Source organism: Lactuca saligna, chromosome 8 (genome assembly GCF_052625555.1).
Source record: "Lactuca saligna cultivar CGN05327 chromosome 8, ASM5262555v1, whole genome shotgun sequence".
NCBI classification, from domain to species: Eukaryota; Viridiplantae; Streptophyta; class Magnoliopsida; order Asterales; family Asteraceae; genus Lactuca; species Lactuca saligna.
This window is the reverse complement of record NC_136424.1, coordinates 154,392,754-154,464,842: the sequence shown is the minus strand read 5'-3', so window position 1 is coordinate 154,464,842 and position 72,089 is coordinate 154,392,754. Positions and strand designations below refer to the sequence as shown.

The following is a 72,089-nucleotide window of genomic DNA, read 5'->3' as shown; positions in this document are numbered from 1 at the left end:
ACTTCCTTTTGCAAATGCTTAACCAACTGTTCATCTGAAACAACCTAATAAACCACAAAACAAGATTTTAGAAATTGGTATTAGATTTGACTATATCATTAAACTAAAATAATAGAAACTCGATAAAAATATTACTTGTAGATATTTTCTCTCAGATTCATATTTTGAATCTTCTTCTTCTGAGAATGATGTTTTTAATACTTGTAAAGTTTGACATCCAAGAGATTGATCGGGGCACTCATTTTCAAACCCTAAACCAGGTATTGAAGAGAACCGCTTCTTCTTGTATGTCAACACCATTTTACTACTAACCATTCAAGCTTTCTACAGTTGATACTTTAAAAGGATATTGAGAGGAATAATACACTAAAAGAGATGTTGATGAAGGTGAGAATAGAATAAGCACCTGGAGTAAAGAAGGGGAGAAGTGAAATGACCCTGTCATTGATAAGGCCACTAAAATAGGCTGCTCACTACCATTAATGAGGCTACCTTCTCGCAGCTAGCAAAAGATCTTGAACTAATTAACTATGACAGGTCCATGGCTTCAAGCGACATGAGATTGTGAATTCTGTAACAAGTCATCAACCAAATATGAAGTGTATCAGTTTCAATGAAAGAAGATATATAAGACTGCAGCAATTGAAAACAACAAACATATAGATTAGTAAAAGCATGATCTCGACGCCTTCAATGGAATAAGCAGATGATGGCCAAAGACATGAAGAAGAAACTGACATTAATTCTTCAGCCATCAATGACAGACTCGATGAGGAAGAGATTAAATCGATCAAGGAACGATTGATTAGTTCCAATCTAGACGGAACTGTGGAGACGTAAAGATCATGGATGCAAAATTGAACGGAGACGAGAGAATGATGAAGAAATAGATTAGATCAATCGATGAAGAAGTAGAAAAGTCAACAAATCCTAATCTTGCAACTTAAGTAATTCAAATTGATGAAACAATTCTAGAATGATGAGATGCATTTTCAGAAACATAGAGATCTCAGAAACACCGAATAGCATGGAGGATTGTAGGCGATTCATCGGAGGTAAGTCTTCGGATGATGGATTCGTTGGTTTGACAGAGAGCGAGAGGGGAGAGAAGGAAGTTTAGTTTATGATATTAAATTAAATTCACAATATGATTTAATTATATTTTTGTTTCTTATAATACCCTACATTGATTTAATTAAGATACTTTTCCTTCTTATTTTTTCTACTTATTTTCAAAAACGCCACAATTAATCTTGACCCTCCTTTTTTTTTTTATCTAGCGTACCACTTTTAGTTCTCGGGTTCTCAGAGTTCTCAAATGATCCGTACTCTCTCTCTCTCTCTCTCTCTCTCTATATATATATATATATATATATATATATATATATATATATACATATATATATATATATATAAAGAGAGAGAGAGAGAGAGAGAAAGTTAAGTTCAAATGAGAACACTAAATAAAGAGAGAACGCAAGAACACAATTTATATGCTATTATTCTTCTTTGAATTTAATATGTATAGTATTGTAATAATTACAGTATGAATATATTCAATTTTATATTTCTATATTCTACTATAATATATATATATATATATATATATATATATATATATATATATATATATATAGTAATTTAGTAAATTTCGATGTGGATGTTAATATGTGATTGTTTATATATTCGTTGATGAATAATATCATAAAGTTGTACATACAAAATTTTAATGTGTGATTGTTCATATATTTGTTGATGAATCATGTCATAATGTTTTATATACAAAATGCATAGCAGAATAATAACATAAATTACGATTCTCACGTTCTCACTTTATTTAGTGTTCTCATTTAAAGTTAAGCTATATATATATATATATATATATATATATATATATATATATATATATATATATATATATATATATATATACACATACATACATACATACATACTAGGTGTAAAACTTGTGTATTACTCGGGTTGATTAAAAATTTTTATATATAAAGATATAAACAGTAAGTTTTTTTTAAAAGAAAACATTAACTAGCAAAGTGTAAACATTAAATATTTTTTAATATAAAAACTCAAAATATATACAAACAAAATGATGAATAAATAAATAATTCAATTTATACTAATAAAACAAACTACAAAACCATATAACCTCTTTTTAGTTTGTCAATAAAAAGCAATAAAGTTTGATTATTGTTTCTATATAGACAATTTTACCTAAAATGATAACAATATTTGAAAGAAACATACCAATTTTGAATATATATATATATATATATATATATATATATATATATATATATATATATATATATATATATATATATTTTGAAGGAAACATATTAGAATTTGAAAATATAAGAAAACAAATTAATGGCACATTAATTACCACAAAATGACAAGTGTAAATCAATTTCTAAGAATTAATCACAAAATTACATGTGTCAAAATGAATGAAAATGTAACATGTGACAAAAAGATTTTCATTTATTAGTATGTATGTATATATATATATATATATATATATATATATATATATATATATATATATATATATATATATATATATATGTATACACACACCCCTTAATAATCATTTAGCCATAATGCTGAATTTTAAGAGGTATAAGCTCTAATGTAATTTGTACAAACAAGCTATGCATCAAAATCTTATTTAGTAAAAAAAATCAAATTTGAACCATCCGAAAGTCAATGGGTCAAATTTGAAACTGTATTCCTTCAATGTCGCCAATAGAATCAGTCAAAAAACCAATTTAATATATCAATATGAGCGCCCTTAAGAACTCCACTACCTAATCCCCGCACCTATGTCTAAAATCTCGCATTCTTCCCCATCGATATTAACATAACATTGGTCTCCCATACTCTCTCTCATGGCGTCCAACCCAAATTTGTTCCTTGGAAAACCCTAACCACAAAATCTAACACCTACCACCATCCACCACCCCTGCTTTATTTCAGATGTGTTTCATCACCTTCATCATCAGCATCAATATGAACCCCTACACTACCTTCCACAATGTTTACAGCCACCCCCATTCGCTCCAAACCCTATCACTCCATCATCGGTTGTTTTTTTTTATTTCCAGGTTCATGTGCTTCACCCATGTCACTACACACCACAACCATCACTATTACTAACTATTGTTGTGGATAAATGAAATCGGGGTCCCAAGAAAGTGGATTGTGAAGTAGATATAATGTTGCTCACACCTTCATCCATGTCACAACATACCACAACCATCACTATTACTGAGTATTGTCTTTATTACCATAAAACAGGATCTTGGAACCACTTCACCCTCACATGTAAATCTGCTTCTTTTCTTAATCCACTTTCTTCTCCACTTTAATTTCTTCCCTTAATCCAACTTCTTCTCCACTTTAATTTCTTTTTGTCTAGTCAAATTAGCTCCCCATATTACTATTATTGTATTTCATATTTATTAATTTTACCATTCACTTAATTTATATGACCAACTATTTTTAATTCCCTATTTGTTTATTTTGGATATAATACGCTTAACAATATATAAAACTTATTTGTGTATCTTAGATTACAGATATTGATAAAAAGTGTATCATAATAGAAAATTCATAGGATTTGGTAGTGACTGTAGCTGAGGAAAATATATATTCTTTTGTTGTGACTGTTCATATAAAACTACTTAATTAGGTTTGAAACCTTTTATTAATTTGTTGTATGTAATTGTAAATTACAAGCAATTACTGTTTTATATTAATATATTATGAATTTTGATGGTACAATAACATCTAAATGTTTTATTCCTCACTTCCTCAATTCTAACATTTGTGTTGGTTCATATGTGTAACATCAGAAGCCCCATACAGACTTTCATTCTTCAGTTGATTTCTCTACAATTCTAACTGAAACTTGCATCAAAGAAAAAGTATTTTTTTTTAGTTCGATTTATTTGTGGATATGATGGTATTTGTTTGAAGGGCGCTTTTAAAAAGATATTTTGTTCGTATATATATTCTTCAAGGAGGAAGCAATGGTCTGATTTTTTTGCTTAAGCTAAAGTCTAAAAGGTGTGGTGGATTTTGAAACTTTAGTTCTTTTAAGGAAAACTATCAACAACTAAAATTTCCCCTTGTTTGTGTTATTCCCTTATTTAGATATATAAATCTTTTCCAGCAATCTCTTAAATTTAGTCTTTATCTTTTGTTTGTAATGATTTGTTTGATTATCTATGTTGATTGAATATATTTGTTATTTTTTGTTCCATTTTTTCACTGTAGGTCTGCAGCTATGTAATTCTATCCATATGCCTACAAGGTGTTTGTAAAAGCTCCTATATGAACTCAAGAATATAGTACTTGATAAGTTTCTTATTAATAGAAGTACACACCTAAAAAGTTTTCAATAATCTTTAGTTCTTTCACACAAAAATAAATCTTAAAAAGTTTTCTATAACCTTTAGTTCTTTCACACAAAAATAAATCTATATCTACCTTTGAATTCCTAATTTAATAACCTGTTGTTATTGTTGTTTGATCCCTTCATCTAATCGTTTAGGTAAAAAAAACTAATTTTATAGCTGTAGAAACCACAAGTTTATAAAAAAGTTTAATTTTATATGGGTTGACGGGTTGGCGAGTCACGGGTTGGCGGGTTAGCGGGTCAGAAAACATAAATTCAACCCAACCCATATAATATATGGGTTGACGGATTGGCGGATCACAAGTTGGTGGGTTGGAAACCTCAACCCAACCCAACCCATATAACCCATTTAAGTATATGGGTTCGTGGGTTCACAACTTAATAGGTCAAACCCAACCCATATAACTCGTTTAATAAATAAGCAACGCATTTTAAAAAATGAGGTTTTTTCAACATAAATGTATAAAATGATTAAAGTAATTAACATAAAAAAAAGGTTTTCAACAATAATTCGTAATGTCAATAACATCCAAATAAAAATGAAAAATGAAAACATTCATAGAAATTGGATGTATTCTTCATCCGTGACTTGTGAGTATCTAAAAATAACGACATGTATTTTTTTCATTTTTTTTTTTTTTTGATTAACGAACCGCAAATGCAGATTAGTCACATAGTAATACGGAAATAATACAATGATACGAAGTATTACGAATACGGATGGACATTAATAATTAAATATATCTTTTTTTAATGTAATATATATATATATATATATATATATATATATATATATATATATATATATATATATATATATATATATATATATATATATATATATATATATATATATATGGGTTGGCGGGTTGACCCGTGAACCTAAACAAATAATCCAACCCAACCCATGAAATAAATGGGTTGGTGGGTTGGCGGGTTGACGGGTTGGTAGGTCAAAAATATCAACTCAAACTCGTCTATTTTCGGGTTGGATCAATGACGAGTTACCGGTTGGATCGAGAGTTGTCACTCCTAAAACAAATCAAAATTTGTGGGCTTATTATAAACGTGTTAGGGTGTACATTATTCGGCTTACAAATTTCAAATAAGTCAAAATTTGTCGGACTTCTTCGGCCTCGATCCAAGTCGAACCATAATTAAATTAGTATAATGGGAAAAATAATTTGTCGGCCTATTATAATGTAAAGCCCGTTCACAATCTATAAAAAGGAGCCCTATCCGGAAATATTTGGTATGGAACAAAAAGAATGTAAACCTATTTCATATGTATTTTTATTTTATTTTATTTAATTTCATATAAATAAAAACATAATCAAAATACAAGAAAGAAAGTTAAAAGTAAAAGTGAAACCAATTAAGATTTAAGGGTGGTCGCTTTATGAAAGAAAAATGAAGAACTTGTTTTCAAATTAAATGTTATATAAATCAAAATTAAAATCACGGAGGAACAAATTCAAAATAAGCGGCATGGTGGTTAAAGGCATAAGGGAAAAATAAATTATATCGAGTATATGAATAAAAAATTAAAATAAAATTATCACCTCCCATATATAAATCTCATAAGTTAATTTAAAATTTAATATGTATTGTGATTTAATTGAATTTAAAAATGAATTAATTAAGAAAAAATATGTGAAGCTACCACGTGTCAACATGAAAAAGATAAAATTTTGAACTAATACTCTAGAAAAATAACATGTGACACAAGTTATGTTTATTTATTAGGTACTATATATATATATATATATATATATATATATATATATATATATATATATATATATATATATATATATATATATATACACACACACACACACATACTAGTGGGGTACCCGTGCGATCAAGCGCTCATTGTTGCATTTGTGGAATTGTTTTCGATGGCAGTAAGTTTTCTTTCGATATGTTGTTACAGGATAAACATAAAAGTTGGTAATTTAGCTTAAAAAGGAAAATATGTAGTATTTTTTCGATTGAATATAATACTCTATTAATTTGGTTACAAATAAAAATATGTTGTTATTATAGGTTAATTATGAATGTGACACCCTATGCTCGTTACCATTCTAGAGTAAATAAATTTTTGTATCAAAAGCAACATTTCTAATAAACTAATATATATATATATATATATATATATATATATATATATAACCATCAAATTAATAAAACCATTACATGTAAATAAGGAATACACTTTTTTCTTCTATTTATTTGTACATTGTATTATATTACAGAAAAAATATTTATAAACTACATTACAACATTACAACGAATAAAATTCTATTAAATTGAATAAAATAACTATAAAATTGTGTGAGTTTGCTCTCACTTATGTCGTTATTTTTGTATATTACATAAAAAAAATATTTATAAACTACATTACAACATTACAACGATTAAATTTACATTAAATTGAATGAAATAACAATAAAATTGTATGAATTTGCTCTTACTTATTTGCTTTTACTTATGTCGTAATTTTTTTATTCCCTAATTTAAGTGATGTTTGAAGAATTGTTTTTGACCGAAACATGAATATCATTTCTTAGTTTTAATGGATACCTTGTTTAAGCATTTCATCTAGATTTTTCAAATAAGCCACAATGCATAGATTCCTGAACATTTTAACATATAAATTTAATTTTTATTATGCTTAAACCTAATCACTACACGAATAATGTGAACTACCACAAGAATGTCCGAAATTATTGAGGTCGAAATTATGCTTGAACCTAATCACTACAATTGAGTTTAGCAAGTTTCTTATTCACGTAACATTTTAAATATATATGTAAAAATTTCATAGTTTTTAGAAAATATTAAAAAACTTACAATAGACACATTTCTGACACATATACACTTGAAAACATCACAAATGCACCACTTCTCACCATTATAATTCTAAGTTTTAACTTATTTTGGCAGTATGAGGTGTCAACAATTATATATAACTTTTTCATCTTCACATAAACAACACCCAATTCATTAATTTGTGGAGAAAACTCCTAACTCTTGATAGAAACTTCTCCCTTGAAGATAAGAACTCATTTCTAGCAGGTAATTAAGCGATTAGAACTCACTGTGTGAGGAGAAATTGCAAGAAGGTAATTAGTCGAGAAAGATTAAGACCTTTATATGCATGTATTACTCTGTCCCTACCCCCAACTCTACCCTCCTGTTGTCACCGCGAGTTACTTCTACCTACAATAAACAATTCCCTATGCTCAATACTTTAATTTTAATAATAAATATGGAGTGATGGTGCATATATGGCTAAATCTACCATCATATTAGATGGTCTTACAAAGTCACATTTGACATTGTTACAGAGACATAAAGCTACAATAAAATTACATAGACAGGTAAACATATACATACACACAGAAAATAGATTGTAAAAAGAAACAGAGAAAGACAATACAGTTATGACATACCAAATAGATTATTTATTTCTTACAAAAATCTCAAACAACATATCACAGAGTAAAGTAGATATTTTGATAGTGTAAATGAAAATTATTACATTTTTGAAAAGAAACATATGCAGATCCTGGATTAAAGAGTGGTGATAAAAAAATCTCGCTATTTTTCTCCAATGTTATCCCATTTCTTGGTTTAAATGCTATGGTGGGATCATGAACCTGTGCCCATCCACGGAAAAAATAGGGGTAAGGTCAGTAGCAATAGCAGTATCCAGAGATACACCTTTAAGACCCACAAATTTACCTTGACAGTAAAATCAAGTAAAATGTATGTCGAAAGCCCACGTCCATAATTTGCTTCTTCCCAATTCGCCAATCAACATCTTCCAGACTGTCTCACAATTATGATATGTTTCACCAGGCTCTTCCAACATTAATAAATAAGGAGTGTGCGTGGGGGAAGGAGATCCAGATCTGCGATAAAACCTTATTGAAAGAAAACAAAAATCTGGATGAGAAAGAGCATAATTAATTAGCATTTATTTAGGTTTAGACACAGAAATATCAAGTATTTCTTATTGTGAACCAAATCAAGAAGAAAGCAACAAATCTAAATAGGGAAACGTATGTGTAAATGAAGAATCATCAAACATAAAAAACATATATACCGAAATCGCCGGTGAAGTAGACGTGGTGGTGGAGGTGTGGTATGTTTGCTAGTGATGATGATTTTGATACAGGGCTTTCTGAGGAATGGAGATAGAATGCAAAGGAGGTGATGGTGGTGAACCAGCGCAGGTGATGTCGACTATTTAGATAGAGTAATTAGGTTTTTCTTAGAGAATGCGTAAGAGAGATAGAGAGAGTTGAGAGGGTGAGAGAAACAGGGACTGAGAAAATGAAAGATTCATTTAAAGCTAGCAGCAACCCTTGTGATATTCTTACCAGTTGGATTTCTTGAGTTTCACTGCTATTTTATATAAAGACTTCCAATAGACATATACCAAAACTCAGGTGCATGTACAAAAACTCAAAGGCAATTTCATCCAAAATTGAGTTTAGGGACAATTTTGTCCTCAAATGCCATTACAAAGAAGATAAGAGACATGAAACCAAGGCAACTAGAGAAAAAGTTACTAACCTCAAACTTAACCAAGTCCAAAGGCTTATCAGGATGAAGACGGTGCAACTCTTCAACCCAAACCATCGATTGAGCCAAAAATAAGAATATGAAAACCTATGTAGGAGGAATCATTGAGAGGGTAGTGTGATGACAAAGGTAACATCGCAGGTGGCCGCTGATTTTGAAAAAATTGATGATGGGGCCGGTAGTTTTGTGTTTATAATTAGGGTTGAGAGAAATAGAGAAAGAAGTGGCGGCCAATGCAAATTCAAATGAGGTAGGGTTTTTATATCTAGGATTGAGAAAAATAATTCATTTTGATTGGTTATTTTTAATTGTAACACCGTAAATTTCAAGACAAAATTTTCATTTAAAATAATCATTTTATTCTTAGAAACACCTTTTTTTTTTTAAATAATCATTTTATTCTATGGGTCCGTGCACCCAAACTCTGTGAACCCTCAGGTTCTAACTCTGGGAACCTTCCGGTTCCAACTCTAATAACATGCACAGCATAAATCACATAGAAATAATGCAGTACAACACATCACATACAAATAGCATACAAATACTCTGATCACATAACTCTGGTTACCTACTCAAGGTAAAGTATAGTGAGAAGACTCACCTGGCAAGCAGAAAGCAGATATCCCCACACTTGAATCTCGAACTCGCCACCGCCTAACACGTAAGGCAAATACTCTCATGAATATAACTCTCGAGGCTAGAATAACTCCTCTCATAACACCCTCTTATGGGTAAAAGTCTATTTTATCTCTCTCTTGGCCCAAGGCCACATCGCTGTCCAAACCCTAAAAGTCAACGGCCAACCCTTGGTCGAAATCGAAGTCCTCAGTCTAGGTCAACCCCCGACTGACTCTACTCGCCGAGTCAACCCTGTGACTCGTCGAGTTCCCATAATCAGAACTTCCCCAATCCGCGACTCAACTCGCCGAGTCACCCCGAGACTCGCCGAGTCCCACCACTCTGAGTCCACCCACACCCAACTCACCGAATCATCCCTTGACTCACCGATTCTCGACTCAACCAGGAAATATTTGGGACTCTTCGACAAGACTCGTCGAGTCCAAGAACAGACTCGCCGAGTCTACGACTATCTTCAACCTACTCGCCGAGTTGTTCATACAACTCGCCGAGTTCCAGGCCATCTTCATCCAACTCGTCGAGTACACCCATGTGACTCGCCGAGTACCACCGTTCTGAATCCATTCCGAAGCATCCCAGGCCATGCAACTGCTCCAAAACCTAGATCTAGTCTCCTACCACTCACCCATCACATAAAGTGGCAAACTTTACGTGAATCCAAAGAGATCTAAGCCATTTGCACATTGGGCTCGGATTTGGGACAAGATGGCTCCATCAACCACTCACAAACAGGGACTTTCATGCACTCTAGACCTTCTCCCTTCCAGATCTGAGGTAGCAACCTCAGATCTAGCCTCTAAACTCCAATACATCCAAAGATATGATCTCCAACACCCCCAAAATGATGCATCTAAGAAATAGCAACTCAAAAAACGAGATATTACCTCAAGGGAATGCCCCAACTGAAATGAGACTCGAATCCAAACAAAGCTCCTTGCTCCAAGCCTTCAATCTCCCAAAATTCCTTCACAAATACTCCTCCAAGCTCCAATCCATTCAACAATGGAGCTTCTTCGTGATTTAGGGTTTTCTGGGGCTCAAGGGGTGATAAAGAGGCTGGGAGGAAGACATAATGATCATTATATAAGGCTCAACCCCGGGAATCAGGGTTTTCTCCACTCAGCGCCTACTCGCCGAGTCCAATACACTGACTCGCTGAGTCGGCCACTTAACACGCGACCAAGTCGCGACTCTACTCGCCGAGTCCACACATGGACTCGCCGAGTCGCTCTTTCCCAAATTACTCTTTTAGCCCTTCAGCTCTACTCTTGATATTTCGGGATGTTACATTAATTCATATGGATCATGCTTTTATGCTTTAATACCATTAGATGTATTTGATGTAAATTAAGGATCAAGATTCAAGCTCCTTAGTTTTAAGACTTTGATCTTAAAAATTTTAAACTTTCTATCATGTATGCTTTATAAAGTACTATATATATATATATATATATATATATATATATATATATATATATATATATAGGAGACAGTTCACTTAAGACTAAAAAAATATAGAGATATTGAGATTCAATCTTAGCCACATATTTCTCATTTGTCGCTCTAATATTCCAGCATACCAGGAGCAATGGGTATGCCTAATCATAAATGATTGTATAGCAGAGAAATATAATCATATAAGATTATACATGTTTATACATATATGTCTAATCATAAATGATTATACATATATGTCTGTTCACAGATTCAGTAATCATAAATGATTATGACAGTTGGTGGTAGAAAATATGGTGGTGGTATAAGTAACAGAGATTCATCTAGGTTTTCCTCCAAGATAGTCATGCTCTTGACTCGACTTACGAAGAAGGCCGTAGTTTTCCGTTGGGGACCCGAGCAGCAGGGCGCATTCGAGACTCTGAGACAGAGATTGTGTGAGGCACCGATCCTAGCCCTGCCTGAGGGCGTAGAGGATTTTGTGGTATACTGTGACGCGTCTATTACGGGTTTGGGCGTGGTTTTGATGCAAATAGGTCACGTTATTGCTTACGCTTCGAGGCAGTTGAAGCCTCACGAGACGAATTATCCGACGCATGATTTGAAATTGGGGGCTGTTGTTTTTCCCCTCAAGATTTGGCATCATTACCTCTATGTGGTTCGTTGTACCGTTTACACGGAGCATAAGAGTCTGAGGTATCTCATGGATCAGCCGAATCTGAACATGAGGCAACGTCGATGATTGGACGTGGTAAAGGATTATGATTGTGAGATCCTTTACCACCCGGGGAAGGCCAATGTGGTGGCTGATGCACTTAGCGGCAAGGCAGCACCGATCAGAGATATCTGCATGCGGATGACAGTAGTGACCCCATTATTGGAGCAGATCCGAGAGGCCCAACAGGAGGCTATGAAGGAGGAACATCGGAAGAGTGAGCATATAGTGGGTCAGGTTTCCTCCTTCGACTATGATAGCAGGGGATTATTGACACTACACCACAAGGTGTGGGTTCCATACCTCAGAGGCGTGCGTTAGGTTCTGATGGAGGAGGCGCACAAATCCTGATTCTCCATTCATCCCGGAGCGACGAAGATGTATAAGGATCTTTGTCTTGATTATTGGTGGCCCTACATGAAGCGGGATGTAGCATGGTATGTGGAGCGGTGCTTGACCTGCAGGAAGGTCAAGGCCGAGCACCAGAGGCCACACGGCAAGATACAACCGTTGGATATTCCCCTATGGAAGTGGGAAGATATTACTATGGATTTCATCACCAAGCTTCCTAGGACCGCACGGGGAGTGGATTCCATATGGTTCATCATGGATTGGTTGACCAAGAGTGCCCATTTTATACCGATCCAGGAGAGCATATCGACCGAGAAGCTGGCCGATATTTATATTCGAGAGGTGGTGGCTCGACACAGGGTGCTGGTCTCTGTGATTTATGACATGGATGTTCAGTTCACTTCCAGGTTTTGGAAGAAATTCCATAACAAGTTGGGTACTCGTCTGCATTTCAGCATCGCCTTTCACCCGCGGACAAATGGCCAGAGCGAGTGGACCATCCAGACTCTGGAAGATATGCTGCGGGAGTGTGTGTTCGATTTTGGAGGTAGTTGGGATACTTTCCTTATGTTGGCTGAGTTCTCCTACAACAACAGCTACCACGTGAGTATCGATCGTCCTCCCTTTGAGATGTTATATGGGAGGAAGTACGGGACCCCGATCTGCTGGGGCGAGGTTGGCCAGAGGGTCATGGGGAGCACCGATGTAGTGCTCAAGACGACAGAAAGGATTCAGCAGGTCAGTATTAAAGCCATGGGTCGATACAGATAATATACATACATAGGCTGACTTATGTATAATACATTATTAGCTGTGAGACATGTATACTATACAAGTTTATTCAAAAAAATAAAATAATATTCAATCATTTAGAAAGATTGAATTTATAAGGAAATTGAAAAAAAAATTGAATTATTGAAATTAAAATGTTCATTTCTCTTTTAATTTTAAATAAATAATTTAATTAAATATATAAATAAAATAATTGGACTTCAATTTAGGGATTTTAAAATTATAAGGAAAGTTGTATTAATAAAATTGATATGTATTTATTATTATATTTACTATTGTTATATTTAAATACCAGATGAAATTTAATAAAAAAAAACCCATGACATTTGGAATAAATTTAATTTAAAATCACTATAAAATTATATTTTACAAAATTAATGAAAATGTGACATGTTACATGTGACATGTTACATGTGACAAAAAAAATTATTTATTAGAAAAGAATATATCTACTAATATATACCATGTTTTGGTTAAAACATATAAGGCTCCATTTTACAAGTTCTTTTTTTAAGAATTTGTAAATTGATCAAACTTATTTTCGGTCTTTACTTTACTTTTTATCTTTACTATTATATAAATCATATTGCCCATTTCTTGAAATTTAAGAGGTACAATCACTTAAGAACGATGTACAATTTTAAAACGCTTTAAGAAAAATTTATATGGTAACACACTTTGCCGTCAATATCAATCCGCTCTTCCCTAAATTGTCTCCCGTAACCAATGACTCCATCTTCTCTGCCTTCTCTGATGCATATCAATCCAATCTTTACACTCTCTTTTCATTCCTTCGGGGAAGACAACAATCGCCTACCACAACGAAGACACCACGCCCACGGTCTGTGAAATGATGAATCCTACCCACTAATATTGATAGGAAACCCTAAATCCCTTCTCACAACCATCAAATTGTTCTCCACTCTTTCACACTAACACTAGCCGTCACTCACCAACACCAGGACAACCATTTTTCAGCAACACTATCCATCATCGTTTGCCTCCCTACCACCGCCATAGCATCACAAGACCAGCCCCGACGATATCTATAGAAAGGAACTCCTACTGCATCTTTTCCACCACCATACACACCATTCCCCACATATAAACACATGAAACCCTAGCCACGACACGTCTTCAAGATCCGTTAACTATGGTAGAAGATCCAAACCAGTCGAGACTTTGGGTTTAGGGTAATTGATAGTTTTTTAGTTTTTTTATTTTTTATTTTGTTGAAGTTTTGTCTCAAAGTTTTGTTCTTTCGATTTTACAAGAAATGGTGACGGTCTAAAGCCTTTCAATACATATTATATGAATGGGTTTCACATTCCCTCCAAAAGGAACCCTAATCTAACTCAACTCATCTTCGATCTTTTATGTTTCTCTTTATTTGTCATTTTAAAAGTAAAATTCAGACCCTAAATGATTTATTTTTGTATATTTTTAATGTTAGGAACATAATCCACATTTCTGTGTGCATTGAATATCAAGGAAAAGCTACGTATCATCCAATGTTGGATAAGTGATTAGAAGAAATTTCTTGCAGGTTATACCATTTATTAATGTTTTACTTTATGCACCATTTTTTCTGGACTTATGTTTTAAATGAAATTCTTGCAGGCTATGCAGGAACTTGGATTGATATTTGATAGGGTTATGGATTCATGGTTAGCCAAGTGAATCTAATTTGGTGTTTGGCATTCTTTCCCGGTACAAGTATATGGTGGTATATGTTTATATTTATGTTCTTGAAAGTGTGTTTTAGGGAATCTGGTTTGCTTTTATATTTATTACTCGAGGCTCAGCAATCACATGTTTGGGGAGCATGTTAAGAGTCTCAAAGGATGAACACATGTACATCCAATATGGGCCTAATGAAAAGATGTACTAAAGCTTCTGAAAACCAAGTCATCTTCTTATTAAAGCGTTTATTGCTTTGGTAACCATATATATAGTCTAAGCATCCTGTTTTTTTTTTTAACTTAATCAAGACAAACATAAACTAAGCTGCATAATAGTAGCAGTGAAGTTAATGTTAGTTGGTTGAGACTTTTAGAACATTAAAATGCTGAAAAATCATTTTGTTTTAAACAACTTGACTGTTTAGATTTGGTTTGGTTTTGGTTTTAAAAACTAAAAATAAAATCCTAATAGCCTCAAATGCAACAACCACAGTTTCAAATGACTACTGTTCCAATAAATTAAAATTGTCATTTTTAAGTTAAATACAGAAGAGTTAATTTACATTTTTCGTCCGTGAGTACAACTAATTTTTCAATTTTGTTCTAAAAGGATAATTTACAAATTTGGTCTAAACTTCATTCATTTTGGTCTCTATGCAGTTTAAATTAAGATTTTAGACTTTAAAATTTGATAATGCTCATTTTGCACTTGGAAAAAACTAAAAAGGAATAGTATACCACACCATATGAAAACAATTCATTTATTTCTATTATACTTAATTAATGTTTATAGCATTTATTTTTTAATTATTTTCAGACCAATCATAGGATAAGAGGAAATTAGAAAGTTGGTTCCTGCGTTATGCTTTTATTTGAACTTTTCAAGGGTAAAATGGTAATTTTTAAGGCAAAAATGATCTTGATATTGCTTTTTTAATGGAAGTTCTTTTCTGTTTCAACTTTCACTAATTTGGTGGCCAGACTTTCATTTCTTCATGTAGGAGCAGTGTATTTTGAAAAATCTACTCTATCATAGCAATGTCACTCCAACAGAAAGAAATTTTCATTGGTACGAGAGATCCTTTTAAAAGTAGAAGGTAAGAGATAACTTGTAAATACAATGTTATAGTTGGGTAGACCATAATTTACATTGTTGTAATGTAAAGAAATACTATATCCGCTAACAGAGTTGCAGGAAAAAAATATTTTTTTTATTTACTTTATTGAAGATAATATACAAAAAGTTAATGATTCTTTTGTAGATATTGCAGGGTATCGTTTTCCAAACTTTTGCCTATTCAACAGTTCTTCAAAATTTTAATAGTTAATAGGAAATCATTTGTAGTCCATTATTTAAGGATGATGTTATTAACAAGGAGGTTGAATTGATGTACATGGAATACGATATTATTTATTTGGTTAATTGGGTTTATATTTAGTTGGGTGTAATCTTAAGTTTTAAACATACATGTTTATTCATGAATTGTTGAAAGAATAATTTGTATAAAGCAAGATTATACACAATGCATACAAAAGTCCTACTTAAATTCAATTGCCTTTTTTAATAAATTTGAGACAAGTGAACTTTCATTTACAAAAGTCCTCAACTTACCACCCTTTCCTTTTCTAAAAAATCTAAAAAATAAAAATGATAGATAAATAGACATATAAACACATTTTCTAATTTTTTATAATAGAAAATAAAAAATGAACAAGTTTTAACTAAACGCATTTACTAAATTCTCTACTATAAATGAAAAAATAACGACGCAAGAGAACACTTCAAACGAGAACTAGAACTAAAACTTTCATTTGTATTAGTTAACCTCATTGCATGTTAGATACAAAAAATAGAACTAGAAATGACAACGGATCAACAAAAACTTCTAAGTTGCTATATACTGTAGATACGACGACTTCAAAAACCTAAGCAAGAACTCTTGCTTCTAAAGGAAACTGTTTGAAATTACTTTGTAAACTCTATTTCAATACAAAATGTCTTAGGAACCCAATCTCTGAAATACATACTATTCGTTATCCTCGAAAAAATTATTGCCTAAGCGAAACTATTAACGGAAAGGAAACTACTCTTGATAAACAATTGTGTTAAGATTATAATATAAATTTGGTTTCAGTACCAGAAAATAAACTCAACATAGAGTGGAATTAAAAAAACCGGGTTAAATATTATAAACCCACAATCCATCAAACCGGTCAAAGTTTCAAAACAAGTTAAGATGTTATAGTTATTTGAAGTTAAAATTTTGATTGCTTAATTGCAATTTGCAAGGAAGTGACACAAAAATGAATTACCAGCTTTTTGATATTGTAAGAACTAAAGAATTATCAATATTTTGTAACTTGGTTGATACGTTATAGTTTTATGGTTTAACTTGGTTGATACGTAATGATTTTTATGGTTTAACTTTGTATAAACAAACAAACTATTCACTGAAATGAATTAATCACTGTTTGGAAACACTTTCCTCCGGCTGCTTTGCGCGGGTACACAACTAGTATCTATAGAAACATGAAAACAACAAATTAAAGAAAAAGACTTGCATTATGTACGTACAAGAATGATTCACACCCGACCACAATGTTTTATCAAGGAGAAATCTTTATTCATAAAAGCAATGACACCAAGCACTAAGAGATGATATAGAACCAAACGCAAACAACTAAGATTTATGGACGAAATATACCCCACGCGGTCAAACGAGTAAATAAAGAAGGAAAACCACAAATGATAAAAAAGAAAAAATGAGAGTGTGCACATAAAATGCTTTATTAAAGAGAAGGCACCAATATTGCATTTTCACTCTAGCGATGAAAACCACATATCTTTTTATTCTGCTTTACATTTTTTAGATGAAAACTACATATCTTTTTTCATATAAAGAGAAATAAAATTTTGAAGGGGGATATGCCTACTTAATGTGGGCTGTGGGACTGAACGTCCTCAATTCTATACATACTCTAAAATATTTATAAATAGATATACGTTATAAAGAATAATTAAGTCATTATTATAAACTATAAAATAATATTTTTATATTTGATAATAAATTAAAAAGAAATAATGTTAAATATTTTCAACGCGTTTGTTATTAATTTTTAGTCAATTGGTTGAGTGGCTTGTATGATCCTTTTTTGATGATTTTGCACATTTCCATCAATATCATTTCATCACTGCAAAGGTTCTTTCTTGAATAGGCTACTTTGAACATTCTAATGCAGTAGGTCTCATTTTTTTGTTTCTATGAATAAACCTTCTATTTCATAAAAAAATGTGGTTCTTTATAAAAACATCATGCTTGTTTTGTTGATTCACATTTGATCATATATATGTACATACACAATCAAATTAAAATGGTAAAAACATCATAGAGATTGATTCAGCCTTAATATGTGCACATACATAATCAAATCAATATGTAGTTGATTGATTCACCCTAATAAGTTTCAAAAGACATTACAATATCTAAACTTATATTAAATAGTCAACATAATCGGCAACTTGTATCTAGTGTAAACTAGTTGTGTCTACATAATTTTCAAACAATTTCACGTAGGTCTTAATTGGGCTGAACCCATTATCAGTCATTTAGACTCGTTCTTCTATTGTTTGAGTTGTCATATGTGATTCTTAGATGATGTTCGTTGTGTTTACAAACTGCCGTATATCTATAGACATCGTAATGAACAATATTTGTATATTATACAATGCTCATTTTTTTTCGTTCCTCGACTATAGAAGGCAGTAATGGGATTTTCAGTATTATCATTCATTGTTTTGCACGTTGATAATCAGAAATCATTTCTAAAGCAATCATACAATAAGACGTTGCTCATCTTTAAGAAGTAGTATATCCTAATTTGTAGGCAACTCATCCTCATTGATTGAATCACTAGATGTTGGTGAATGAAAATAAAATATATTAACATATGCATTACAAACCAACTTGCATAAAACGTATCCAAGAATAAAACCAATTTGCTGAAACATATCCATAATACAAAAAATTGTTTGCAACTAGTCTATAATAACATGTTTGTCTGAACTTGTTATGGTCCCATCTTCGGAGTTCTATCTGCTTTCAATTTAAGTTTTTAACACTTTTTATAATTTTTTCTTAATTTTATAGGTGTTTTTTCTGATTTATTTTTTATTTTATTTTCTAACTCAAAATCTTGGTTTTTTATCTACAAAAAGAAAATTCCAACAATATTTTAAACCATTACCATAAAAATAAAATAATAATTCGATTTTACCTTTATCAGACGTAATTTTGAAAACTCCTGTAAATGGAATATAACTTATTGTTCCGTAAAACCCACCTTTTTTTTAACAATATCCACGCAAATTTGTCTTTGGACTAGTAGGGTTATTAAACAATATCAACACAAAAAAATGATAATAAATACTTATTCAAGATTGTCATTCCATAAGATCATTCCGAAATAGATTATCATGTTCCAAACTATATTCTTCATATTCCGGACTTACAATACCATTCCAGATTCTTTAGAAAACCTACTTCCGGATAAAAAAAACCCGATCCTAACACACCATAAGATACTTACATTTGTCTTATATATGTAAAATGAAATATATATATATATATATATATATATATATATATATATATATATATATATATATATAATGGATACTTTCAACTCGTTCAACATATTCTAGAGTGTTCTAAGCATTCCAAAATACGTATATTTGTTTGTAAACTCAAATGTAAGTAACTTAAAAAGTAGAAATCACTTGGTTTGAGAAATCCATGCTGAAAACTAGATCCGAAATTTGGGTAGATCGAACTTCGGAAAAGAATTCGAAAATCCGTAACTCGAATTCCGAATTTTTAAGTGCGGGGCCCATATATATATATATATATATATATATATATATATATATATATATATAGAGAGAGAGAGAGAGAGAGAGAGAGAGAGGAAAGTGAATATACACTTAAGTGTATATAAGCTTAGCTACCCAAACTCACCATACTACGTCGTTTTGTATCATATATATATATATATATATATATATATATATATATATATATATATATATATATATATATAGCCTAATAGGTGTTCGACAAAAAGATGTGATGTAAGAATAAGATAATTGTGAAATTTTGAAAATCTTGAAAGTAAATCAAGTTAATGATTGAAGTTTAAGAATATTATAATAAATATATCAAACAAAACGATGTATTATGATTAGTTTTGGTACCTAAACTTATATATCCTTAAGGTATATTCACTTTTCCCATATATATATATATATATATATATATATATATATATATATATATATATATATATATATGTATATATATATATATATATATATATATATATATATATATATATATAATGGTTCAAATGAGAACCATAAAAGATTAAGAACCTAAGAACCCCATTAGTTAATAAATATTTATATGATATTCTTGTTAAACATGTGAAAATCTTTTTTTTTTTTTTCTCTTTTCGATACAAAAAGAGCAAAATTGTAATTTTTACAGTATAATATTTTCATTCTTATATGCTCTCATATTTGAACACAAAACTTATATAAATTACAAGTTTAGACAATCCATTCGTAATTTAATTCACAAAATTCAAAATTTAATACAAACCATTTTATACTAATTCACAAACTTAAAGAAATCAAAATTTCAAACCCTACTACTACCACCACCACATGCTGCCACCAACCACCTATACCAGCATCGCAACCATAATTATCTTCTAAATTAGATCTGTAAACAAAGTCATGCATTAATAACATAAATACTGAATGCACAGTCTAATAAAACCATTTATTTCACTCATTTTGAATTTAATGCAAAAATATTATTAAAACTAATGTATTCTTATATACTTATACAACACAACAAATAAATATATTCAGAAAAAAAAATTAACAAAAAAATTTATACATAAATCATTCATATTTTAAATTGTGAATTTACTATATTAAGTCGTGAATAAAATTTACATTATTTCAAAATCAAACAAAAAAATTATAAAATAATCACAGCTTAATGTCAATTCATTCACAGCTTTATACAATCAACTCATTATTCAATACACAAAATTTACAGCTTAATATACTCAATTCATAGTCTAGGAAGAAAATATACAGTTTAATGCAGTAAATTCACAGTTTAAAACACAAAAGTCATAGTTTAATACACAAAATTCAAAGTTTAATACACAAAAAGTATGCATCCATAACCATATTTTCAGCTTAACACTCTTTATACACAAAATTCATAGCTTAATTCAAGTAACCTCATAGTTTCATACACATAATTCGCAACTTAATCTAGTTAATTTACAGTTTAAACAGAAATTCACAGCTTAATGCAGTCAATTCGTAGTTTAAAAAGAAAATTCAAAGCTTAATGTAATCAATTCACAGTTTAAAACACAAAAATGACAGCTTAGTAGACTGAATTTACATTTTAATACACAAAAAATAGTATTCACATCCATATTATCAACTTAAAACACTTATTACAATTAACACAATTTAATATATAAAATTCACAAACTAGTATGATAAATTTAAAGTTTAATTCAAAAAAATTATACATTCACAAGTTAATAGCAGTTAAAACTAAGATTAACAAAATTATATGACAAATGAGATATTAAAATATCAAATTCACACATTAACAGAAAAAAAAACCCAAATATAATAGAGATCTACAACAAATGCATGTAGAAAAACATAATATCAACTTAAAACTTTTAATTCATAGTTAAATATAGAAAATTCACTCTTTAATACCCCAAAAAAATATGCATTCAAAAGCATATTTTCAACTAAAAAGTTTAATACAATCAATTCACAGTTTAATACAATTAATTCATAGTTAAATATACAAAACTCACAACTTAATATAGTCAATTTACAATTTAAACAACAAATTCACAGGTTAATGCATTCAATTCGCAATTTTAAACACAAATATCACAGCTAAATACACAAACTTCATACTTCAATATACAAAAAATATGCATTAACAACTTAATTCACAACTTAATAACTTACCAAATTTCATTGAGGCATTTCATCAAACACCTTATGCGCATCTTTTTTTCAAAACTTCCTTTCGTAAACACCATCAATGTAAACACCATACACATACCAGATCTAACCTGAAAATGGACAAAAACATTAGATTAGATGTCGATTTGGTGGCGTTTTGACCAAAAATAAGAGAGACAAAGACGAAAATGAGTTATACATGGGAAAGAGGTGACATATAACAGATCTGGTACAAATTTGACACACATTTTCGCCGGTGATGGAACATTTCAAAGAAAAAAAATAAGTTCAAGAGTTCTGGAACAAAACATTTTTATAATAACACCAAATTCTCAGATCTACATCAGATCTGAATTTATCTAGAGGTGGTCGGACATCTGGAGGCGGCGCTCGGTGGTGATGGCAGATCTAAAGTCGGAGGTTGCAGATATGAAGGCGAATGCACCAGATCTGAAGGTAAATGCTTCAGATCTGAAGGCGGCGGCTCCGAATATGAAGATTGTTGTATTCCGGCGACAACGACGGTGTCGGCGGTGGTGCCGGCGTTGGTGGTGGTGGTCGGCAACGGTAGAAGGTAAGAGAGAGAGAGAGAGAGAGAGAGAGAGAGAGAGACCAAATCCAAGTCTCGATCTAATTTTGAATATAACGAGTATTATGTAAAAGGTGGGTTAAATTTAATTTGTTGGTTCTTAGGTTTTTGATCTTTTTTGGTTCTCATTTGAACCTTTACATATATATATATATATATATATATATATATATATATATATATATATATATATATATATATATATATATATATATATATATATATATATATATATATATATATATATATATATATATCATGGGGCTACAATGGGCATGAGCCGTTTTTTTATGTCCGAAATATGTCATTGCAGACCGAGTTGTTGATTTTCAAAAAAAAAAGAAAAAAGTAAAGTTGTGGTTTGATTACTCGGTTTCCCTTAATAATATGTGCCCATCCAAGATCAAATCAAAAGAGTAATTTCTTTTAGAGTAAACTAATGAAATGGTCCTTTTGGTTTAGTTAGAATTATATGTCTAATCCAACCATTCGAAAGTTATAGACCATGTATATCTTCTTCTTAATAAATAAAAGTTTTTTTTGGTAAATATTAATCTTTTATGAGTTTTGATACTTATTATTTTGTGATATTTTTAAAATAAATATTATGCACTTGTCAAATTTTGATTTATTTTAATTTTTTAAGTTAAAATCACATAGTTATATATGTAAAGTATTAAATATCATATATATGATATTAAATTATAATAAACACATTTCTTTCTTTTTTATTTTAAAAGTTGTACATTAAAAAAAAATTATTTACACTTTAATTTAATGTTTAATCTTTTTTTTTTTAAATTAATCACACGAATCTCACACATAATGGTTTCAATATATTACAATGTCCCTACATTTTAAAAAATTAAAATGTCTATCTTAGGTCTAATATAAAAAGATTATTTTATCTATCTAATATCTTTTTTTTCTTTCTTTTTCTCATTTACAATTTTAAATAATATAAAAAGAAAATTATTTTACCTTTATAATTTTTAGCTTTAACCATATTATTTGAAAAAAGAAACTTTATTATAATTGATATAAAAGATACATATACGGGGTGCTCAAGTAGATACAATTCCCTTTTAATTTTTCTATACATATAATGATATAAATAACAATTTTTATTAACAATGAATATTTCATTTATTCGTGAACATCATCAAAAGCCATCAAACTATATAACTTAGTTTTCCGTTTAAAAATAAATAAATAATAACTTATCATTTTTCTAAGTATCAATATAAAATGAATGCTATACAACTTAATAAAATCCCAATTGATAGTATATAACCGCTAATTAAAAGAATGAAATATATAGAGCAATTTTATTAACAAATACTGATATAATATGTAAAAGATCTTCCGGACATAGTTTGGCAAATCTTTACTTTATGGTGAGTACATAGAAGATGGATGGTTACGCCTACAATTCATGGTAGATATTCATACTAGCCATATATCTACTATATAATTTCATGCAACATTTGCTCTCACGCACTCTGTTTTTTAATTGCTTCTTCCTTTTTTGCAGGAGAGTTTCTCCCTTCTTGTACATTAGATACCCACAACACTTCTCTCTCTCAAATTTCTTTGTGGAAAGCTGTGAACTTTTTAACGTTTATAGGGTTCTTCATGGTTGCTTTTCTCGTACATAATCTCCTTTTCTTCTTTTGGAATTTAAATCCCCATTTCTATGTTATTTGAGGATGACTTAGTTCATGGGAGTTATATACTTTGATGTTGTATTATCTCATAAAACTGATCACCGAGTGTTTGATGTTTTTAGTGAACCAACTTTTTCAAAATCATATTTTATTGGCTCTAGTTGATTACTGCTGCTACTACTAGTACAACCTATTTTAGTCGAAACCTGATTTTATTCGAGTCCAGCAGCTTCCACCCTCCTTTCATATCAGCAAATTTTGATTCTGTAAGTTCTGATATGTCTATAACTCCAAGAACTATCTTTCTTATCATTATGTTATCTACTTATCTTACTGATCATTATGGTATTTCCAATTAGAGGGTGTATGGAATAAGGACATTGAAGACAGATTGCTATGAATCCAGTTTGGGGTATGTTGGTGGTGTTGATTTTCATCACTGGCTTTGCCGAAGCTTGGGTACATACCCGAAACTTGTAATTGTGACAAAAAATGATTTCTTTTTGTTCTTGACGTGGAAACCCAGTTTTTTATTGTTTAATGTCAGATTCCTCCATCAAATAAGCTTAAGGATACTACTAATACTCCCCGAAGACCAGAAGATGTAAAAATTGGGTCCGTCTTGGCCTTCGACTCCAACATAGCGAAAGTGTCAAAAATTGCTCTAGAGGTTGCAGTAGAAGATGTGAATTCAGATCCAACAGTTCTTAATGGAACGAAGTTGAAACTAACCGTTCATGACTCTAATTCGAATGGCTTTCTGAGTATTATGGAGGGTATGTCTTCTAAACATTCCCTTGTGTTTTTTTCACTATTCTTACAGTTTCAATGAAGATTCATAAATACACGCTTTTTCATAGAAGAGGGAATTACTAATTTAGCCATTTTTCTTAATTACCTTTCCAAAAATAATCAAAAAAATAAACTAGCCAAAAATAACCCACGAAAAAGTAATCCACTTTAATTATCTACGGTTTCTTGGACTATTTTTGGATAATTGCTAGTTTTTGGCTAAAAATGGTTAAATAATTACTTAATTAGGCTAGATTAGAACATCTCCAACCAACTCTCATTTCCATTATTTTTTCCATTTTTTTTCTCATTCTTCTTCAACTCACTCCCATTTTGGTGATATAAATAGTATTACACCAAATATGGTGTTATACTAGTCATTTCTCCCAAAATAGGGATGAACTTTGTGTTATCGGTTTTAATCTTTCTGTTTATATATATATATATACATTTCTAATTTATTTTTACATACTAATTATAATTTAAATGTAATATTTAATACTTATAATATTTTGTTATATATTAAATTATATTAACTAATTATAAATATGAAGTTTGTGTTTTGTTCATCAAACTCTTATAAAAAGTTCAATACATATTGAAATTTTAAACAAGAATAATGTATTTTACAAAATCTTATAAATGTGCTATAAATATAATCATCTTTATTTAACACAAAAATACCATCTATATTGATTATAAGGATATTTTAGTCAATTAAGATAAATTTAAAAAAAGAAAAGTCAAGATTTAGGGGATAGTTAATGCTCTTGATTTAAAAAATCCAATTTTTTTTAATTAATTCAATTTGAAACGTAATTCGTAAACATAAACAAATTTTATTCTATCAGAATGTTATTTTATTAGAATTATGTTTATGTGATTCGGTTAGAATGATATTCTATTATAATATTGATAAAGAATCATTTTTTTGAACATCCAGTTGAATAATAACTTCATTCTTATATCTATTCATAAGCAGTCAAACTTAAATACAAATTAATACATATTATTACAAAATAACAGCCTTATACATTTTAATATAATGACAGAATGCCATAAAAAATGAATAAATTTTTTACAAAATTACATTCTTAAATATACAATTATTGAACGAATGCACTTAATCTTCTTCAATGGTCCAAATAATCGACATGAATCCAACTATTTTACAAAAATGTGATGTATTATTTTAAGAATGTAATTCTTCTCAAATATACTTGTTTTTGAACTCATTTCAAGTCTTTCTCTTGTATGATCACTATTTGATTCCTTCTTAAAGGTATTATGAAAGAATAACACGAATTACTTGTTATTATTATCAGGTTAGGAAATATACTTGTTAACAAACATTCATAAAGACATCATGAAAGAATGGATTTATATAAATAAATTCTAATAGAATACACAAAAATCCATTCACACATCATACCCAACTTTCACATCATAATACACTAATTTCTTTTAAAAAACAAGTGCAGTTAGGTTTTTTTATACATTGCAAGAGAGGCAAAGTAAAAAAAACAAACACTAATGGTATCCTACTGTTATTGCTGACATAAATCCTAGATATGAATTCATTCTGAAAGAATGTTATTGCTGACATTAATGATGAATTTAATTAACTTCCATAAACAGAAAATTATAATTATGGATATCATTTAATATACATACAATTATGGAAACCATTTAATATCTATCATTATTTAATTAAATAATAATATAATTTTACTAAATTCCTATTGGTGCATTCTAGCACACAATAAATGTAAAAAAACACTTTAACCTAGCCATATATATATATATATATATATATATATATATATATATATATATATATATATATATATATATATATATATATATATATATATATATATATATATATATATATATATATATATGGGAGCTTTCAACATTTAAGAACAAATTTGGACCATACTATTTTTTTAATTAAAATTATAAAATAATATTCATATGAATTAAAAAATAGTTATAAATAATTAAAAAACTCACTAACCAACACCACTCACCACCCAACCAACACCACCCACCACCATTACCTACAACCCATCAACCACCACCACCCACTAACCACCAATCATCACTTCCAGCCACCCATCACGACAACCTCACTACCACCATCCACCTCCACCGCCCGCTACCCCCACCACCACACACCAACCACCACTCCTACCAACCACCCAACACCACAACCTATAACCTATTCCCACCACCCACAACAACCACCCATCATCAACACCCATGATCTGCCACTGCCACCCCCACCGCCATCCTACCCACCATCATCACTACCCACCTCCACCACCTACCACAAACCACCACCACTCATCACCACCACCCATCATCACTACCACCTATCTCCACCACCCGCTACCATCCATCACCACAACTAACACTCGCCACCACCACCACCTCACGCTACTGCCACCACCACTATCCCCCATCACCACTAACTACCACACGCCACCACCACCCCTACCATCCAACAACATCATCACCACCACCACCTACCACTACCACCTACGACCACCACCCCACCACTACCCACCTATCACCACAACTAGTCACCATCACCCGCCTCCACCACCCATCAACACCACAACCCTTCCCATCGCCACTACCCTTACTACCAACTACCAACACCCACTAATACCACCCGTCACCACCATCCATCACCATCACCTACCTCCTCCACCCGCCACCACCCACCCATTACCACCACAACCCATTATTACTATTACCCCCACCACCACCACCTATACACCATTTCCATCCCCACCATGACCTACTAACATTATAACCACCTACCACCATCATCACCAAGCACTTACCACCACCACCAACACTATCACATGAAACCACCACCCTATATCACCCACCAATGAACACCACCACCACCAACCCAACCACCTCCTATCACCCCTACCACCCTCCACCACTACAACTACCCACCACCTATAAGCACCATAAACCAACTATTACTCATAACCGTCATCACCCACCATCCAAAACCACAACAACCACCCCTACCAACACCACCCTCCCCCACCTTCACCACCATCCACTACCACCCATCTCCACCATACTATCTGACCCAAATGTGATTAAGTGCATATAACCATATAAACCATGTTTGATTATATGTATTAATTAAAATAAATTACATGTGATTAAATACGTATAATCATATATGATTATACGTATCTAATCACGTAAGGCTCAATTTCAAGTTTTCCTTTCAATAATTTTTCTTATGTATTTAATCAAATTTGATTATATAATATTTAATCAAATTTGATTAATATGGATAAGATTTTTTCCATATAAATCATATGTGATTAGATGTATTTAATCACATATTATTAAAGTTGACCAAGAACAATTATTGAATCAAGAACATGAAAATGAAACCTGTCCACATAATCATATGTTATTGGATATATATAATCACATGTGATTATATGTATCTAATTACATATGACATATATGGACATAATTTGTTTTTGCTATCTCGATTCAATTATTGTCCTCATGTATTTAATCAAATGTGATTATATGTATTTAATCATACATGATTTATGTGGAAAAGATTGGTTTTTACATTCTTGATTCACTAGTTTTTCTCATATATATATATATATATATATATATATATATATACACACACACACACACATAATCACGTGTGATTATATGTATCTAATCACATATGATTATATATATGATAACATTTATTGAATCGAGAAACTAAAAATGTCACACCCCGAAACCAAGCATGGCGGAAACGTCCGGGGGTGGCGGACTTCATGTATAGTATCACAACAACGAGTATAATAGTGCTCAAAATAAATACAACCAATCATATATATATATATATATATATATATATATATATATATATATATATATATATATATATATATAATTGAAAGAGTTACATCATGGTATGAATTACATGTTTCTAAATCAATTACAATATGTAGACAAAAATGTGAAATGTTTGACGCCTTAGCGTCCCATCCTCAAAAGCACTTGGTTACCTGTTTAGTGATTTCCTGAGAATACAAGTTGTTTGAAAAAAAGTGTTAACACAAAGGTTGGTGAGTTCATAAGAGTTTTTGTTTGAGAAATAGCCGTTTTCCTTGTAAAAGCGATAGAGTATGTTTCCAAAAAATCCAATATTTTCTTTATTATGTAATTGTAGTCTTAAGACCCAAAGACCGTAGTGTACAAGTAATTCATCATACTTACAATGAATCATGCAAGTTTAAATCAACATAAACTCGTTAATTTAGAAGTAAAACCCCCTATTTAAATTAGAATTTTTCCATGTAAACTTGAAAGATTATTAACTATTTATGTGAGCCGCTATAACCATACTATGACTAGAGGTAACCTGCTGTCACAACCCAAAACCAAAACCGCGAAAACGTTCTGGGGTGGATGATGTCATGTCAAGTATCACAACATATGCAATATAGTAATCAAAGTACAACAACCATTGCATTAATAATAATAGTTTTACATAGTTTACATTGTATAGAATCATTAAAGTAATACAGAAACTGGTATAGATACAGCTTGGCACAAAACCGTCTTCAACAGAAGCTCCTAGAATGTACATGTCTAATACTGGCCTGAGAATACATGTTATTTGAAAAGCGAGTATCAACATTTTTACAAATGCTGGTGAGTTCATAAGTATATAGTGTCATTTTATACAAATAACTTTATATAAGTAGTAGTTTTCAAGTATACAGTGAAATAGAGTCCTTTCTAGAAAATCCTATATTTTCTGATTAAAAAGTAGTCTTCTACCAAAACTGGTCAGAGTTATGTGGTAAAAAGTAGTTTTCCCTTAAACACTTTCATTATCAAAATACGAGATTTGATTTTTAAGAAAGTCGGAGAATATTAGGGAAAATAACATATGCCTCAGCAGTGAGGACTGCTGACTAAGGCAAAAGAATCATAGACTCCAGGAGGGTATCAAATGAACGGTATGCCTGGCTCAGTCTAACAAAAGGAGACCCAGACCCCAGACAGTATCAAATGAAAGATACAACTAGTAAGGTCTAAAACAGAGAATACAGACCCCAGACAGTATCAAATGAAAGATACAGCTAGCAAGGTCTAAAACATAAGATACAGCTAGCAAGGTCTAAAACAGAGAATACAAACCCCTAACAGTATCAAATGAAAGATACAGCTAGCAAGGTCTAAAATAGAGAATACAGACCCCAGAGTATCAAATGAAAGATACAGCTAGCAAGGTCTAAAATAGAGATAGACCCTAGACAGTATCAAATGAAAGATACAACTAGTAAGGTCCAATACAGTGAACATAGTGTATACAGTGAAATACTGTGTATAAAACCCGTTACCTTAAAGCCATGAATTATAAGGTAACCCCGAGATACTCGTAACCATACTGATCGACACTAGAGAATCTTGACGCCCTGCAAGCGTCGGTATAAAATATGACATTTGTCACCCCTCGGCTTGGTAGGCTGTGGACTGTAGCTAGCAGTCAGGGTGCGGGGGTGTCAATCTCATATAGATCTATACACACAATGTCCGATCTCCCTACAAGAGACTCTGGTTACCAACTCGACAACGGAGAAGGCCGTGTACTGAGGATGTATCTCGTATAGTGAGATTTAATGTAAAATACTAGACAAGCGATAGAGACTCACAACTGGACTGACTAGTGTAAACCTATATGTCTATGCATGTATACATAATATATAACTAATGATCAAACGACCTTCGGACGGACATCCGATCCCACCAAACCACATCTCAATGAAGAAAAGGAAATAGGGCGAACAAGCCTTCCTAAGTCCTTCAAACATTATTTATATGCATCCATACAAGCATAGGCATACATCTAACTCTGTGGAAGTGTTATCAGGTATAAGCGTATCAGAAGTGGAAGCGTTCTCAAGTATAAGTGGATCACGAAGTCGAAGCGTTCTCAAGTATAAATGGATCACGAAGTGGAGGTGTTCTCAAGTATAAGTGGATCAGGAAGTGGAGGCGTTCTCAAGTATAAGTGGATCACGAAGTGGAGGCGTTCTCAAGTATAATTGTATCACGAAGTAGAGTGTCTTACAAGGTATAAGCGTATCACGAAGTAGAGTGTCTTACAAGGTATAAGTTTATCATGAATTAGAGTGTCTTACAAGGTATAAGCGTATCACGAAGTGGAGGCGTTATCAGGTATAGGCGTATCACAAAGTAGAGGAATTAACTAAACCAAAATGAAGCAATGGTATCTTCACCAAGTAGGAGCATAAAAACACAGACGAAAACTTTGGAAAACCTTTATACATTAAGAAAATCACGACTTGGTATTACTTCGTAAAATAAGTTTAAAAATCTTTAAAAATCCTTTAAAAACCTTTCATAAACAATTTTAAAATGAAACTTTGATTTAACATTATAAGTAAAGCTGAACAAGTAACGACGTTTTAGAAACCATTTACAGTGTCATTCTCGGTAAAACAGTTAACAGTGTGGTAAATCCTTGTGCATGCAGGTTATCAATCACATGTGATTGATATGATAACTGGCACGTTTAACTTGTATTCCCCCTATAAAATATGTAAAAATATTTAAAAGGTTCATTCAGGGGTATGAACTCACCTGACGTAAGTGGATCCGACGAAGGTGTCGGTTGGGTGCTCGGTGTCAAGTAAAGACTTGAACACACTTAGTGACCTATTAACATATGATAACATATGTTTACATACAATTAGTACATGTAATACCAATTAAACAAGTATACGCATCCTAAAGTGCGGAAAACACTTTGATAAAGTGCTAGGGATGTCCCGGGTAACATTTAAGGGCTTGAATGGCTTAGGAATGGAGTTTACTCTCCAAAAGTAAACTCTATAAATAGAGTTCACGGCCATGGGACAACTCCCCATGAGTTTACGGCCATAAACTCATGGTGAGGGTGTTCTAGGATGCTTAAAGGCCTTATATCAATTGTAGATTTATGCTAGGTCCAAATACAAAGTGTATGAGTGGGTTTAAGGCACCTAAATGGACCAAATGGGAGTTTACGGCCCTAAACAAGGGAGTTTACGACTGTAAGCTTCGTGGGACATATTCCTTGGGTGTTTTAAGGTCTTAAATGATAGAGGGTAAATTCCTAAGCATTTTTCCAAGTCAAATGGGGAGTTTAGGGCACCATTTAACCCCTTTATAGGAGTTTACGGCCCAGGCACCCTTTCATGAGGGGTTTACAGCCATGAACTCCTTATGGAGTTGTTTTAATCGAGTTTAAGGCCCCTAACTTGTTGGTGGTTGATTCTAGAATTCAATCTAAGGCTATTGGTGTGTTTAAGTGGCTTTTAAACACTCAAACATGAGTTTACTCCCCATGAAGAGGAGTTTACGGCCCAAGCATATTCTTGGACAGTAAACTCATGTTTACTCCCCAAAATGCTAGTTCAAGGTGTTCTAAGTCCGATTCCATAAGCCTACAAGCCATATCTAAGCCTTAGGAACAATTTGGATGGGTTTTGGGGCTTAAAACCCCCATTAAATGGTGTTCACGGTCCAAGAGGGTTCTTGGGCCGTAAACACATGATTTTGTCCCTATTTTATGTTTTAAACAAGAATTTTCATGCTAGATAGGCTATACAATGAGTTAGGATAGTTTACCTACTCGTTTGGGGCTCGAAACGGACGATTTTTGGCTCGAAATTAAGTTGTAGAGAGAGAGTGGGGAGAGTGTAAAAAGTCTCTAATGGACTCCACTCACCCTTATATAGAGGTTGGAGTTGGGGCTCAGTGGAAATCTACCTAATACTGCTGTTAAACGGGGCTTTTTGGTCGCACCCGATTAAACGGTCAAATTTTGACTTGGTTGAAACTAAACATTTTTAAGGGCATCTAGTGGGTGCTTCTAATTTGTTTCAACCCTTACCAAGTCATTATAATAGTCCCAATATAATTAACCTCTTCCAAAAGGTTAACGGACAGTTAAATAAAATGAAGCTTTTTAATAGAAAAGGTTAAAACTGACGAAATAGATTTTGGGTTGTCACACCTGCACAACGTCTTTCAGACGCCCTGATCCTATTACTCTTGTCACCCACAGACTTGCCGGTCCGGCTGTAGCTAGCAGCGAGGTGTGGGATGTCAACCCCAATATAGATCTATACACAGTTATCACGCTCTCCCTACAAGAGACTCTAGTTATAACTTACAGGAATTTGAATCCCTTACTCGAACGTATGGGTAGAGATTGTCTCAGAACCTAAGTTAACTAGTTTACAAATGATTTGTTATTGAACCCTTTTCCTGTAGAGGGAGTAAAATAACCTTTTATGAATAAATTAGTGATATGAAATCCTTGAACTATTACTTTTATAGTTTATTAGGCCGTGTATGAAAACCCATTTGTTTCGAGAGTAAAGCCTTTGTCATGTCCCATACACTATGCTTATTGTAGTTTATTATATGTATTTGAAATAAATGATGAAACCTTATCATGAGTAACAAAATTTCAGTTTACAATGATAAACTAACAAGGAAATGCATTCAATATTTAGAAATTATCTTTATACACTTCGCTCCGCATAATACAAAGTGTTATAATAGTTATAGGCTGTTATTTAGTTTTAGCCTTTCAGACTGATTTAGAAAAGTCATAGAAAAATCATATGAAGTCAAAAACTAAATCTGTAATTTCTGAGAGTTCACAAAATGTGTCTAGTTTGTTCATAAATTTTATTACGGATTTTGGGCGCTTCTAACTTGTGTAAAAATGCTCATATTCACATACTGGTTCGGATTCGTAGCTACAGTGATATGTAGTTTTGTAAAAATCACCATAAATTGTAGAAAAATCTTAAGGAGATGTGCAAGTAGTTATTTTAAAGCTAAGAACTGGAACTACTTGCACCTAAAACAGTTTTGAAAAATAACATGTTTAAGTTGACCAAAACAGTCCGTGAATGGAGTCCAACTTTTATGATGAAAGCTGTTAGAAATGTTTAGTTATGTTCTTGGTGTTTTAACTTATATTCCCCCCCCCCCTTAAAACTTAAGAAAACATGACAATAGAGGGGTATGAACTCACCTTGAGTGGTTTCAGTAGATGAGTGTTGGAGATGATAAGTGTTCAACTCAAGAACACTTGAAGATGCCTAGAAGTTTTTCAAGAATCTAACACCAAAGTGATGGAATTTGTGTAAACAATCTATGATATGAGTAAAGGGAAGTGTAATAATCATAAGGAGGGTGATGATACTTACCAAAATGAAGGAGAAAAGCTAGAAATGCCTTGGAAATCTTGAATTTGTGTGAGAGGATTTGAGAGAACAGTAGTGTTTGATTTGTGGTGGAAATGAGTGAAGTGAGTGAAATGAAGAGAGAAGGAGAGAGTATTTCAGATCTTTGGATGTGGGAGAGGCTGTAAATTGAGTGGGAAGGTACAAGGAAGTGACAAGGTATGGTGGGGAGGTATGTGGGTTAGTCATGGAGTGGATTTGGTGGTTGCTTGTGTCATAAATCAAATATAAGTCAACACTCCACCACAGGATCTCATTTAATAGATTTTATTCTTAAATATGAATTTCCCTAAAAATATGTTGAATTTATGAATTTATGGAGTCTTATATGTTAAAATATGATTTTTGGAGAAAATCCCGCGTTAAAATAATTAAAAACGGGCTTAAAATGCTAAAAGTATTGGAAACCGGGTAGGAAGTGCTGAAATCCGAAGTTCAGGGTCGTAGGTGCTAAGGTTCGGTCATTAGCAGCCTTGGAATCTGGAGGGAGGTCTTGGTCGCGGAGGTGGATCCGAAGGAAAAAGGGGCTCCGGTCCGAGGTGATGCTCGCTGTAGGGCTTGCTGGCTACGGCTCGCTTGCTGCTGGGCTTGCGGGCTGCGGCTCGCTTGCTGCAGCTAGCCGGCTGCGGCGTGCTTGCTGTGTCTAGGCAAGAGGACCTCAGACTCGATCCTTGGGGCTTCGGCTCAAGAAGGGTTGGGTCCTTATAGAGGGACTTCGGTCCAAGAGGCTAATTTTCCAAGGAACCTTTCCGTTTCGAGTGGTTTTTCACCCAATCAAGTGCCGGGATGCCCCAAAATGATTAAAATAAATTCAAAAGAGGTTTTGAGAGAGATTTCACATCCTTGGAGAGATTTGGGAGAGATTTCACATATGGAGAGAGATTTGGGAGAGATTCTACATTCTTGGAGAGATTTCGGAGAGATTTGACATACTTGGAGAGATTTGGGAGAGATTTCACATACTCAGAGAGATTTGGGAGAGATTCTAAATAGAGAGATATAGTGAAAACGATTGAGAGAGGTTTTGTGTGTGACATTTGTGAGTGTCTGGTTTCGCAACGCAAGGTCCGTAAACCACGTTAAGCCATGTTTAAGGATCTTAAACACTCCCAATGAGTATGCTACATTGTTTTATCAATTTGGTTCATTACTTAACGTCGTTTTAGGTTAATGAAATCTAGATATACGAACTTTTCATTTGATGATTTCTCATTAGCATAGCGATTTGTATAGTAATTATCTAACGTAAGCCCTAGTACCCAAGGGTTAATGGAGTTGACCGGTTTGACTTGTTGAGTTTAGTTGACTTTGACTTGACCGGAAATTGACGGTTATCACAAAAAATGAATTTTTCCCACATAAATCATAGGCAATTAGATAAATATGATTGAATGTGATTATATAGATGGGAACAACTATTGAATCTAGAAAACAAAAATGAATTTTTTTCCCACATAAATCATATATGATTAGATACACATATTCACATGTGATTATATGTATTTAATCAGATATGCTTTATCTAGATAATATTATTTTCACGTTTTTTATTCAACAACCGACCGCATGTATTTAATCACATGTGATTATATGTATTAACAAACATATGATTATTGTGGACAAATATTTGTTTTCGTATTTTAATGCAATAGTTATCTTGGTGTAGGTAATCAAATATGATTATATGTATTTAATCACATATGATTTATGTGGAAAGTAGTCATTTTTGTGTTTCAATTCAATAGTTGGTCTTGTGTATTGCATCACATGTGATTATTTGTATTTAATCACATATGAATTATGTGGACATATATTCATTTTCATGTTTTCAATTCAATAGTTGGTCTCGTGTATTTTAATCACATATGATTCTACATATAATTTATGTGGAAAAAATTTGTTTTTGCGTTCTTGATTATATAGTTGTTCTCATGTCTATAATCACATGTGATTATCTATATCTAATAACATGTGATTCCATAATTTTTTTTCCGTGTATTTAATTATATATTACTATATGTATTTAAATACATATGATTAATTTTTCTCGTATATTTAATTACATGTAACTATATTATTTCGATTTCGTAGTTGGTATCATATATTTAACTACATGTGATTAAAATCGGATATCATGTTGTTAACCTGGAAAACCATAAAACACAATATGAAAAACATTTACATTCATTTAATCAAACATATGGAATTCAAACAATAATACAAAATAAAATCTAAATATTAGAGGTATTGGGAGAAAATCAAAATAAATTTTTTTAGAAAATCTACAAAAGCATTTAATCGAACATATAAAGAAAAACAAAATATATATATATATATATATATATATATATATATATATATATATATATATATATATATATATAATTTACAAATAATAATATATCTTGTTGTCGTATGTAATATTTAATTGATTAAATAACCACTTTTAATAAGAACCTAATCAAATTTGACACTGTTCTAAACTATTTATTTCAATTCCAAATGTATAATTAATGTATAATTTTATGTAAACAACTACATGTTTCAATGGCATTGTTTTTCTTGGATACGTATGGTCATCTTCACGTGCTTTAATAGTTAATTTACACAAAAATCAACAATCAAATACCAATTATTATATTTAAATATTCAATATGAAAGAGTTAAAGAAGAATTGATGGATTGAAGCTCTGACCTCCATTTCATATCAGGAAAAAAAAAATCGATACACATTCACCATTTTAGATCATCTCCAACCCATCTCTATTTTTTCCTTATAAATAAAGTAAAAAATATGGTAAATAGTGTTTGATCTCCAACCTACTCCGTTTTCTACCCCATTTTTTATCCTAAAAGTATATTCCTAGAATATTCCATTTTTATAACTTATATAGTAGGTGTTAGACCCGTGTATTACATAGGTTGATTTAAAAAAAAAAGTAAACATTAAAGTCTAAACATAAAATATTTTTTAATGTATAATTTTAAGATAAGAAAGAAAGAAACATATTTATTACAGTTTAAGTAGTATCATATATATGATATTTAATACTTTATATATATATAAGTATATGACTTTAATTTTAAAAATAGAAACAAACCAAAAATTGACAAGTGGATAATATTTATTTAAAAAATACCACAAAATGACAAGTATCAAAATTTATTAGAGATTGACATGTGGTAAAAAAACCTTTATTTATTAAGGAGGATTGTCAGATACACCCTTGTACTAATTAGATTTTAACAAATATATATATATATATATATATATATTATATTTTTTCATTACAAAAATATTTCAAATTATATTATAATAAATAAAATGTTTATATATAATAAATTTAAATTAATTATTACTTTATTATAGATAATTATTAAATAAATAAGATTAAATTTATAATAAATATATCAAGATTACGATCATATGTGTTTACTATATTTTATAAATTATGTTACTGTGTTTCAAGTTTTTAACATATATTTAATTTTTTATATGAATTCAATAAATAAATGTTAAAATCTATATTTATGATTAATTAATATAAATTAGTATATAACATGATATTATAAATATTAAATATTATATTTAAATTATAATTAGTATATAAAATAAACTAGAAATGTAAAAAATAAAAATAAGAGGGACTAAAATTGACAAACCAAACTTCACCTCCATTTTTAGAGATATGAATAATAATCCCCCATATATATGGGGGAATACTATTTATATCTCCAAAAAATGGAGGAGGAAATGGGGTAGGGTTGGAGAAGAATGGGGGGAGAAATGGAGGAAAAAATGGAGTTTGAGGGTAGGTTGGAGATGCCTTTAATCCTCTTTGGTCTTTGTTGTCCACTGTCACCATTGTTGATTCACCCTAATTGTGTACTTCAACTAGCTATAAGTAGAACATGAGAATAAATCTTTCCTAATCCTAAATTGAGTTTGTATTTAGGATGCTTAGCAGCTTCGTGAAACTTTTGCTTTTCACAGAACACCACCACCATCTTTAAAGCTAGATCTAAGCTTTTCTATGTCCATATAAGTATAAAAACAACTCAGATCCAATCTCTTCGAAGATTAGAGACACTGTATCAAACGAGTCTGATACCAGATCTGGGTCTTAAGGTAGCCGAAACTTGACCTTGGAGAGTGCACAGTGGTGGTGAGACGGACTTAAAGGAAAGGTTAGGATTCGATGCATCTTGCATTTTTTTCTCAATTGCATGAGAATGTGGTCTTTACTTGGACTTTACTGGTTCGCTCTCCCTTTTTTTCTACTCTTCTCTCAAACGGAGGGAGGCGGAAGGAGATTGTGGTAAGTGCAAAGGCAGAGGATATGGTTTTCAATGGTGGAAGGCGGAGGTCCGGTGGTTCTGGCTAAGGTATGGTTGTTCCGACGGTGTTAGGGTGGTTCCAGAGGAGGTCCGATGCTCATCATGTATCATGGTGGTCCATATCTAACTTAAGATGAGAGAGACAAGAATAGAAAGAAAAAGTGTGTGAGAGAGAAGTTAGTGGTTCAAATATGTTTTCGATTGTTCTCAAATTAAGAATTGTTCTCGTTTGAACATAAGTGTGTGAGTGAGTGTGTGTGTGTGTGTGTATATATATATATATATATATATATATATATATATTGTGTTCAATAGAAAATACATAAAACAAAAAACCTACAAACCCTAAAAAACTAGTAAAAATACATAAAAAAATACTTTGAGATAGTTATTATTTATTTATTTATTTATTTATTTATTTTTACTTTATATACATTAAAATCGCATATATAGATTCCTTGTGGCTTGGGGTAATCTATGGTTTGGGGTAATCTACATGTCTGGAAAATATATATATATATATATATATATATATATATATATATATATATATATATATATATATATATATATATATATATATATATATATATATATATATATATATATATATATATTAACTCGAACCATCCCTATAGTTTGTTTTTGTTTTGCCATTTTGTTTCCGACTTAAAATTACCAATTTACTCTTATAGAGTTTTGAAAACTACTTTTAATGATTTATTTATTATTTTATAGTTGATGTATTTTCTCACCCTTAACAAGCCACCATTTCATACTATAAGACCATAATACCTTCCAAAGATGGAGATTTGCTATAAGTTTCACATATAAAGCAATGAAACAAATTAAACACCTTCAATGCCTTCCCCACCTTTTGTATAATCGTATTAGCAGCGATAAAGAAACGGTGAAACACAAATTAAAGGATTATACTAAAAGCTTGAAAATCAGCAACAATTTACATAAATTGCAGGAATTGAACTCGAAACGAAGATAAGATGGGGTAGAACTCGGAGTTCTAGATTCAGATATATATTCTACAATTTAATCTAGGTTTGAATTTTAACCTCTACAAAATTTAAAGTTTTGCCAAAATGTCGTTAGATATTTAAAAAATAAGCAATTTTTTTTGGAAAATATGAATTTAAAAAATTGAAAAAAATAATTCTATTAGAAAGCTGCAATTCTTTTTATAACTGTAAATTTTTAAAAATCAGTAAATTTAAAAAAAAAAACTGAAATATTAAAAAAAACTAAAATTTTTTTAAACATAAAAATTAACATTTTAGGTGCATATATGCATATTTTTTCAAGTGCATATAATCATATTTTTATGGTATAATGCTTGTAAGTAAATCATAAGAAAAACCCATTTTTATTACTAATTTATAAACACAATACTACATGTATTTTATTCGATACGAAATAAAATATAAAAAACAAAAAATGCTACAAAGATTCAACGTGTTATAATTTCTTTTGTCAAGATTTATATATTTTCTTCAATTTATCACTTTTCACCTCTTTAATATTTTTCCACAAATTCTTCCAAATCTACAAGTAAATAAAAAAAACTTTATTAATGCAAGAACACTGACAAAAATGCATATGTATATATCATGTAAAATTAACATGTGATTATATCATGTAAGATTCACATCTGCTAATATATATATATATATATATATATATATATATATATATATATATATATGTGTGTGTGTGTGTGTGTGTGTGTGTGTGTGATATTCACATTTGATAGTATCTATTAAGATTTAAATGTGAAACTCACAAAAAAAATATTTAAATAATTAATGGAGAACACTAACGTATAATACATGTGTGTACGTAATGTTATGAATCCTAGATCTATAGATATTGTTTTTAAAAGAATTAGTTTTGTCATCCAAAAAGGGGTTATGATACTGCTTGTTGCTTATTTACCCGCTACGTCTATGTAAATCTTTCTTATGCAGCTTAAATCTTCAAATGTCTTGATTTGTTTAAAAAAAATGTGTGCATATAGATGTAATACATATGTGATTCACTTGTGATTTACATGTGTATCACATGTAATTTATATATAATTAACTTGTGATTTATATGTGAGTTACATGTGAATCACATATAATTAATATGTGAATTACATGTGATTCATATGTGAATTAAATGTGATTTTTATCGATCGAACATCGTAATGTCACCAACCCTCTAGGTTTCTATGAAGGAATTAGATATGATTCAAGAACAATAACTCATTAAAATAGACTCTGAATCTCAAATATCATCCAAGCCTTTGGTTAAATGGAGGACAACTTTTTCAAATAATCCCATCTTGGTGTACCAAGAAATTCAAACTAGTTTTTGGATTATGGTAGGACCTTGGACTTTATAATTATATATAATATGCGGCACCAAATAGATTTTAAACAACTTATCACGAATTCATGATTTATCTACGCCTTTTGCAGTTCATACATGATTACCATATTATAATTAATGATTAACAAATAGATTATAAATAATAATGTGGAAGATCGAATTAATAGAACCAAAAAAATAAGTAAATTAATGAGTCCTAAAAATTACCAGGTTTGAATTTATCATAAACTCTGAGGGGAGAAATTGATTGAAGATATCGGTGGTAGATATCAGCATGGGAACGATTGTAGAAACCGATTGCATTGACAATGAGAAAACGATTGTATAAGTCGTTTTCTTGGATGCATGATCGTAGGAGCAAAGCGATGTTGATCTTGGAGATGTGATCATCGTGAAGTTGATGGCAAAAGGCGACAACATAAGGTTACTTTCATTGAGGAGAGTCTTCTTGTAGATCTATCACCGACGATCAAGGTAATGGTTACCAATCGTCTTATTGATTCCCTAGATTTGGCGATTGCTTTCTAGATCTAGATGAACATATGAGAAATCGAGAGAATAATGCTAAGAGACGTGAATCGGTCGTCGAAGATGACGTTGCGATCGATCATCGATGTGAGATCCGGCTAAGGGGGTGTTTGGATAGGAAAAAAAGATGTGCTTATTGCTTATTTCCACAATAAGTTAATTTAAGTGTTTGGATAAAATCCAGCTTATTAGGCTAAATAAGCTAATTTTAATAAGCATCCTCTCTATGCTTATTGCTTATTGCTTATTCCCACCACAAATAAGCTATAAGCAATAAGCTAAAAATGTAATCCAAACACCCCCTAAGGAATTGTCATCTCAAAGGTTGAGTGTTGGTGAAGAAAAGTGTGTGTGTGTGTGTGTGTGTATAGGTGTGTGAGAGATACAAGTAGAATGTGGGAGCCGATGAACAATGATAAAAAGGGTTTCTCAAATTAGTCAAATTAGTTATCAGATAATGATATTGTTATTGTCTAATATGCCCCTGTTATTATTTTTAAATAGTCTAAAATATCTTTGAAATTGTTGATATTTACAAACAAACCATGTTTGATCTATGCCATTAAAACTTTTGATCTAACACTTCACTTTTAGTTTTCGACTTGTTGGAAAACTATAACTTCTCAAATGATTCGTCCTCTCGCTGTCACTCTATATGTATATATATATATATATATATATATATATATATATGTGTGTGTGTGTGTGTGTGTGTGTGTGTGTGCAATTTTGATGTTTTTAAAGTAAAAAAAAGATTAGATATATCAAAGTTTTTTTCTATGTATTTTTATTGATTTTCTAGGGTTTCTAAGGTTCATGCATTTTTTGTTGAACCTTTTATATATATATATATATATATATATATATATATATATATATATATATATATATATATATATATATATATATATATATATATATATATATATATATAATGGTTCTTTTGACATTTAAAAAATCAAAGATTTTGAGATTTTTTGATTCATATACGATTACTCGATAATCATATATGAATAATGTGTATATGATTTATTCTCATCAGAACCTACATCTATATATGAATAAATCATATGTAATTATTCAACTATGTATATTCCTTTTTTATTATTCATATATGATTATTGAGTAATTATATACAAATAAAAAAAATCTCAAGAACTCTATTTTTTAAAGAATCTAGAATGAACCTACATCTCTTTGTTTTAGGATGCATAATAATTAAGGTCGGAACCTTCTCTCATAAAAAGAACAAGCCACCACTTGTTTGATGACATGATTCGAACTTTAACCGTTGTTGTTCAGTATATTCCTATGATGAAGAGAAAATTTATCTCCTCGAGTCTTATTGACGACATGTATTACAATTTTTCGGTTGGACATCATGTTATAAATATTTAATTGTTCAACGATTTAACCGAAAGGTATTTTTAAGAATTTAATAGGTGTTTTCAAGAATTTAATAACGAAGGGTCTTTTTACGACTTTCATAACTTTGGATATTTTAAAAAAATTTATTACCCTAAGGTATTTTCAAGACTTAAAAATTGAATAGCATGTTCAAGATTTTAATTTCGAATTGTACTTTCAAGACTTTAATACCAAAGGGTACTTTAATGAATTTTATATTATAATGCATTTCTAAGACTTAAATACCAAAAAGTATTTTTAAGATTTTAACATGGAAGGGTATTTTCAAGACATTAATACCGAATGGTATTTTCAAGAATTAAATAACATAATGTATTTTTCGGTACATTAATATTGAATGTTATTTTCAAGATTTTAATACCAAATGGTATTTTCAAGACTTTAATACCATAGAGTATTTTCAAGAATTTAATATCGTATGGTATTTTTGAGACTATAATACCAAAGTATATTTTAGACTTTCATACCGAAGGTATTATAATGGATTTAATATCGCAAAGTATTTTCAAGACTTTAATACGAAAACGTATTTTCAAGAATTTAATATTGTAATGTATTTTTAAGAATGTTATAAGTTGAATCAATCAAATTCAATTTTTCTCACTCTATCTCAGAGTATCCATTCACGCGAAACTGGTATGCTTCTATTTCTACTTTCCGTAAGCAAGCCCGGGCTTTTTCCAACTATTCGATGGCTCCCTCGCACAATTCTTCTGAATTTCTAATAGTATTCAAGATTCTCTGTTTTTGATTATCTAATAAATCGCTTAATGAAAGTAGATTATCTTTCCATTCATTTCAAGAATTCCATGATCCCTTCCCGAACCAAACATGAATCTTTCGATTCATTTGGCTCTCACGCTCAATGTAAATTCTCATATCTTTATTCTTAATGTAATGAGCCTATCCTCTATTCTCTTGTCATATTCCAAAATGAAATCAAAATATCAAAAGGAATCACTAATCCAAGACCAAAATATTCGGAGGACTCTTCTGACCAAACAAAAAATATGTAATTGTCAGCAAAGTTGTGTTCTTTACTTTTTTTTTTATCCAATACTGAAGGGTATTTTCAAGAATTTAATATCGTAAGGTATTTTCAAGACTTTAATATCCGAGGGTATATTTAAAACTTTAATACAAAAGGGTATTTTCAAGAATTTAATACCGAAGGATATTTTTAAGAATTTAATATCGTAAGGTACTTTTCAAGACTTTAATATCAAAGGGTGTTTTTTGAACATTATGATACCGAAAGGTAATTAGGTTTGATGTTTTTACATCTTTAATATCTCATATCTAATTTTTTTATTTAGCATTATTTTAGCAAGGTGGTAGTTTTAGTTTTAGTTTTTGAGGGCATTGAGAGGCATGTTATATGTATTTTGAAAACTAATTTGGTTTGAGTGGTTTGGCATCGTTGCAATTGTTTTTGATGAATTTACAGTACTTAAAAGGTATTTATGAGGTATATGCATTGAGTTTGAAGGATCGTATCTAATGGAGTTTTGGTGATTTGATCGATCGCCGTTTTTCCCGTTTGTGCAATTCGAGAGAGTTAAGTCCTCGGGGACTTTTCAACGCTATATATTTTTTTCGTGATGACCGAAGGCTACTTTGTTGACGATTGATTTTGTCCTAAGGTGGAGTTTGTTAAATATGCTCATGCATGGATTTTCTTTGCTAGATGGTCCATCTTTCTTGACGAAAGGAAACTATTAATGGCGCCAACTTCCTTCCTTTCATGGTGAACACAAGAAATAAAGTTACGTACCTAGAGACATTTAAATACTTATAAGAGTCACACTTCCACACTTCGGTTTCACGGTAGTTCTCTACACATCATTATCTAGTTAGGTACCTAGAGACATTGCATCGTGCACCAACTACATCCAAATGAGAAAAACGTAAACTAGTCATGATTGTTAAACTATCACTAATTAGTACAAAAATGTTAAGTTGGTTTCCCTAAAAAGTAAAACCCACAACCAAAGGAGAGGACCATAAATAAACAATCAATGCTATTCCTTATATTGTCCATCTTCATTACCAACATGGATGTTAACTTTGGGAGCCTGAAGTTTAGCCTTCTAGTAGTAGCTACTAAAAATCACTACAAGAAATTAGAGTATTACCGGCGACGGGCGTCGCCGCTAAAGGTCGAAAATGTCGCCGCTAATACCTTTAGCGGCGACATGTTGCCGCTAATATCTTTAGCGGCGACACGTTGCCGCTAAAGGGTCGTTGCTATTGCTTCGTCGCTAATACTTCTTTGGTCGCCGTTATTGTCTTCTGTCGCCACTAAAGACGCGTCGCTGCTAATACTATCTGTCACCACTAAAGGTGTCGCCGCTATTTATATGTATTTGTATACATACAAATACACATACATACATAATACACATACATAATACCCATATACATACAAAAACACATACACATACACATACATAATTTGCATACAAAATACACATATACATATAAATGATCATACAAAAACACACACACACATATATATATATATATATATATATATATACATAAAAATACACTCAAAATACACATATACATACAAATGCAAATACAAATACATATCCACATCTACAAACAAAATACACATACAAATACACATCTAAAATATCAAATTTTCGTCATGAACAGTGGTGGTGGCGGTATACTCCAGCAAGAAGGTGGGAAATGGAGAGGAAGAGGGAAAACACAGAAGTAGATCAGAGAAGAAAGTGAAGACGAAGCTGATTTTATTGTCGATTCTCTTTAGCGGCGACGCATCGGAGGGAAAACTATATGGGGTTTCCTACATCGTTGGATCATTGCTTAAATCGATGGATGGGGTTGAAATAACGCGGATCGCCAGAATAGTCAATAGCGGCGACACCTTTAGCGGCGACACACCGGAGGGAAAATAACGCGGGGTTTTCTATGTCCTCCTAGTCGTTGGATAATCATCTAAATCAACGGTTAGGGTTGAAATGATGCGGGTCGCCAACATAAGCCTTTGGCGGCGACACCTTTAGCGGCGACGGGCACTTTTAGCGGCGACAAAAAACGCGTTTGTTTGATGTCGCTGCTAAAAGTGACTATCGCTGCTAAAGGTGTCGCCGCTATGGCCTGTTATTCTTGTAGTGAATGTCAAAACTATTTTTGGGTGTGTTCGGCACGAATCATTTGGGAGAGTTTGAGAGCTTCTAGCTTTTAGCGTTTGACAAAACACTCCGTTTTGAACTAAAAGCCTTGTTTGGAACTAGAAACTTCTATCGTTTAGTTTAAACAAAACGCTCTAAATCCAAATGTTAATTCATGTAGCGTTTAACAAAACGCTACCCGCTATAAGCTACCCACTGTCAGCTAGTTTTGTCAAACACACCCTTCATATATCTTGTTTAAATCGATTAATAGATCCCCTTTTACTATTGGATGGGTGTTTGCATTCAATGATATGTTACATTTGAATGACATCGAATAACTTCTAAGTATATTTATCAAAATGAAGGTACATATAACATAAGTTTTCTAACATATTCCCTATATATCTACCATATTTGTCCTAAAGATCTATGCCATAAAACTTATTGGTTGATAGCAATTCATGTGCAAGATTCATCTGTACCACACTTCCCGTAAACTTCTATCAAACCAAGAAGTAAATATCTATTCATGGATCTTTGGAACAAATTATACAAAATTAAAGTGAATTTACAAAAAGTGAATGACTAATCTAAAAATTGTAGATAATATACAGTTTCGAGATTGCTCATTAGAGTTTTGAAATTGTTCTATAGTTTGATAAAATGTAGACTCTATTTTAGTGTACATGAAGAATACAAGACCACAATCTACCATGTTTAGGCACTTTGTAAGAACTTTATAACATTTAGACACAAAGCTAACTAAAAAGCTTAAAAACCAACAACATTACAGATTCCTTAACAAGGAGTAGGAGAGTCTTTATCTTCCGTTCATGAGTTGGTGACAATTTTTGAGGGAAATGAGGTCAACCCAACATGGTGCATCAAGGGACTAGCTACCCAATTGGGAGGAAAGGACAATGATTGATTTCATCAAAATGGTTTCTAAGGAAGTTGGTGAAACCCTATCATGGAAAAGGGGAGGTGTGATCCGAGATGCCATGACCACCAAACAAACAGGGGTAATTGAAAAGAAAAACCGAAGTGGGTGAGTAAGGAAGCCGTGCAGTCATATGCATGAATATATATATATATATATATATATATATATATATATATATATATATATATATATATATATATATATATATATATATATATATATATAGCCATGGCTTTTGCCCTAGCTTCACGAGACATAAGCCTCGAGGCTAACCGAAGCGTAATCCTCACGGGACTATTAATATATAATTATATAAAATTGTATATCTCATAATTTTATATCAAAATGAGAAATAAGAAAAGTTAGTAGCTCAAATGTGTAACACAAAATCCTTAAATGCCAGATGTTAAGCCTTCCGATTTAGATAGAGAATTTAAGAAGGTGCGAAGGTGAGAGAGAAAGTGATGAGGGAGGTTTATTAGGTCACAAAGGGTTTATGAAGTCTTTTAAGTATACATATAGATTATAAGAAATCAAATATCCTCCTACTTTTTTCTATTACCATCTTCCTACACACTTTAGATTGTGATATTTTTCATATTTAATAAAATTAATAAAGATTTATTACACTTGTCATCACCTAAAAGTGGTAAGGGGATGGGTAGGAAGAACAAGTGGGAGGATATATAACTTATCTATGATAAATAAGTAATTATCAAAGAGGTGATAATTGAGTCAAAGTAAAAAAAGTAAAAAAAAAAAAAAAAAAAAAAAAAAAGCCAAAATGTCAATGAAAATAATCAAAATAGTGTGTTTGATGCATCTTAAGCCTCAACACCTCGCCTCATAGCCTCACGCTGCCTCACATCACCTCACTCCGGTGAGGCTTAAGCCTCATTCTAGCCATATGAGGCTTAGGATTTGAGGCTTTTTTCCCTCGCCTAAGCCGAGGCTAGCCTCGAGGCGTAAGCCTCAAAAAGCCTTTTTAAACTATTGCCATGAGTAGGCATGACATGAACTAACCCACCACCTGCAGAAAGGAAGCCTTTTTCATTTAAGGGAGATATAAAAGTGAATGAAACAGAGTTTGGAGGAGAGCTTCTAAAGACACAGACCACTCCAAACAAAGATAGCTCCGAGTGTTTTTTAAAATAGAGAAAATTGTTTGATATACAGAAAATTCTTATAAAGCTCCTTGTCTTCTTTTCTAATTTGTATTAACTCATGAAAAACTCGTTGAACATCCGTTCAAGGGTGCCCTGTTCTAAACCTTGAACAAATCAGCAAAAGAAAAACTATACTAACATAACTGAAGACAAACTCAGAAACTTTGTTGTTAATAAAGACCACATTTCAATTGAAGCAGTAAAATTTATAGGCAAAATCCAAGATCAATTTATCCATACACATAAAGAACCCTAAATTAGTTGAAGAACGCTTACTTGAAGGGATTGACATATTCAGTGGTGTTGAAGATGATGTCATACTTTGATTATTTTCAGTTCCTGTAATGATGCCTCATTGGTAGTCTGATAGGTCGATTTTTACACATATGCTCATGGTGTTTATATGGAAAATATGTATGAGGGAAAGAGTCAAATAGATAATTAGATGTCCCCTCATTTTATGTTTCTCCCATATGGCCATATGTGTTAATTTTTCACCACTGCATCTTACCAATAAGTTATAGAACAACACACATTAATTCCCTCAAGTTATAGACAAAATGTTATATCCATCCATGTAATAAATATTACAAAATTTATGGTACAAATTAAACGTAATTGTACAAAGCATGTAATAAATATTACAAAATATATAGTCCATAGGCGACATTGACCAGTTATTTTCCAACATAAGCGTTTTTATGCATGTCCTGTTAGGAATATTCAGCAATTCATTTAATTTTCCTTATCATATTATGATCTTTTGGCCTCTACATCAATTTATTGCAACAGCTAAGCAGTTAATGGAGAGTGAAAGTGTGGCACTAATAGGTCCAGAATCATCAGCTTTCACTCATATGATCTCCTACATCGCGAAAGAACTCCAAGTTCCTCTACTATCTTTCACAGCCACAGACCCTACATTGTCCTCGCTTCAATGTCCATTCTTTTTGCGAACAACTCACAGTGATCTATTCCAAATGGCTGCCATAGCAGACATAATCGACTACTATGAATGGAGACAAGTGGTAGCCATTTACATTGATGATGATCGTGGGAGGAATGGCATAACTTCATTAGCAGATCAATTAGCTGCCAAAAGGTCGAAGATCTCACATAAAGCGCCTATCAATCCCGATGCAACACATGAAGACATACGAAATGTTTTGCTTCAGGTTTCGTTCATGGAATCAAGAGTTATTGTTGTTCACACATGCACCAACTGGGGATTAGATATACTTAATGTTGCTCAAGATCTTGGTATGATGGATAGTGGGTACGTTTGGATCACAACCGACTGGCTTTCTACCATCATAGACATAAGCTCGCCACTCCCAAGAAAGTCCATTGCTTCTATGCAAGGAGTTATTACACTGAGATCATACATCAAAGATTCAGACCTTAGAAGAAAGTTTGTTACCAAATGGGAAAACATGACCACATTTGGCGTGAGTACGTATTCTCTATATGCATACGACACTATTTGGCTGCTTGCTCGTGCTCTTGATGATTTTTTTGATCAGGGTGGGAACCTTTCGTTCTTGAAAGCTCCTCAAATGAAGGACTCACAAAGCAGATTCTTGAATCTTGATTCTTTCAGAGTTTTTAGTGGAGGGAAAATCTTGGTTGAAAAAATCTTAGGAGCCAAAATGAACGGAACAACAGGACCCATCGAGTTCACTTCCGATAAAAGCTTGGATTTTCCAGCATTTGAAGTTATTAACGTAATCGGTACTGGGTTTAGGAGAGTTGGGTATTGGTCAAACTCATCACGTCTGTCCACTTCTCCTCCAGAAACACCCAAAACAAACGAATCTAGTTCGTCGTCTGAGCTGTTGCATAGTGTAGTTTGGCCAGGTGAAACCGTTAAAAAGCCTCGTGGATGGGTTCTTCCACAGAATGGAAAACATCTGAAAATTGGGGTTCCAATTCGAGTCAGTTTTCAGGACTTCGTGAAAGAAGTCAACGAGACTGATAGGTATGTAGGATACAGCATCGATGTGTTTGTTGCTGCAGTGAATCTGCTTCCATATGCTGTGCCACATAAGTTCTATTCGTATGGAGATGGTCATAAGAACCCGAGTTACACTGATCTCATGAGCTTGGTCAGCACTGGTGTGAGTGTTTCTTTCTACCTCTTCAATCTTTTCTATTTAAAGGTACTGCATGATTTCTTTCGATCTTTATGAGCTAATGAATGTACAGGTCTATGATGCTGCGGTGGGTGATATTGCCATTATCACCAACCGAACAAGGATGGTGGATTTTACTCAGCCGTATATTGAGTCTGGGCTAGTTGTGGTGACACCGGTGAAGAAGCTAAGCTCTGGAACATGGGCTTTTTTCAGGCCGTTCTCTGCTGAATTGTGGTGTGTTATTGGGATTTTTTTTGTAGTAGTGGGAGCAGTTGTTTGGATTCTAGAACATCGCAAAAACGTTGAATTTCGTGGTACTCCTAAACAACAGGTTGTCACAACCCTATGGTAAGTGTAAATGTGTGTGTGTGTGTGTTTTGTAATTTAGACCTAATACTTCTAGGTTTGGGCATTCTAGAGTAGTAGCTGGTGTTGGAATTTCTTTGCTCCACCAATTCTTGTGACTTCAAAAGAGTCTTCATTTTTATACTGCAAGAATGAATATTGTTACCTTTGGAAATTGGGATAAAGGGTTAAGACAAAGGATTTGCAGTGTTGTTCGCCATTGTTTGCACTCCTATATGTTCTCTGTTTCACTTGGGAAACACTTTTTTCTATTCTCTGTGTTTCAGTACTCCAGGACTCACCTGGTATGAGAAAGAGAGACTTTGCTCATGTCCACTTTCCTCAAGTTCTACAATTACCCCAAACTCAGTGTTTGATAACACAAAGTGAAAAAGGGAGTTATATAAAAACTCAAGCAGAAAGAAAGAGTCCTTATTTATTCAACCGCTGTAACATAAAATTAAGGAAAACCAAACAATTTACAATGCAAATTTTGAAAAGCTACCAAAGCTGAAAACATCACAAGGCATGTCCCTTGATCTACCACACTACCCAAAAAACAAGTTTATCACTAATAAGACCCATTAATGCTTATAAAGTTTTAGATCGTTATTCAGTATAGTTAGTATTCGTTAGGATGTATACTTCATTATTTTCTTACTAATGGTCTGTGTTTTGTTCTTTGCAGGTTTAGCTTTTCTACCCTATTTTTCTCCCACAGTAAGTTACTACATATGAAACCAACTAAGGTCTTTTATCTTTTTGACATGGTGAATTTAACGTATATGTATGTGGTTCTTTTTTACTCGAGTATTAAGTTCACGGATAGCAACCTGCTTTTAAATTATGTTTATTATAGCATCCTACTCCGACGTCTTATTATATAGAATTGTACAATTGTATAATATTGTAACGTAACAAATGACTGGATGATGTTTTAAATCAAATTAATGAAAGTACATTGTCATTAACCCTTGACTTGAATCTTAATGCGGAAACAATGATTTACTGGAGAAAGCAAGGGAAAGGAGGATTTTCCTTTGAGTCTTGATATTTTACATGTTTGCCATCATTTTCTCAAATTTTGTAGACATCATTTATCCATAACAACACTTAATGGGGAAACGAAGAGACATAACATTAATAATCCTTCCTCCTCCCAAGGGTGGCGTTTACCTTTTTTGAAAAACATATTGCTTCATTTGACGATTTCTTTCTATATGCTAAAACCTTAAACACGGTTAATGCAGAACAAAACATGAGGAGCACTCTTGGTCGTTTCGTATTAATTCTATGGTTGTTCGTAGTTCTGATAATCAGCTCGAGTTATACAGCAAGTCTCACCTCAATATTGACCGTTCAAAAGCTTTATTCACCGATTGAAGGAATTAATAGTTTGCAATCAAGAAAAGATCGTATTGGGTACCAAGAAAGTTCTTTTGTTCGAAACTATTTGGTCAAAGAAATTGGCATTTCTGAATCTAGACTTGTTCCTCTTAACTTGCAAGAAGACTATGATAAAGCCTTAAACGATGGACCGAACAATGGCGGTGTCATTGCAATTGTTGATGAACGTCCATATATCGAACTTTTCCTTTCAACTCGTTGCCAGTTCAGCATCGTTGGTCCAGATTTCACAAAAAATGGATGGGGATTTGTAAGTAGTTACACCAGACCATTCTTACACTTAAAATTTGATATGAAGAAGTTGATTTTCCACTGAAGTATTGCTACAACCTTAAACTTTATAACAAATAATATCTTTTTTTTATAAATGTTCAATTCAAATCATATATGTTTTGTGCTTAATTTCCATAGTCAAACCGACTTGAGTTGCCTTAATTTTCATTTATCTGTGTATTATGGCGTCCCACTTTCATTTCTTTCTCCTACATTATTGTACCTTCATTTTGTTCCGGACAAAGGTGAACTATGAAATTTCTGCATTATACTACCAACTTTTTTCTTATTAGGACATGATACATTGGAATTTCTATACAATTATAATACTGAAAATTGATTTCTATATAGTGGTGTAATTATGTAGATTCTTTAAAACAACAGTGATGCAATACAAAAAATTATTATAATACACAAATTAATGAAAGTACATTGCTAATTCTTGCATTTATACATTCTCTTTACGCTATGTCTAACTTCTATAGTCGACCCAATACCTTTCAAGGCTTCTATGTTGATATGAATTTGTTGATTTTCCATAAATGTCTTGCTACACATAAATCTTTTTACAAATAACTTTTTTTTTTACCAATATCATATTCAAATCATAATTATTTTGTGTTTCTGATTCTTTATAGGCCTTTCCACACGAGTCTCCCCTTGCAATAGATATTTCGGATGCCATTCTCAAACTATCAGAAACCGGAGAGTTACAAAGGATCCACAACAAATGGCTAATGCGGAGTGCTTGCAGTTCACAAGGAGCAGAGCTTGCAGTTGATAGGCTCGAGCTAAAGAGGTTTAAAGGCCTATTTCTTATAATTGGATTAGCTTGTTTTCTTTCTCTGGTTGTATACTTAGTGCCCATAATATACCACTATACTATAAAGAAATCAAACTCGTCCAAGTCACCTCGACCAAGACCCATTCAAACGTTCATTTCATCCGTTGATGGAAAAGAAGGAGCGGTTAGTGCATATTCTCAGAAAAGGCTTAGAGGAACAAGTTCACTTAGGAGCGACGACAATGATGCATTTCACCATAAATTTACCATAAACGAGTCATCATCAAACATATTACACTGGTCACAACAAGGACATTGATTTTAAGTATGAAATATGTGTTTTTCCACCTTGGAGGAGTATAAACCATGTTAACGCCCATGCGCCACAAGTAAGGAAAGTTGTTTAGTTAGGAGGTATTGGTAGTTTTTATATAATTTCTTTATCTCTTGTCTCCTTATTATTGACTTTATACCCATGTAACTCCTTCATTGTCGGTTTTATATATACAAGTTGTTGTGCCTTGTTGTTTTGCACATAGAGGTTTCCACCAATATACTTGTGTTCTTGCTTTTTTATTTCTCATGTTATGCCAAAACCGATTTTTCCCCTTTAACGTTTTTTAGTCTAAATTATTTCTTCTCTCATAAAAATGCTCCAATAATCGATTCTCCCCGACACAAGTATAGGGTATATCCACTTTTGTTAAATGTGACTGAGAATTGAAGACTCGAAATTCACGGTGGAGCATTCTTATCCGAGATGGAGCATTTTGTTGTTTGGTTATAGGGCATTTGTTGGGCTTTATAGATTGCGTCTTTTGGGCTCGTCTATTTATATTGTTTTGTATTACGGTTTGGGTCTGTCCAACCGTGAGTCTTTTATGCTTTGTATATAAGCTTATGCTTGCATGCATATTAGGTTAAGGTTTTTAGAGATCTGAGAATACGATATTTTCCAGACGACTAAAGGTTTCTTTGATCATACTTGTAACCTTCCAATCCTCTACAGTTGATGTTCTTAATCGAGCTCTTCTGAGGATTTTGTTTTAATCATTCGACACGTTTGATTCAATCTTGTTCTATTATTTTACTGTGTTTATATCGTCATTGTTTACATTCTTGTTCAAGATCTAATCGATCTTCACAGATTAAAAGAAACTTTAATCTCATCAATTGGTATCAGAGCAGGAGGCTGTGTAATTGATACACATCTTTTCTGTGAAAAAGATTTTCATTAGGGTTTTTCCGCAATCATCAATATTTATTGAGCCGTCATCTCTTTATTGACGTATCTTGATATTTATTATTTTGCCCTAATCTGCTTTATTACAAGTCTGATCTTTGAACAGGTTTTTCGATCATAATGGACGCAACACAATCAAACGTCATTAACATTTCCAACAGCATTGGTTCGACGACAAAGATTCCGATCTTATATACCCATGATTATGAAGTATGGGCACATCATTTCGAAGACTATGTTATTGGATCGGAGGAAAATGGGTATTTGATTTGGGAAGCCATCACAAACGGGCTGTTTTCTCATTCTGCAACGTCCAGAATCATTAAAACTCAAAAACAATACAATGATCTGCTCAAGGACGTGAAAGACATTGCACAAGATGAAAAGGATAAGTTCCAATGCAATATCAAAGCACTAAGATTGATCCGGTTCGCTCTTCAGTCCGATACATTCAGATTGGTTAGCTCGTGCACGACGGCGAAGGATGTTTGGGACAGACTTCGAGAACTGTACTCTACAGATGAAGATCTTGAACATTCTATTCAAACTCTGCTTCTATCTGAGTTTGGAGAATTCAGACAAGGGGCTGAAGAATCTGTGACCCAGACGTTCGATCGGTTCAATCATCTTCTGAGCAAGATGATCAAACATGATATCGAAAGGAAGCTCATCGAACAGAAGGTTACATTCCTGAATGGTCTAAGGTTTGAATGGAGAGCAGTAGTTTCCACGGTTAAAGCCCATGAGCAATTTAAATCATACTCTTTGGCGAAACTGGTGGGAATTCTCAAATCTCAAGAGAAAAACGTGGTGCAAGAAAAGAATGTCGTTTCCGGTCTCGGTTCGTTGGCTCTCTTGTCAAAAAGTAAAGCTGTTATGGAAGATGAAGACCTCAGCCTGGAAGAATATGATCTCACATCAGAAGACTATGCCTTGATGGTATCCAATCCTAAAAGGTTCATAAAGAAGAAATTTCCCAGCAACAAAAACCGAAACTGGCAGGGGAGTTATAGCTCTGAAAAGGTGGTTAATGAACCGAAAGCTGAGGAGCACAAGAAGGAACCGAAGGTTGACGGAGACTCAGGGGTGAGCTGTTTCTACTGTGGTGGGAAAAATCATTATGCTAAGGACTGTGTCCTCAAGAAAATGGCTGAGAAAGATGATGGGAACGATGAGGAAGCTGTGTTGCAGAAAAGATTGGATGAGTTGAGAAAGAAGAAGTCTGCCGCTAACCCGCCTAGTAATGCTCTTATTGTGCAGGGTTCTGTTCCAGGTGATGAGTTCGGTAGCACGGAAGTTTGGTCTACCGACTCAGAAGACGAGGAAGTGAGGCAGCCTACTCATGGAAAGGCGTTCGTGTCTAAGGAAGAAGGCAGTGGTGGTAAATGCCTTATGGTTTCTGACGTATCTCAATTGAGGGGATACAACACTGATGGAGGCAATGATGGACAGAATGCAAAGGAGGGCATGTGCTTCACAGCCAAACCACTCAGCCAGCAGTTCAATGAGCTTGATGAACTGATAAAGAAGGTACAATCTGTTTTTATTTCATGTAAAGTACCATCATCCTCTTATGAGAAAGAACTAAAAAATGTCAATACAAGAATATCTCATCTAGATAGTAGCTTAACTCAAACTCGGGTCACAAATTCTAACCTAACTGATCAATTGAGCAGGGCAGCGTCGAAGAGTGAGGAGCGGAGAATGTGGATAGAGTTAAAGGAATCGGAATTAGTCAAAGTTAAAGATGAAAACATTTATTTGCAAAGAGACAATTTGAAATTGTTAAAACAACGAAATGTTTTTTGTTTAATTGCTAAACGTCTATATTCTAATATTACTCAGCTTCACTTGGATTGTGAAATAGGCCAAAGGATTCACCGCATGATCTTGCCCTTCCTAGAATTTAAGGAAGATGAAATCGATGCCGAAGCCTATAATTGTGAAAGTGTGATATCGTCTGATGACATTAATCCCACCTACATGTATGGACTGGACAAAATTGAGTCCTTCATTAAATCCAAAGACCACAAGCTCATGCTTAAAAATCTTTTGGATGAAAATGACAGACTTAAACTGAGGACCGAAACCATGCAAAAATTTGACTCTTTAAACGCCAACGTAAGCTCAGAAAACAAAATTGATGTTGAAAATGCATCTGAGCTTAACGAGGACGACAATATGAGTGAAATTTCTGTAGAGGACACGGTTGACTGCTCAGAATTTATTAAAACCGAGCCAGAAAATCACAAGAATCTAATTTCTGAAAATTCTGTAGAATTCGCTCGGTTGTCCTATCAAAAGTCCCCGAAATTAGTTGAGAAAGCTATTGTGTATCAAAAGGTCAGGACTACTCCAAATCAAGTATACAAGGTAACAGGAGTAACCGAACATCAAACAGCTGAACTTGCAGCCATTGTAAACGAAGACAATGCTGATGGCTGTGATGAGTACTTCTGGGAAGCTCCTATTGATAATGCAGACGAAACCATCGGTTTATCTGAAAGAACTTCCTGGAAGAGCAAAGGAAGATACATACCCGAACCGTTGAATAAGCCAAACAACTTCAATGAGCCGAGCACTAGTGGTACAAAAGATACTCCTCAGAAGAATGTTCACTCACCAAAAGAAGACATTCCTTCGGCTCCTTCAGCTCAAAGTAACTCTACTGCAGTTCAAATGGAACCGGTCAAGGAGTTGACAAAAACGAAAGCAAATGTTCATCATCAACCTTCTCAGATGCGGAATAGGAAGATAGAAAGGAACAATCGATACAGGAAGAACCTTTCTGAAAGGAAACAATTATAGCGTTCCCAGAATGCATATTTCACTCATCAAGACAAGAATCTAAAGTGTGAAAACATTCCTGCAGGAAAGCTTGAAAGTCACAAAACCGAAAGCCAAGGTTCGGTTCACAAGAAGATATCAACCGAAAGCCAAGGTTCGGTTCACAAGAAGATATCAACCGAAAGCCGAGGTTCGGTTCACAAAAAGATAACAACCGAAGGCAGAAGTTCGGTTCTGAAAAGGATATAAACCAGAACAAAGGTTCGGTTCCAAAGGTAGCTCCAACCGAACGCAAAGGTTCGGTTCTGAAGACAAAAGAGTACAAAACTCTAAGGTCGGTCCCTCCAATGATCAAAAACAAAAGGGTCACCTAGAGTCTCCTTCTAAGTCTAATTCTTCTCATTCTTCTAATTCTTCCTCAACCTCTGTTTCATCTCGATCTCGTTCTAAATCCGATTCGTCTTATTCTCAAAAATCTCATTCATCAACTGAGCAAAAGTGGAAGCAGAAGGTTAGTAAATCCACATCAGAGACCGAATCTAACTCTACTAATCTTAACAAAATAAAAGTTTACACCATTAAAAGGAAAGATAAAACAACTCTCGTGAAAAGAACTTATCTTGTTGATATCTCTCTCATTGCTCCTGTTTCAATGCAAAGCTCACGTGGACCCAAGAAACTTTGGGTTCCTAAATCTGTCTAAATTTTGCAGGTTATAAGTGACGAGCAGTTCGATGAAGAATGGTACATTGATAGTGGCTGCTCGCGTCACATGACAGGGAGGAAAGAGGAGCTTAGGGAGTACAGATCTCTTGCAAATGGTGGCAACGTCAAGTTCGGAAACAATTCTTTCGGCATCATAAAGGGATACGGGATGATAACCAATGGGGACTTCTCTATAAGGAAGGTGGCTTATGTGGAAGGACTCCAATACAACCTCATTAGTGTATCTCAACTGGTTGGAGGTACAGGTCTCAAAGTCACTTTCGATGATGAAGGTTCAGAAATCATAGAGAAAAAGTCAAATAAAGTGATTCTCAAGTCAGAGCGAAAGGGTGAAATGTTTCCCTTAAACATGAAACCTATCAAAGGAAACCCAACTGTATGCTTATTGTCAAAAGCGCAATCCGACGAAAGCTGGTTGTGGCACCGAAGATTATCTCATCTTAACTTTAAAGATATCAACCGTCTTGTTACAGGAGGTCATGTAAGGGGCCTTCCTTTACTCAAGTTCGACAGGGATCATCTGTGTGCTGCATGTGAAATGGGAAAGCAGAGTCATCAAAGTCATCCATCTATAATCAACACAAAAGTTGTTGAACCACTCGAATTAATTCATATTGATTTGTGTGGTCCTTCATCTATCAAAAGCATCGGTGGTAGCAAGTATATTCTTGTTATCATTGATGACTTTTCACGATTTACATGGGTGTTCTTTCTAAAGCTCAAATCTGAAGCGACTCAAAAGCTGAAAGTGTTTATTAAGCAAATTGAAGTACAGCTCAAGAAGGTTGTTCGCAACATCAGAAGCGACAATGGTCTCGAATTCAAGAACAGGGAGTTTGAAGTGTTTCTTGCAGAAAAGGGAATCAGTCATAATTTCTCAGCTCCTTACACACCACAACAGAACGGAATAGTCGAAAGACGAAACCGATCCTTGTGTGAAGCTGCCCGAACTATGCTAAGTTTCGCTTCTTTACCTCTTTATTTTTGGGCTGATGCTATTTCTGCTGCTTGTTTTACTCAGAACAGGTCATATCTCAACAAAAGGTTCGCGCTCACCCCATATGAGATATTGAACAACAGGAAGCCAAATGTGAAATTTTTCCATGTGTTCGGCTCAAGGTGTTTCATCTTCAACTCTAAAGAACACCGCAACAAGTTTGATGTCAAGGCCGACGAAGGAATATTTCTGGGTTACTCTCTCACATCCAAGGCATACAGGGTCCTAAACAAGCGTTCAAGAAAAATTGAAGAGACGTATTATGTGACCTTTGACGACAACTATGTCAAGAAGCTACAGGCTAAAGAAAATATCACTGGGGAAATCTTTCCTCTAAATGGCAAAGTTACAGTCTCGGTTGCTAATTTATTCGAAACTTTTCTAGAGCTCTTTGACGAACCAGAGAATGCTTCACTTTCTGAAGCAGGTGCAGCAGATAACAAGGTTGATCACATGGAGCAGATTGTCGAAGATGCTGCAAGGAGAATGTATGAAGAAGTATCAATCTCTAACGACTCTCCTTCCAACGAAGCTCAAATTGAGGGGGAGCCAAACGCTCAAGTCCAGGGGGAGCCAAATTCCACAACTTCAACCGAAGAGGTCTCAACACCAGGAAGCTCAGGCCCACTAGAATCACATGAACCTCATATCTTCCAAAGTACACCAACTGAGGTGGAACATGATGATGTGACACTCGGTTATGATAGCCAATCTGAGCTAGACGAAATAATCAATGCTGAATTAGACCCAACCGTTGATCCAAATTACCCTCCTCTTATCAAATGGACCAGAGATCATCCTGTCTCTCAAGTAGTTGGGGATGTATCTGAAAAAGTTCTTACCCGATCACAACTGAAGGCAAAACAAACTTCCTTATTTTCAAAGGTAGAGTTTTGCATGTTCAATTCATTCGTATCAAAAGTTGAACCAAAGACAATTAACACTGCTCTTGATCACTCTGATTGGGTTCAAGCAATGCAAGACGAGTTAAACGAATTTGAAAGGAACAAAGTCTGGCGCCTAATTCCAACTCCTCCAGATGCTTCGGTTGTTGGTCTCAAATGGGTTTTTAGGAACAAAATGGACAAGGAAGGTAATGTTATACGGAACAAGGCTCGTCTGGTGGTAAAGGGATATTGTCAGGAGGAAGGGATAGACTATGAAGAGACTTTCGCTCCAGTAGCTCGACTAGAATCTGTTAGAATATTTCTGGCTTATGCTGCCCACAAGAACTTTGAAGTTTTCCAAATGGACTTCAAGTGTGCATTTCTCAATGGAGAACTTGAAGAAACGGTGTACGTGGAGCAACCTCCTGGGTTCGTGAACGAAAAGCATCCAAATCATTGCTATATTCTGGATAAGGCTGTGTACGGCCTTAAACAAGCTCCGAGAGCCTGGTATGAAACGCTCACAAATTTTTTAAAGATGTCTAAATTCAAACAAGGTTCAGTTGACCCAACCTTCTTTCGCAAAAAGGAAGGTAACCACCTTATGATAGTTCAAATTTATGTCGATGACATCATCTTTGGCTCCACGAATCCAAGCTTAACAGCTGAATTCAGAAAGCTGATGGAGACTAAGTTTGAAATGAGCTCAATGGGTCCAATTAACTTTTTCCTTGGTTTAAACATAAGACAGGGACCCGAAGGCATCTTTATTAATCAGGAAGCTTACACGAAGACTCTCCTAGCAAAGTTCGGTATGATGGGAGATTCAAAAGTTAAAGTCCCAATGGAATTCGGCACTAAGCTTACCCCATCTCTAGACAAACCAGCTGTTGATATCACGCTCTATCGTCAAATGATTGGATCGTTAATGTATCTAACTGCTAGCAGACCTGATATCATGTTTTCTGTGTGTTATTGTGCTCGATTTCAGGCAAACCCTCGTGAACCTCACATGCTTGCAGTGAAGAACATCTTACGATATCTCAAGCGAACCACCTCCTTAGGTCTATGGTATCCATCCAACTCAGGCTTCTTTGTTCAAGCCTATTCTGATGCTGACCTTGGAGGATGTGGACTCGACCGAAAAAGCACGACTGGTGGATGTCAATTTCTTGACGGGAAGTTAGTCAGCTGGCAATCCAAGAAACAGAAATGCGTGTCACTGTCTACTGCCGAAGCGGAATATATTGCAGCTGCATCCTGCACATCACAAGTAATTTGGATCCAAAGCCAACTTCGAGACTATGGACTCAATATGAAGAAGATCCCACTATATTGTGACTCCGAAAGTGCAATTAGGATCTGTCATAACCCAGTGCAGCACTCCAAAACCAAGCACATAGCACTAAGGTATCACTTCATCAAAGATCACGTGGAAGATGGAAACGTCGAAGTTCACTTCGTAAGAACCACTGATCAACTGGCTGACGTCTTTACAAAAGCTCTTCCTGAAGCATCATTCAATAAAATATTGCAAGGACTTGGTATGATGGAATCTGAATCAGTACCTCACGCTACCTCTCAAACATAAACATAACAACCGAACGTTAGGGTTCGTTTCAACTATCTAACCCATTCATTTCTTCAAAGATAGTTTCTCAATGTTGTGTATTGTATGTACAATTCTGTTTTTACTAGTTTGATTAAAAAAAAAAAAAAACCTCTTAACTGAAACCAACCAAAGGTTCAGGTTCGGTTTTTCAAAATTTTCTAGAACCGAAACCAACCGAAGGTTCGGGTTCGGTTTTTCAAAATTTTGTAGAACCGAAACCAACCGAAGGTTCGGGTTCGGTTTTTCAAAACTTTCCAGAACCGAAACCAACCAAAGGTTCGGGTTCGGTTTTTCAAAATTTTGTAGAACCAAAACCAACCGAAGGTTCGGGTTCGGTTTTCCAAAACTTTTCTCAACCGAAACCAACCGAACGTTCGGGTTCGGTTTCTCTCAAAAATTCCAAATTTTTTTTTGTATTATTATTCGTTTATGTGGATACATTTTATGAACTTCCTAAATGTCCCTAGAAGCATGCTGCTGTATGTGTCTCAAGCCTCATAAGATTTTGAATAAAGGCCTTCATGACCTGGTATACACAAACCTTGTCTTCCCAATAAGGCCACTTCATTTATTCTAATCGTGAGCTACCTCACTCTTTTCTCACATGAGTTAAGAACTTCCTGCTTGGTCCTTCTTCTCGCAATAGAGGTACTTTTGTTATCTTACAGCATCTCTTATTACTTCTCCACTACACTCATTCCATCATGGTAACCCTTGAGACTCTCAGCACTTACCACTGAGGTTTATGGTTGCACAACATCTGTGTTTATGATCTTAGTTTTGTGACACTACGAACTAAGTGAAACCCAAAATTCAACACCTAAGGAATTGACGGTGAACAATTATATTGTTCAAGCTTTTACTAAAGAATTGATGAAAGTACCATATTAAAATCTCCAGTTTTATGTGATTCCTATGAAAATGTTATTAACCCATAACTTTTCTTCCCCTGGGATCTTGTCCTTATCTTTCTTTCTGAGATTTTATTTTTTTTTAACCAGTTGTTTTTAGCCGAATTAAAAGAAGCCTTTCAACATTTCTCAATAAATGGTTGATCGTAATAATAACGGACATTCCTTTTGAAATCCTAAGTTTTTCTTTGTCCTGTGGCATTTAATGCGCGTGGTTAAACTGTAACGGCTTGTCCCTATGAAACGGCGCTTATTGGGCGGCGTGGTCCTAGGAATCTGACACTCTCTCTCCTATGTGATCATTGCCCGTCTCAACTGTCATCCATAAGAGATTTGAAACGATCTTTCTCTCTCTTCCCACCCACTATAAATAGCCTGTTATACCTCCTTTTACCTCTTTACCACTCTTAAAATTTCCAAACCACAAACTCTCCCATACAGTTTCCTATTCATCATCTTCTTCACACCTGCATCCATGGCTGACTCTTCTTCAGTTCATGCTACATCCCAAATCCTTCCCATTTGCCCACAGCAATGCTTGGTAATTGATCTTAACCCAAAGGCATACGATCCTTACATGTCGCCGGTCATAGAGTGCCTAAAATATTCACAACTAGAACCAGCACTATCCAGAATCGCATCGGTGCCAATGACGGCCCTATCGCAGGTCTATGCGACTGCATATTACGACAAGGCTGTCGACCGAGTATTCTTCGAGATTGGAGACCACAAAACCTCCGTTTCTCGCCCTCGTTTCTGCTCTCTGCTCGGATTTGCTTATGACTCATCCAGGGTCCATCCGGAGTCCATACAAACTGGTCATATGTATAGCATGTTTTACAACATGGGATACACGGAGGTTTTTACATCCGTTGCCAGATTCAAAAAGTCTTGCTTACCGCCTCAATGGAACGGTTTATTTACAGTCCTGTTCAAGGGACTGTCGGAGAGAAGTTCAGGTTCCGACGGTGCCAGTCGTCTGTTCCTTACCATTCTGTATGGAGTTTATAATGGGATCAACCTGGATTACGGGTTTGTTCTATGGCAACAACTTCTTCAGAGCCTCTCATCTTCATCCAGACACTCTGAAGTTTCATTGGCCCGATTCTGGATTCTGATCACTAAATGGGCCATGGACAGATTCGATGTTCCTACTGCCGAAGGTGCATCGATGACTTCCGTTGGTACTTTCCACACCAAGAAGATCATCATCTCAGATGCCTCCAAATTCTCCTTTATTGGCTCTATTCCAGAGTCCATGTATGGTAATGTACCTTCGGATAGCCGGTTGATTAGAAAGCTTAAGGAGCTAACACCTTCTGGTCCAAGGGTTCTGACCCCGGACATGCTCAGATCTATCCACGATGCAGATAAACCACTGAGCAAAGGTAAAAAGGCGGACAAAGGAAAGCAAGCAGCAAAACCTTCAAAGGGGCCTTCTCCTAAGAAGAGGAAACAGACAAAAGCTGCACCTCCCCCCCCCCCCCCCCCACCGAAGAAGAGGAAGACTCAACCAAAGCGAAAGCTTATTATACCCTCCTCTTCGAGTGACTCTGAGGGTGAGAGTTCGGATTCTGACGACTCTCAAGGGGATGCTTCTCCTCCACGAGGCAATACACCACCTCGATCCCCTACCCCAGAGATTCAAATACCTAATTCCCCAATTCCTTCTCCTCCACAAATCTTTACCACTACCACTGAATCACCCCATGTAGCCGAACCTCCTCAACCCAAAACCCACACAACCGAAACTACCCGTATACAACCACCAAACGAAACTACCCATACACAACCACCAACCGAAACTACCCATACAGAACCACCAACCGAAACTACACCTTCACCCACTCAACCTTCTCCTACTAAACCCTCCACACCCCCAACCTCTCCACCCTCTTCATCTCATGGCAATGCCTCTGAGGGTGAAAACCCTTATCTCGGGGGAGAAGACATGATCTTTGATTCGGTCTACTATAGTCCGTTTCAAGTTCAGAGTGACGAGGAGGATGATGCACCAGTCACTAAGAAACATCTCAAACAGCTCAACGAGAAGATTGATCTCATTCTTGCCTCCTCGTCCAACCAACAATCAATCCTGTCTGAAGCTACACTTCAGAAGATTGTTGATGCCTTCACCAGGGCTCAACATGATTCAGCAGCCTCAGCATCTGCTGCAATTCAGGCATCTACCCGAGCATGTGAGGTAGCGACCGAAAAAGTCGATAAACTATTTTCTGATGCCTCTGCTCTTCTGCAGTCCATGCAACAAAGTGCAGCTGCCACAAAGGCATCTTTGGAACCGATTGTCCAACAATTGGTCTCCTTTGTCACATCGGAGTTTCCATCGTTCGCCAATCTACGTAAAACCATATGCGACGACAACTCGGCTTTTACAGCCTCCATTGAAGCTCGTCTCGTCAAGCTACAAGAAGATCTGACATCCGAGCGTTCTTTAATGGACGATCTGGCATTAAAAACAACTGTTCTTGAGGTCAAGACCACTCAACTCTCTCAATCTCAACAAGAGCTGGAAGATCTTTGCTCTGAACGGGAGGTGGTTAAGACGTGTGTTTCGGATGTCCACGCTGTCATCTCAAACATCCTGGAAGCACACGATCCAATTTTAAACTTTTCGGTGAGGTGATCCCTTGCTGAAAAGCTCTCTCCAGCCATCGATCTACTTAACAAAGTCGAAGGCCTCCCAAGTTTTGTGTCCATTCCGAAACAAGGGGGAGATGAGAAGACAAGTTCAAAACCACCTCCTTCCTCCAAAGCTACTCACACAACTGAACCATCTTCAACTCATCAAATTTTAAGTTCAGGTGTGAAGAACAAAGGTAAAAATATAGCTGAGGACGAAGATGAAGAAGGCGACAAGGAGACCATTGCCGACATTTTGAAACGAAAGAACAGTCGCAAGGTTGGTGATGATGCCAGTCGTGAGGCGCGTGAGGCTGACGAAGCTGAACGCAAGCAAAAAGAAGCCCACGATCTCCTTGAGAGCCGAAAGACTCTCTTCCCTGCCTGGACTAGGGAATGCTTAATCAAAGAGGCCATCGAAACACCCAGCATCTTATGGCTCGAGCCGGTCATATCATTCGACTGCAGCAACTCTGTCGATTCGCAGTTCGATATGCCGCTGACTCGAAAGGCGTTTATCTTTCACGTCTTCTCTAATATCTTTGAGGTCCCTCACCCGAACGCTGAGCTTGACAGGGAGCTCATTGACTTTTATCTGACGGTTGCTCGTCCTCAATTCCTTACATGGAGCGCTCAGAAGATTGTCAATGTTCGGGTGCTAAAACCTTACACTGAGGGACGTTTTATAAACGTTCGGTTCAAACTGATTCGGGGATCTGCAAAATCTGTTCATCTCATCTCTCTGGCAGATCTACCGAATCTAAATCCTCATGATTGGATCGTCCTGTATAATATCCTTTTGACCAATGAAGCTGAATATGGTCCCATTCTAGACCATGTCAAAAGGATGTTAATCTGCTACATCATGGAGGTTGCCCTTATGGATCAGGAGGTCGCCACAGTCTTCAAGAAGAAACCCAAAATTGCTCTTGTGGGATCGGCCAGTGATCTCAATCAAATGCAGCTGGGCAAGATTGATCCGAGACGTAACACAGTTATGTTCACTAGAGCGGAAGGACAGAAATGTCTCTTCGCTTTAGCTGATAAGCATCTTTACACCACAACCTGCTTGGAGCATGTGCTATTTATTGTTAAACGGTGTAAAGAGAACTCGGCCGATGATGTTAAGTATTTTGAAGATATGATTAACTGGTACATCCGGTTTAGACAGACCATTCTTTCCATCACCAAGTGTCTGTTTAGTACTGTGAAGAAGGTACCAGTTTCGGCTGCTGGCCCAAGTAATAAATAAAGATCTCGCTCCAAATTGACGCAAAGGGGGAGATTGTTGGGCTTTATAGATTGCGTCTTTTGGGCTCGTCTATTTATATTGTTTTGTATTACGGTTTGGGCCTGTCCAACCGTGAGTCTTTTATGCTTTGTATATAAGCTTATGCTTGCATGCATATTAGGTTAAGGTTTTTAGAGATCTGAGAATACGATATTTTCCAGACGACTAAAGGTTTCTTTGATCATACTTGTAACCTTCCAATCCTCTACAGTTGATGTTCTTAATCGAGCTCTTCTGAGGATTTTGTTTTAATCATTCGACACGTTTGATTCAATCTTGTTCTATTATTTTACTGTGTTTATATCGTCATTGTTTACATTCTTGTTCAAGATCTAATCGATCTTCACAGATTAAAAGAAACTTTAATCTCATCAGCATTCTAAGCACATGATCATAACAACAAAAGACTTTAAAAAATCCTATTTCATGCATCCTACGAGGATCTGAGCTTCATACTATTATTTACAACTACTTGAGTAATAAGAGAAAAACACATACCTCTTTTACAGCTAGATATCTTCTTGCTTGCGATCTTGTTTTTTCCACCTTGCTTTTGATGAAATGTAACACCGATAAATTTCAACAATTTTTCATTTAATTTTTAATAAAAACATTTCATTCCAAATCATCCTAAAATCATGTATCCAATATTTTCACAAAAACACAATACATAATCTATATCCCAAGATCTCAAAAGCACATCATCTGCAAGTGTGTATTGATCATGCCGACGCCTTCCCACGATTATCACTGTTACCTAAAACACATAACACACAAACGGTAAGCATAAATGCTTAGTGAGTTCCCCAAAATACCACATACAACACATATGCCTTTCCAGGCCATAACTCTAGGATATTCCGATCCAAGTGTCTCAGGGGATTTCCATCCCATAACTCTGATGACCTTCCAGTCCATACTTTGTTGACCTTCCGATCCATACTCTATTGACCTTCCGGTCCATATCATCATAACATATCACATATATAACATGCATCACATAATCATCATACAACTATGACCTTCCGGTCGCATATAAATTCCCCATCGGGTATGGCATAGTGAGAAGACTCACCTCGCTGATGTTGGATAATCACTCGAGCTCGATTCCCCGACCTATCATCCTCCTATATCATGAATACATCTCTAATTAATACTTTCCTAACTTAGTTTGACTAACACTATTGAGTCAACAATAGTCAACCCTGGTCAACGTTGGTCAACGGTCAACCTTGACCCAACTCGTCGAGTCTCGCATAGACTCGTCGAGTCCATACATGAACTCGAGACCTTTGCATCCTTTCTGACTCACCGAGTCATTCTCCCAACTCGGCGAATCATCCACTGATCTGAGTCACGGGACAACCCGCTCCGACTCGTCGAGTCTGTTCATGGACTCGTCGAGTTCATTTTATGCACAACCTCAAACAACCTTCTGAGGTTAGATATATTCCTCTAATCCTTAGATCTAACCTTCCCAAGCTCAATAATCACGTAAAGTATCTATCTTGATGCACATGCATCATCTAAATGACCATATATGATGATTTAGCCCCAAATACCATAACCCAAGGTCAAAATTTCCATTGCTCTTCATAAAGCTTGATAAGTAAGACTCTCTGGACCTCTATGGATCCAGATCCAAAGCCTCATCACCAGAAAGGGACTATTCGGACATCAAATCATCCTATCAAAGGGCCCAAGAAACCCTAAATCCATATATTCATCATAAAACAGAGATGAGCCGAATTACTACCTCAAATGCGATGATCTTGGCTTCAATCCACAAAATAGCAACCTCCTTTGCTTCCTCTTGGCTAGGACCTCCTTCTTCTTGCTAATCAACACCACAAAGGTCAATAATGGCTTCCTTTCTCTCTCAAAACGCCCAAGCACTCTAGGGTTTCTCTCTATGGACTGGTAGCCGCAAATGAAGGCCATAAGGGCCTTTAAATAGGTCCCAAACCCAAGAAATTAGGGTTTCTTTCGTCAGCTCTGACTTGGCGAGTCACTCCCCTGACTCGTCGAGTCCCCTCATTAACCACATCATCCAGTCGCGACCAGACTCGATGAGTCTAAGCAGCAACTCGTCGAGTCACCACTCATAAATAAAGAAATATAACATAAATTAATATACTTGGGATACTGGGTGTTAAATGAAAATACCCAAACTAGAATCCTTTTAATGGTTGACACCCAAAACTCCAAAAGAGAAAAAATAACAAAACCCTAGGAGAGGGGAGGTTAAGATAAAAAATATCACAAACCTTAGAAAGGTTACAAATTTTTGTCCAAAGAGAGGAAGGGGAAGGGAGGCCTAACTTTTCAGCGGATTAGGAACCCCTAAGGTTTGATCCTTACTCCTTATTTATAGGTTCTAATTGCATAAACTTAAACCAAGTCGAATACTTTGGATATTCCCTATTTATTTTCATCCACCATATCACTTAGGGTCCTTGATATTCCAATTAAGTCAATGTAATTTAAATAACATTCAACGTATCTATTAAATTAATTTCTAATTAATTCTAAAATAGTTTCTAATTAATTTATCAAATAATGACAAATTATTAAACTAATTTCTCCTAAATAATTTCTATATTTTAGTTTCTCAAATAGGTCATGACAAAGACCCAAAAGGACAGTACTATTATTATAAATATTACCAATAGTTAATGTATAACATCCAGTTTCCAGGTATTCATTTCTAAGTTTTAGCTACTTATTTTTATTATTTAGCCTGACCATGGTGTGGCATTAGGGGTGCCATGATGTGTCACTCGTTAATGTAGAACACGCATCCGCGATAGGCCACAACGTGGCATTATGTTTGCAAAGGTGTGTCATCCGTTTTGGGATGAAAACCCTAATTTCGATATGGGTGCCCTATTTAAGGGCACTAACTCATGGAGTTGCCTCATTTGGCAACCTCCACCCTCTGAGAATAAACCTCATCCAAACCCTAACCTCTATTTGTGTGTTTTCAATGCTTGAGCTCCATTTTTGTGAAGGTTGAAGGAAAAAGGAGCCCTTGGTGTTGCTTGTGAGTGTGGTTTCTGCTTAGATCCATCATCTTCATCTCATTTCTGACTTACTGGAGTTAAAAAGTCTCTACCTTTCTAATTATTTCTCTAGATCTAATTCTAGGTCATTTACAAAGTCGTCGATCCCAAATCTTCTTGTTCTTGGAGTTTGAGTGAACTCCATAATCCTTGAGTGCATTGTTAGCTTCTTGACCTTGGGGTTGGTTGGAAAGATGTCTTGCATAGCTCATAGAGTGAGTCCATGCCTTGGTGTTGTCCTTAAAAACTTGGAAATTGAGATCTTATTTTAATGGGATGTACTAATGGATAAAGTTGGAAATTTATCCATCTAGACCTTAAGGAAAACATGGCTACCAGTTGTTGGACCTTGAGCTTTTGGGTTTGGGGAATAATAGCTCAATCCATTAAGTTGTTGGTGCCTAGTGTTTACAACATGGCTACCAGTTTCTACGACATGGCGACTAATGTTTCTACAATCATCCCATGGGTGGCCATGACATGGGAATCGTCTTGCCTGACTGTCGTCTTGGGGAGCCCACGATGTGGCCTATGGGTGGCCACGACATGGAGATCTATCAAATTTGACTTTGATCGTTGACTTTTTGAGCATGGTTCACTTTTAGTGAATTTGTTGGTTATAGAGTGTAGACTGAGTGGGTACTTCCTTATTGCTGAGTACGTGTTTCATAATACTAATATTAATTGGGTGAGAGTTGTGTTTTAGCTGCTATCTACGGTGTGAGTTCTCACATTATATTATAGGACACTAGGTGTCATTTGTGCATGTATCTATGTGAATATTGTTGGTATGATTATATGTTGTGTGCGTGGAGTCAATATGGGCTCGGAGCCAATACGGACTCAGGGTTGATACAGACCCGATGGAGCTGATCTGCTCGGAGTCAATATTGACTCAGGGTTGATACGAACCTGGGGTTGCTACAGACCCGATACCACTGTGTGTTGTTATATATATCTTCTATGTGGTATTTTGGGGGAACTCACTAAGCTTCGTGCTTTACTTATGATATATTGTGTTTCAGGTACTTCATATTTTTTTGTATAACTAAACGAACGGGAATTTGTGATTTATTAAATAAACGGACTTCTTGCCAACCGGTTGAGGAATGTTTGCTAAACGTTTACTTTTTTTATAGCCCTACGTACAAGATGTTGGGTTTTAGCCATAAGAACTTTCCTATGTGCGCATGCAAAACCCTATTGCTTGGATCTAGGCTTTCTAATAAACATGCTTTTGAATCCAAGACTTCTAATGGCTAATTAGGTTAAACAACAACATTAAAACAGATCTAGAATCATACCTTTGAGTTCCTTGTTGATCTTGTTGTCTTGGAGCTTCTAGAGTCACAATTATCACTCCTCTAATGGCTTACAAACACCAATAGCAAGCAAGATGATTTAGGAGAGAGGAAAGGGGATGGAATTCGACCAGAAGATCCTTGCTTTAGGTTCTGAAAGGTTGTACACGAATTCCACATCCCAAGGGCCTATTTATACCTTTAGACTCCTTAAGGGTTTCACCCTAAACCCTAATTGGATAATCTTCTCTTAAGGCTATCCAAATCCATTCCATAGATATCCCTATGGACGATTTTGAGCTATCCTAAAGCTCTTAGAATCCGTCCAAAGTCCATCCTAATGGATTTATAGTCTAAAGTCTAACTATCAAACAATTGACAGTTTATACCCTCTTACTTAATTAATCTCTTTAAGTCACCAAATTAATACCAATTAATTTATGACTTATATTAATCAAATAGCTAAATATTATTCCTTATAATATTTACTCTCTCTTAACAAATCATCCTTCAAGTTGCTATGGTGAAGGCAACCCAAAAGGACCATGCACCACCGAATATAGTTATAGCCTTAGACACTATTCCAACAGTCTCCCACTTGGATAAGTCTAGTAACTATACAAGTATAATACGGTTTGCAATCGTAGCTCTCAAAGACGCTGTCAACTCTGATCTAATCAATCTTGTCCTTTAGATAAGGGATCGTACAGTCCTCTGTTAGATATCATGCTGACAATCCTATGGAATGGTTAGTCTAGCATTTAGATTTCTCGATCTTCGATTTATTTGACATAGAACTTAATCGAACACATCAATTCAGTTTTGACCGGGCCCGGCACATAAGTCAAATCAAATCATCGAGTGGCCAAGATATCTCTTCTACCCTCTTAGGATAAAATTTACAGATAAACTTCGACTTATATGCATTTACTTATTCATTAACCAACTATACACAACAATGCGTTTTATAACATCAAGTTACTGATGCGTTTTCGCATTATCAATGCACAATCAATTAACAAATAATAAACCATATATCTAGGTTTTAAGACCATATGATATTATCGTCTTGCGATCACCTTTTATATCGTATTCCATAAGGTGATTCCAGCAAGCGCGGGTTTATTCCAATGCTCAAAACCAGTTCATAAGCACTCATGAACGTTGCAGCAACCCTTGCTATGTCTAATACCATTTAGACATTCTACACACCAATTCATGACAATCTTCATTCATATCTACTCCCAACATATGAACGATTGTGGACCATTTGAATAATTCGATTATTCTTAATAACTCAATTATTCTGGAAGTCAAAACATGCAAAGTGAAACAATAGTTAAACAACTAACATGTGATAGTAACTTTACTCATAAATAAAACTTCTTTATTTAATCATCAAATGTCAATTACATTTTATCTATTATACGTTTCTAATACTATCTAATCTATGCTAATATCATCCTTCAGCCCAATACTCCTAGCATGCTGCAAGTGCTTAACCCTACTCAGTCCCTTCGTAAGCGGATCTGCTGGGTTGTCTTCTGATGATATCCTCTTCACTACGAGTTGTCCTTCTTCTACACGATGTCTAATGAAGTGATATTTTCTGTCGATATGAC

General features: G+C 34.1%; 1 protein-coding gene and 1 long non-coding RNA gene across 2 annotated transcripts; one reads left to right on the top strand and one right to left on the bottom strand.

The window, feature by feature from the left end:
* Nucleotides 1-7,876: 7,876 nt before the first annotated feature.
* LOC145012406 (uncharacterized) lies at nucleotides 7,877-9,256 on the bottom strand. Its single transcript, XR_013664477.1, has 3 exons — nucleotides 9,029-9,256; nucleotides 8,192-8,373; nucleotides 7,877-8,106 (listed from the first exon to the last, which is right to left on the bottom strand). It is a non-coding gene; the product is annotated as an uncharacterized LOC145012406 (long non-coding RNA).
* A 14,600-nt stretch (nucleotides 9,257-23,856) lies between these two features.
* LOC145007939 (glutamate receptor 3.6-like) lies at nucleotides 23,857-53,522 on the top strand. Its single transcript, XM_078966553.1, has 8 exons — nucleotides 23,857-24,271; nucleotides 24,365-24,464; nucleotides 24,553-24,781; nucleotides 48,859-50,183; nucleotides 50,272-50,549; nucleotides 51,235-51,266; nucleotides 51,797-52,203; nucleotides 52,865-53,522. Exons 2-8 carry the CDS (start codon nucleotides 24,402-24,404, stop codon nucleotides 53,327-53,329), a joined length of 2,799 nt encoding a protein of 932 aa, XP_078822679.1. The 5' UTR covers nucleotides 23,857-24,271; nucleotides 24,365-24,401; the 3' UTR covers nucleotides 53,330-53,522.
* Nucleotides 53,523-72,089: the final 18,567 nt, after the last annotated feature.

Bases quoted from the DNA above. Each gene is read 5' to 3' on its own strand.
- LOC145007939 (XM_078966553.1), top strand. From the start codon at position 24,402: ATGAATCCAGTTTGGGGTATGTTGGTGGTGTTGATTTTCATCACTGGC. The intron at 24,465-24,552 runs GTACATACCCGA...GTTTAATGTCAG, and splicing joins CTGGCTTTGCCGAAGCTTGG to ATTCCTCCATCAAATAAGCT. The intron at 50,184-50,271 runs GTGAGTGTTTCT...ATGAATGTACAG, and splicing joins TGAGCTTGGTCAGCACTGGT to GTCTATGATGCTGCGGTGGG.